Here is a 72,089-nt window from a genome sequence, read left to right as displayed (position 1 = left end):
AGAGAGGACAACACCCTAAACAGGATAACAAAGAACCTAAAGTGGATGTTGGATAAGAGGATGATTCTTGTCACTAAAGGATAGGATCAACTCAGATGGGGTAACAACAAAGAGGGCAACTTCAATATTAAGGAAGAAAAAGGTATTCTCCTGGGGCTGGAATCCCAAGCTCCAGTCAGAACTTGGCAGAAGCTATGGAGGAGCAAAAGTTGGATGAAGATCAAACTCTTTATGTGCCTGGTTCACCACAGGAAAATCCTAACCTGGGACAATATTAGAAAGAAGGGCATGCTGGGACCCTCCAGATGCCAGCTCTGTGAAGCACAAGAGGAAACAATGGAACATATTCTCAACAGTTGCAGTCTCACCTCAGGGTTATGGGATTTTTTTGCCACCCTCTTCAAGCAGCCTGATAGAGACAAAGATAGTATAACCAACACCCTAAACAATTGGAGGAATAAGGTTTAGGACAATGAAGTTCTTAACTTGGCATGGGCTTTCTTGCCAAGTTTCATAATATGGAACGTGTGGAAAGAAAGAAACAAAAGAATTTTCAAAGAAGAAAAGAATTCCTCTCTTCGCCTGCTGGAGCAGATCTTGAAACAACTAAAAGAGATAGTAAGCACAACAGTTAGGGATATCCCCAAAACTCCTCCCTCAAAAACAGAGTTGGAAATACTCAAGTAGTTAGATATGCAGGGGCTCATTCCACAAGGTATGGAAAGGAAAATAAGCATGAAGGAAAAGGTTAACGAATTCTGGAACCCCCCCGCGGAAGGCTTTTTGAAATACAACATCGATGGGGCTTCGAAAGGTAACCCAGGAATAACGGGCTTTGGAGGAGTTCTTCAAGATGAAAATGGAAACATCATCTCCCTTTTCCATTGTCATTTAGGAAAAGCCACCAACAACATGGCGGAACTTATGGCATTGGAGTAGTGCTTATAACTTTTGAAATAGGAAAACTACCAAAATGTGATAATAGAAGCAGACTCAGAGTTAGTCATCAATGTAGCCAAGAAAATTAGCCGTGGAACAGGACTAGAAAAAGTTACAAAACACTAGAGGTTAACAAGGGTGCTCCATAAAATTTAGGATCATCTGCAGGGACTATGCACAATTAGATTCATCCATGTCTGTAGAAAGGCCAATAAATTGGCAGACATTCTAGCCAACCAAGGTGTCACCTGCAAGGATAGTGAAATTTCGTTGGGTTGGCCTGCAATGCCACAGAGTGGCCTAGAAGAACTTTTCCATAACCAGGTAGAAGAGGACAAGAGAGTGTATCAGAACAAAACAAAGGAAAACAACATGCAATGAGCAGATTGATGTAGGAATCACATTTTTGGTCAGACAGGTCAACAGTAGTTAGCTCGCCAGGAACGGCCTCAACAACTATGGGTACCACATTAGCGAAAATTCCCAGAGGTGGGATTTTGGTTCTCATATTTAGGGGAAAGGATGAGAGGAATATCCGATGGCCCTGCACGGGTGACATCATTTCTCATTTTTTCCAACGTTGGGAGTTAAAACCGCTTCTAGGGTGGTTTTGGTGCGATCGCACCGCGTTCAAGTGGAAGGCGGTTTCGATTTCGGGGCAGCGATACCATATAACGACTGACACATGGATAAGGGTGGGGTATGAAAACCACCCTCATTGCACATTAAACATCGGTCATTTCAGGCGAGAGATCATCAGCGCTGCCGTCCGATCAGTGCAAGCTTTGTCAACGATCAGGATGGGGTGTGCGGTTTGGTGGGACCGGGGGATTAAACTTCTGGCTACTTTTTGGAGCGATAAGCATTTCCATCATTGGATTTAAGTTGGATCTTGGTCGGTAGTGTTTTTTGAGGCAGGATAAAGGTTTGCTGGTGTGGGTTTCGGTGGGGAGAGTTCTTGTGCCTTGTGACTCCCATTGCTTGGTTTTTATAGTACTCAAATGTGAGTGGCAAGCATGTCTTGAGGTCAAAGGGCATAGATTCTATAGGACTTTTTCTTTGGTGGCTTACACCACTCTGTGGGAAGGAAACGTGTATATATTGTAAACTATGTTTGATTTAATGAAATAGAAGGTACGACTCTTGCTTCAGCAAAAAAAGAATGTACAACACACATTTGAAACCTTGCATTTTAAATATGTATTATATATATAAAAAAAAACTCTTGTATGACATCAATATATATATATATATATATATATATATATATATATATATATATATATATATATATATATATATATATATATGATTTTAATTGTTAAAGTGTTTTAAATCTTTTGGAGAAAGGAGTGAGAGAGAGTCAGAGAGATGGGTAACAGAGAGATAGGGAGATACAAATATGGAGAGAGTTTCCAAGAAAGAGGGGGAGATCGAGAGATGGAGTTGGAAGAAAATATAGGGAAGGAAGAAATTCAAGGCATATAAAGAGAGAGGTGGATAGAGAGAGAGAGAGGGGGGGAATGACAAGGGAGATATGGAGAGAGAGTGTGTATGTTTGGGGGTGAGATAGAATGAAAAATAAGGAGAGATGGAGAGAATGAAAGAGGTAGGGAGATAGTCAATAGAGTTTCAGGATGAAGCTCGAAAGAGAGAGAGAGCGAGTGAGTGAATGATGTGGGAGAGACATAGAGGGGGGTGGAGAGAAAGGAAGAGAGAGAGTACTTGAGAGGGAGGGAGAGATAAAGATGGAGTTGGAGGGGGAGAGAGAGGGAGGTAATAAGAAATACATATAGAGATAGAAAGGGGGAGAGAGAGAGAGGGAGTGGCAAGCGAGATGGAGAGAGAGAGATGGAGTGACAAGGGAAATGGAGAGAGAGGGAGAGGGAGGAAGATATAGATAGATATGGAGAAACAATGTGTATGTTTGCAGGTTGATATAGAGATACGAAGAAGGAGAGATAGAGGGTGATAGAGATATAGATGAAAGGGGGATAGAGGAAAGAAGAGAGAGATTAAGGGAGAGAGGGGGAGAGATAGATATGAAGAGAGAGTTTGTGTGTTTCTAGGTGGGTGAGATAAAGAGACAAAGGATATATGGATGGAAATATCAATATAGATGGAGGGGGGAGAGAAAGGGAAGAAAATTTCTTGCACTAAATGCATTGACTTCAATGTACGGTGTTGATTCCTAATCCTATTTGATTTCTTGCAAATTAGATGCATTTATTTCTATGTAGATGTTGATTTATAATTCTATTTCATTGCTTGCATTAGATGTATTCATTTCATTAAAGATGTTAATTTATAATCTTGTTTTATTGAAATTGCATTAGATGCATTGATTTTAGTTTAGATGTTGATTTATAATCCTATTTGATTACTTGCAGCATTAGATGCACTGATTTCAGTGTAGATGTTGGTTTCTAATCTTATTTTATTGTTTGCATTAGATGAATTTATTTGAGTGTAGATGTTTATTTCTCATCCTATTTGATTTCTTGCATTATATGCATTTATTTTAGTGAAGATGTTGATATTTTATCAATAATGTAACTAGATTTTCAAGGTAATTAGTTTAACATTGTGCATGGGTTTTAGTGTAAGAACAAAAAAATATTAACGACGTGAATTATGACTAAGAGTTTGTAGATAAACTCAAAAATAATAAAATCAAATAAAACTTGTATTTGTAACTTTTATATCTCCACATATTTTAAAATTTAGTATATAACTTAATTCCATCATATTTGATTTTTTAAAAGATAAATAAAACTTACTTCTATAATAAGGATTTGATTGAAATACTTGTACTTAACTACTTGTAAATTTAGGAAAGTTGATAACATAATATAAAATTATAGCAATGTTGCCATATAATGTTGTTTGGCCTATATATTAAAATTCAATGAGATTGACTTATGTCATGTTATGATTAAGTTCTTCTAGATAGTCTCAAAATAAAAAATGTTGAATAAAACCCATTTGTTGTTTGCATGACATATTCTAATATTAAAATTGAATAAAACGTATTTTAATCCTATTTGTGTTCTTTAACTGAACCTTGAGATAAGAAATTAATTGAAGTACTTCAAAATTTTGTCCATGCAATGGTATATGGGATGGTCACAAAAATTTTCATATATATATAATATGGATTATTTTATAATTCAAATAATTTATTTTTAAAATTGAATTGTAATAACATGTTATGCAGCCAGCTCACAAAGCATAAGAAAAGATAGATCAACAACTTGAGAAATAACATCTTTGAGGGGACAACCTCCTTTACTTCACATAAATGAACAATTATTGGATAATACAAATGATAAGAACTCCTTGGTATATATAGGAGTCTAAGGGGTCATAATATGATCTAGGTGGATGTTGGTGGCCACCCACCTATCCCATTTGGACCCCCACAACTGTCTCTTTCAGTCTTTTCAGTTTCCTAAATTGTAGCATAGTTTACTATTTTTAGCAGTTTTTCGGGTCCTAAACTTCCGGAGCCGTTTTGAGGCCCTAAACGACATTTTTTGGGAAATCTACCACCTGCGATTTTTTGTCAAAAAAATCACCTTTTTTGTTGTAGTCCTCGGAGAGATCTTTCCAATGGGCTATCATGCGCGTCAAACAAAGATAATATGACCATTTCGTGACCCCGGGAAGTTGGCTGTCCAACTCACCCCAATGGGGCCCACAAACTCTTGGTGTTACATCTCCTTGGGTTATAGTTTTGGTTGTTTAGGTTTTCTCTTATTTTTCAATAATAAAAAGGCCCTTGAGGCTCATTGTAAGATAGTTTAGAGGCATGTAGCTGCCACATCTCTTCTTAGAGATATGCTAGCATCGCCCTAGCTGGTTTATTTCCATTTCTGTTTGTCAACATATTTCAGTATTTTACAGTAATGAAATGAAGTATTATTTCCATTGCATATATGTCTTTATGGTTATCTCTGCATTTTATTTCGTTCCTGTTTAAGTTCGGATCAGTGGTATCAGAGCGGTCTACTTTTTCTTTGTTTTTCTTTGCATGTCCCCAACGAGGTCAGGATATAAGGAGTTATGGCTTGAACTGGTCAAACCTTTGCAAGACCAACCTCGAAAATCCCGATGGCCTCCCATGGTGAATGAGAAGAAAGACGAGGGGGTAGGAGATCCTATCAAAATCTTGCTCGAAGAAGCCCTCGAGTGACAATGGAACGCGATGATGGACAGCTTTGCCCAGATCCTTCAACGACTACCTAGAAGTGAAGCAGCAGCTTCCAGTAGCTACTCTGAAAATTCCATGCCCTTAATGGTACAAGTTAATTTTGAAATCCCCATATTCAAGGGTCAGATAGATGCAGATGTCGTAGATAAATGGTTAAATCTACTAGATGGGTATTTTTCTGTTCATGAATTTTCAAGTCAGGAAAAGATTGTTTTCGCTCTTCTCAAAGAAGCCCCCCACACCAAGGACTTGTGGGAAACCTACTACGAGCAGAAGGATGAAAGTACAAGCTCATTATTTTCAGCTGTAACCACTTGGAATGACTTTCGGGATGCCATCAAGGAGCAGTACTAACCTATCAAAAGCTATGAGGACAAATACATCAAATGGACCACACTTCGGCAGGGACGAGACCAAGATGTGCCAGAGTTCACAAACATTTTCCATACCCTTCACACACAGTTGGGTATCAAATATTCTGAGCTACATCTGATACTCAAATATTGTGGCTGCCTACACAGATACATCCAAGAAGAGATGGAGTTCTTAAACATCTCCTCACTCGGCAAAACATATCGATACACTATCAAAATCGAGCAAAAGTTCAAACAGAAGAAGCGAGACTTTGGATCTACAAATCCGAAGCCCAAAGGACAAAGCCAAGGAGGGGTGACCCAAGACAACCTGTCGAAGCCGCAAGAAAAGAAAAACACCACAAAGCTGAAGAAGGACATAGGAGAGTGGTGTGAGTTCCACAAGAGTCCCACTCATGACACAAGTGAGTTTCGGACCAAGCAGTCACTGGTGTCTGAATTGAAGGCTACCGAATTAGATGCATGTTTCGACCCTGAACCAAAACCTGACAAGGGGAATGGCAAAGGGAAGCAAATCATTGATGTAGAGCCCAGCGCCACTGTTGCCACTACCAAGATCCAAAAGAATGAGCCTGGAGACCCAGAGGAGGGGGGGCGCCTTTTCCATTCACAAATGTGGGTGAAGGGTTCACCGCTACAATTCATTGTTGACAGTGGGAGCCAAAAGAACCTCGTTTCAGCAGAGGTCGTTAAGCAGTTGGGCTTACCGACTACACCACACCCACAGCCGTACAGTATTGGGTGGCTTCACGAAGGACGAGATCTCAAAGTTCGTCAGCAATGCCGCCTTCCCTACAGTATCAAGCCCTTCACAGATTAGGTATTGTGTGACGTTACACCTCTAGATGCTTGCGATGTACTATTAGGCTAGCCATACTTATGGAGGTGACATGTTGTGTATGAAACAAGGCCTCGCGCTGTTATTATTTCTTTGGATAATTCATTATACAGGATACCGGAGGCAGCCCCACCTACCGCCACCTCTTTGATCACTGCCAAGAAAGGTAGCAAGCTTATCTCCCAGGCTAGGAAATTCATTTTCTTTCTGGTTCACTCCCAAAGTAAGGGGAAGATCGTTGCTACATCCATGACCCCCGCAAAGGGTTCCTCCACGCAGCAGCAGCAACAAAGGGATATGGTCATGACAGAACACAGGAACAATGTCTCCTTACCCACAGGGGTACTGATGAGCCCCAAAAATGGATAATTATTTGGGCTCATTCAACCTCCTAATTTGACTTAATCCACCATTCTCATTAGTTTATTGCATGTTTTTAATTATATTTATGCTAATAGAGTGAATTTGGTTAGTCATTATGCCAACAAGTCTAATGTGTGCTTTGTGTAGCCTTTTTGGTCAATTTGGAGACAAAATTGAAGGTCTTAATGAGCACTTGGCAGCCAAATTCGTGGGAGAACAAGGGAGAGGATTTGTAGGAAGGTGTCCCCTTCATTTATGGGCCCTTACCTCGAATTCTCCACCATCAGCTCGGAGTTCAAGGGCCACCAAATCAATCAGCACAAGGGCAGCCAAGCAAGTCAAGTGGGACTGCTGTTAACTACAAGTCTTGGGCAGCCGAGTCCCTAAAGTTTAGGAGGACTGTTGGGGTCCTCAATTTGTATAAATAAGAAGGCTTAGGGCCTCATTTTGGTTAGCTAGTGGTTAGTCATTTTGTAGCTGGTAGTTAGTCATTTCATAGTCTTGTTGTATTCATTTTGTAGTTCGATTTTTAGGCAATAGATTAGTTTTTCTGTCAGCTCATTTTCAAGTTCTCCTTGTGGACAGTTTTGATGTAACTCTTCTTTTCTTGCTCAATAAAGATGAATCCAGCTTTGCACCAGCTCTAAATCTCTCTTAGGAGGCTGTAGCTCTTGGGGTTGGGCCCATCTCAAGTGCCCAGTACCTCCTTTGTTTACTTTCATGTGTCTTTGCTGCATTCTTAGAGTAAAATCTGCTATTTAGATTTAAAACTTGTTGTGTTATTTAGGTTGCTTTTGATGATTAAAGTAGATTTTCATGTTCAGATTGATTTGGATAGATTAATAACATAAAGAATCCTCGGAAAAATGGGCTCAAGCACCTCTGATCCTACCTCTTCCTCAGTGGGATCGTGAGTTGGGACAAAGGTGACCTTGCTGCCCACAAAAACGTTGTTTTGCTTCACCATGCAAGTATTAGTGTTGCATTCTTAGTTGTCAAACTTGATATCAGTTTTGACTGCATGCTTATGGTTATGATTGCTTAGTTGCATAGTTAGTTCATCTGATTTTGTGCAAATAAACTTATGTTCCATTTCTTTTTCTATTATCTAGGTCAGATTAGGTCAAGGTAATTAGGTTCTTGATTTTCCAAGTCTTCATTTGTTAAATTCGAAAAATAACTTGAAGAGCACCTGTTATCCTTCTCTATCTACCCATAATCCATCAGATAATCTGCTCCAACCCTTAGTCCATGATTCGTACCCTTCATTTGCCATACTTTCCCCACCTTGCCCTAATTCCTACATTCTTGTGCATCATCGCTTCCTCCATCCTTGAACAAATCCACTCGCTCCTTAGCCTCATCCACCAAGTCCTAGACCTCTTCACACCCCTATTTCACCTCCATACTCATTCCTCCATCTTTTTCCCTCCATCCATGCTCCAAAATCCCATTTCGAAACATAGCGTAGACTAGCATTTCATTCCTGCAATTTCATTTGAGCAAAGTAGATTAGTCCTTTCCTGCTTTCGTTTCAATTCCGCATTTTCATTTTAGCAAGATAGTTAGTTGCAGTTCAATCTATTTTAGTTTTGCAGGTACAAGAAGAAAAATACAAAAAAATCAACCACAAATATTTCCTTTCATGCCTTGTAGGAGTAGAGATAAGTTAGAAAAATGATTTCACAACACCTCCCATTGCTTCACACGGCCAACCTTCTCTCTTCTTCGATGGCTGTGACTAAGAAGAACCCTTGGATGGAAATCAAGGCATATTTAAAGAACCTCTAGGGGAGAAGAAGAAGAAAACATTCCTCTGGAGCAAATGGCTACAAGTAGAAATGTTTGGAGCAGTACCTTATCCAGAAATGAATTTGTGAATCAGATCGAAGATTTCAAGAGTGATATGAGGCAGTTTCTTTCCATGCAACTGGATACCTTGCGGATCCAAAAGAAGCAATAAGAAGCCAAGAGGGCTTTGGCCATTTTTTGTCCTAGGTGCACTAGAAAGCATCCTAGGAATGAATATCCATTGTACTCCATAGAAGTGTGTTTTGTCTGTGAAGAATACCATCCTACAAATCAGTGCCCTTCCTTACCCAGAACCAAAGCTGCATATCAGAGAGCCAAAGGAGTCACTGAATCACTCTATTATATGAACCAAAGGAGGCCACATGAACCTAGATCTTATCAGCAGGAACTGCAAGGGACATCCGAGACCTATTATGACCCCTATCAAGCCACTTTCATGCCTTCTTGGGGTTCCCCTGCTCATCCTTCCTGGTTCACACCTCCTTCTTGTTCCTCCATAGATCCATATTATGCCCAACCAGCTGCTCATTCATTTCACTCTTATGCTCAGCCACAGCCTCAGTGGAATGCACCTCATCAGGGGTGGAGACCCCAGTACAACACTCCTCCCACTTCTTTTCCTCCACCACCTGCCCATCCACAACCATCGCCTCCTCCTCCACCAAGGCAACCCCAAATGCCTACCCAACCACAATGCCATCCATCTCCATCTCAATTTCACACCTCCACTCAACTACCCATACCATTTCCAAAGCCATACAATGGAGTAGCTCAACCCAATTGCAAAATTGAGGCACAACATGTGCAAATGACTCCTCTTGAGCTCAATGATGTTCACCAAAGCTCAGGAAGAGTGTTGCAAAACAGAGATTATATTGACAACATTGAAGGACCAAAGGAAAAAGAAGATTCCAAAGAGGAGATCAAAGAACCATGGGCTACACTTGATGAAGAGAAGAGATTAGAATCAGAGACCGAGAGAGTTCCTTCATGGTTACCATCAAATCCTCCATGTACTCAAGAGAAAGATCAGCAAAAAGAGGAAGATGAGAAAGTCATGATAGAAGGTGACATGAAGAATGATCCAGATCAGCAAAAGGACCAAGGATATCAGAGCTATATTGAGATATTGTTTCAGATGGTCACTAAGTTGCAGCGGTACTATCTTCTTTAGCTATGTTTGATCCCTTCAAAGTCAGATCATTTGGTCTCTGAGATCTGGATACCTATCCAAGCATGCATTTCGAGCCTCCACATCATTTTGTCTCTAATCTCAATGTGCACATGGCTCCATTGGAAGTATTCTTATACTTGAGAACGATTTTGTTTTTCAAGTAGGGTAGGGTAGGAAAAAAGAAAAAAAAAAGAAAAAAGAGAAAAAAGAAAAAGAAAAAATGAAAAAAGAGGAAAATAGAAATCTAAGGTGAAAACCTCCTCGGAGGCGCCTTAGATTGGCTCATTGATTGAAAACCTCCATGAGGCGGTCAATGGGTTGGAAAAAAAGAGAAAAGAGAATAAGATCTTTGGGTGAAAACCTCCCTTAGAGGCGCCCAAGGCAGGCAATTAGGGTGAAAACCTCCATGGGGCGCCCTAGTTGTTTTTAAAAAAAAAAACCAGAAGAGAAAAAGAAAAAGAAAAATAAAACTAATTCCATTGGCTAATTGCAGGTTGCAAGAAGGACGTTTCATGACAGGAGGAGCACTCAAATCAAGGTTAAAGGAATTTTTCTTGTGCCTTCTATAGGAAGCTCTGTATTTCTACAGGAAACATCCTATAGAACCTTTGAATGAACCAAATTCAAGTCTAAAATGGAATCTGATGGTGGGAATCTGTTGATTAGGCCTACAAGCACTTGTGTTTCCATCCCTTGCCTTTCTCCATCATTTTTTCCACCTCATTGTGCTTCTCGTTGTGCTTCTACAGGAACTTCCTGTAGAAATTGTGGGAAACTAGACATGGATCTCAAAAAGTGGTTTGGCGAACATGGTAGCTTCCTCAAGGGTTTAGAAGTCCTCATGCAATCTTCCAACTCCTCCTCCATCATCTCCATACCTGCATCACAGCCCAAGCTCAGTTTTCCCTTCCATGCAAACACTTGCAAAGTGCCTTGAAGCAAAAACACATAGAACAAAATTTGTTTTTGCCATAACTTGAAAACCATGCATCCATTTGACAAACCGTTTTATGGGGAATTGTACAAGGGTGATGAAAACATGCCTGAGCAGTTTCATGCCGTTCCGGTGCACGGTTTCCAAGAAATTAGCCTCCATCACCATCAGCCATTTTTGCATTTTCTCCATATCCGTGCATCCATTTCAAAACCTGTTTCATGGGGATATGCACGTGAGTGATAGTAACCTACCCAAGCAGTTTCAGCCGATTCCGATGCACGGTTTCCGAGAAATCGATCTCTGAAATCTTCAGCCATTTTCTATTTTTCTTGAAATCCGTGCATCCATTGATCACGATTTTGCTATGGGAGATGCATAATGATGATAGAAACATGCTCAGAAAGTTTCAGATCGATCCGCTTTGCCGTTTGGGAGAAATGGCGAAAACAAGTTCTGGTTCTGTGACAATGCAGCAGCAGCAGCTTGAGGGTGCAGATCTGAACGTGGAAATGAACTCTTGTTGCATGCATCTGGCCAGAGGACACCTGCACAAGGAAACCAGCCATGAATCAGCAACCAAGCCATCATGCAACCATAAAATCAAATGCATGCAGCAATGACAGCCCACAACAGCTCACGGCAGCCATTCGACTTCGAGGTATGTGACTGAAACTCGTTCTTCTATTGCACAAATTTAATTTAAAAACGGCATGAGTTAATGGAATGGTGGGATTAAGCCACGAATTAGCAAGGTTAAGCCGATTGTCTTCTCTAGCACTCAGCCGGCAGTCACGCAGTACATGTGGACAGGTGACTCACGTGAAAATTAAAAAAACAGGAAGTGTTGGCCGTTTGAACTCTAGTGCAACTGATCCAGAAGAGAACATGCAGTTCATGATAGCACTGCAGTCTGCATGTGGCCACGTATGCCTGGCCACTTCACTTCCTCACCACGAATCACGCTGTAATTGAAAAACAGGCTCGGCTGGCTCTCACCATCCGCTGATTAATTTGCACTTGCAACATTCTTAGCCGAAGTATGTGTCCTCTGCTCCCACAATCGGTTAACCTATCGCCCTCCACTGAGCTTTGCAGCCTGGTTCGAATTTCTCTAGTGTATCGGGCTCACTCAAAGGCAGAATAACATTCTACAGGAAACGGGTGGGGTCTTCTACAGGAAGTATGGCACAACATTCTGGACCAGAGAAGCCCGGACTTTTCTTCATCGAATTTGGAGTTCTGAGAGAGGTAGGATTGGAAAAAACACTCTTCCATGCATGATACATCTGAAAGGTGGCGAATTAAAGTTGTTTTTGAATAAGAAAATATGGAACAAGTCTTCCTGTGAATCCAGAATAGCAGTTTTCCTGTGTGTTACACGGAATGTTTCAATTGGTTCTGCGTCAAATTCTCTTCCACAGTTCCTATTAAGAAATTCCTCTGTTGGAAGTGATAAACCATTGTAACACTCACCTGTGCACATATCCAATCTCTGTTTTGCAACTGTTACATGGTTGGTGTAAAAATTAGCTCTGCACTATGTCTGTGAGAGCTTAATTCTTGTTGATCAGTCGAGTTTTGGGGCAACAGCAGTATTATAACCCGAGAAGTGGTGAGAGGAGAGATCTACACAGTGATGAAACTCTGTCATAAGAACCAAGAAGAAAAATCACATCTGAATTTCCACCTTAACCAGAGATCAAGCCAAAAATAGGGTGTTTTCACCATGCCTGGAGGGTTTATCAGAAAGGAACCCTCAGACTCCAAGAAGTTGAGGGAAACTCCTGAGGTGGTAGGACTATTTACCTGTGAACTCATTAGCCGGATCACTGGATTGCCATTGGAGATGCCCTGGGATAAGGAGGAAAGGAAGTTGGGCCAAAAAAAAAAAGCCAAAAAGGAATTCTTCCTACCAGAAGAGCAGTATTCAGAGGATAAAAATGGGGTCCAGAGAGCTAGCCTACAACCATTTTGGGGTGAATTCGGCCTTCAAATTGTGAAATATATTACCTGTGAAGGGCGATTAAGCATTGTGTATGGTTATCACTTCCTCTTGTTAACAGAGCTCAGACACACGATGGATTTGCCCTCAAAACAAAAATTGAGCATTACATACTTCCTCATATAGTCATTGGTTAAGTATAACACGAAACTGGAGGAAACACCAGACCAGCTGGCCCATCATGGGCTTATCAAGATCCTTGTAGAAGATGCTCTCCATACTTATACTGTCCCTATTTCTTGGGAGTTTTTCCACAATATGTCCAAGGGTGATGACATCCAGACTCTAGCCGAAGAGTTCACCTCATCCAGCAGCAAGGAACCGGAGCACATCGAGGGAGAGAGGAAAATAGAGGGGAAGAAAGCTAAGGGTAAGAAAATCGAGGGAAGACCATCATAGGAAAAATCACAGGAGAAGCCACAAGAAAAGCAAGAAACAGGACAAGCTGTTGAGGCCAAAGCTGCAGGTGAGATAAAGACACAAACACCCCGGAAGAAACAATTGCAAAGCAGGGCAGAGAGGACTGAAAAAGTCCAAACAAGTGAAGACAAAACCAAGGCAACCACACCAAAATTAAAAGGGAAGACACCCCCAGCCACGCAGACCAAAACAGTGAAGACACTTTCTACAGGAAGCCAGAAAACAGTTGACACAGGACTTTCTACAGGAAGTCTAGAAACGGAGCAGCAAAGGGAGAAATCGACATTTTGGCCAGGGAGGCGGTAGCAGTGCTAGATGCCCTAAGCACATCTCCGAAGCAAAAAGGGAAGCAAAAAAAGGGAGCCTTCCATGTACTTTAAGGCAAGAAGGAGCATGTGGATAAAAGCTGGCAGACCCTAGCCACAGTTAGAGGAGCCAATTACAATTGAGGACACCACAGCTAAACAAAAGGAAGAGTCTCCTTCAAAGAGATCCATCATCTGTGAATGAGGAAGCTAAAAACCTTCACCTAGAGAGAGAAAATCAAGATGATGGACTCAAAGACAGTTCTACAGGAAGCTGAGACAGTTCTACAGGAAGCTACAGGACTTTCTACAGGAAGTTCTGTATTTTTAACAGAAACATCCTATAGAAGCCTTTGGGAAGGCCAGAATCAATTATGGAGAGGGATTGGGAGCTTGAAGTCTATTGAGGAGGCACGCAATCACTCTTTTCTTCCATCCTCCACTGGTTTCATATCCTTTCACCACCATTGCCGCCATCAGATAGAATATACTTGCACAATCATACCAAGGCTGAGAATTCACTAGGAAAAGGAACATGCAGTGGGAAGAAGCAAAGAAGCATGGTTTCATGACAGAAAAGAGGACATCAATTCAGAAGCTTGGCATGACAAGGAGGCCACCAGGGCCATCAAATATGAGGAGAGAGATTGGTTGCTCAGAGGATGAGCAACACTTTCAGTAGGGGGGTGATGATGAGCCCCAAAAATGGATAATTATTTGGGCTCATTCAACCTCCTAATTTGAATTAATCCACCATTCTCATTAGTTTATTGCATTTTTTTAATTATATTTATGCTAATAGAGTGAATTGGGTTAGTCATTATGCCAACAAGTCTAATGTGTGCTTTGTGTAGCCTTTTTGGTCAATTTGGAGACAAAATTGAAGGTCTTAATGAGCACTTGGCAGCCAAATTCGTGGGAGAACAAGGGAGAGGATTTGTAGGAAGGTGTCCCCTTCATTTATGGGCCCTTACCTCGAATTCTCCACCATCAGCTCGGAGTTCAAGGGCCACCAAATCAATCAGCACAAGGGCAGCCAAGCAAGTCAAGTGGGACTGCTGTTAACTACAAGTCTTGGGCAGTCGAGTCCCTAAAGTTTAGGAGGACTGTTGGGGTCCTCAATTTGTATAAATAAGAAGGCTTAGGGCCTAATTTTGCTTAGCTATTGGTTAGTCATTTTGTAGCTGGTAGTTAGTCATTTCATAGTCTTGTTGTATTCATTTTGTAGTTCGATTTTTAGGCAATAGATTAGTTTTGCTGTCAGCTCATTTTCAAGTTCTCCTTGTGGACAGTTTTGATGTAACTCTTCTTTTCTTGCTCAATAAAGATGAACCCAGCTTTGCACCAGCTCTAAATCTCTCTTAGGAGGCTGTAGCTCTTGGGGTTGGGCCCATCTCAAGTGCCCAGTACCTCCTTTGTTTACTTTCATGTGTCTTTGTTGCATTCTTAGAGTAAAATCTGCTATTTAGATTTAAAACTTGTTGTGTTATTTAGGTTGCTTTTGATGATTAAAGTAGATTTTCATGTTCAGATTGATTTGGATAGATTAATAACATAAAGAATCCTTGGAAAAATGGGCTCAAGCACCTCTGATCCTACCTCTTCCTCAGTGGGATCGTGAGTTGGGACAAAGGTGACCTTGTTGCCCACAAAAACGCTGTTTTGCTTCACCATGCAAGTATTAGTGTTGGATTCTTAGTTGTCAAACTTGATATCAGTTTTGACTGCATGCTTAGGGTTATGATTGCTTAGTTGCATAGTTAGTTCATCTGATTTTGTGCAAATAAATTTCTGTTCCATTTCTTTTGCTATTATCTAGGTCAGATTAGGTCAAGGTAATTAGGTTCTTGATTTTCCAAGTCTTCATTTGTTAAATTCGAAAAATAACTTGCAGAGCACTTGTTATCCTTCTCTATCTACCCATAATCCATCAGATAATCTGCTCCAACCCTTAGTCCATGATTCGTACCCTTCATTTGCCATACTTTCCCCACCTTTCCCTAATTCCTACATTCTTGTGCATCATCGCTTCCTCCATCCTTGAACAAATCCAATCGCTCCTTAGCCTCATCCACCAAGTCCTAGACCTATTCACACCCCTATTTCACCTCCATACTCATTCCTCCATCTTTTTCCCTCCATCCATGCTCCAAAATCCCATTTCGAAACATCCTGTAGAAGAATTACAGAACACCCTGTAGAAATCCTGAACATCTTGTAGAACCCCTGCAGACTTCCTGTAGAAGCTCATAAACACGGTTTCTTGGCAGCCGAACTTTGTGAGACTCTCTGGAAGGATGTTAGGGAACCCTTAGACCCTCTCTGAACCTTCCCAACCTTTCCCAAGAATTTCTCCTCCTTGATCCACCTCTGCACAGTCAAAAATAGTTAAAAGCACATGCATGATAATTCCAACAACTTAATCAAAAATTAAAAAAGATGTTTTCTTCAGATAGAGGTAGTCTAGACACATGTATTTTACCTTCATAGAAGTAATGGCATCTCTTTTAGTAGTTTGCATGCTCTCCTTTGCGTCAGTAGGACTAGCTGGTAGAATTAGGGTTTGCTAGGGTTTGCGTTTCTTTTTGGCTTTCAGTTTCTTTTTGAAATTAGATTAGCTTCCTTCGAGTTAGATTTCATTGATCAATTAAAAAGCTTCTTCTCAGAGCTCATAGAAGTTGGCTTAAGCTCCTAGCGGACTTGTGCCAGCTGACCAAGTGACAGCTGCGGAAAGAGCTAGTACTTGTGCATACAGCACCGTCGCTTCCAAGTTTGTTACGAACTACCGGGTTGATAAAATTAAAGAAGGGAGTTCCAGGAGTTGTAGCATTATTGCTACAATACTGGGGCCCACCAGGTACCACAAAAGTTTTAGGTGGGCAACAAATTTTGGTTACATCTGCAGAGGGAACACCTTACCAGAACCCATCAGAAACTCAGGCGACTCCGACATGGTCCTTACACTAATACCAAGGCTACGGGAAATAATGCTTTGAAGCACAACATCCCTCCATTCCTTGGCTTGCACCAAGTTTTCAATGTGGACCGTCATCGACCATGCTTCCAACCATTTCTGGACACATCAGAGATTGCAGAACAACTCACCAAAGACCCATCTCAGCAGAAGCTTCCTCATCTCACGGAGGAACTCAATGCAATGGGGACCACTGATTCCTAAGGGGAGAGGAATGATCTAGGTGGATGTTGGTGGCCACCCACCTATCCCATTTGGACCCCCACAAATGTCTCTTTCAATCTTTTTAGTTTCCTAAATTGTAGCACAGTTTACTATTTTTAGCAGTTTTTCGGGTCCTAAACTTCTGGAGCCGTTTTGAGGCCCTAAATGACGTTTTTTGGGAAATCTACCACCAACAATTTTATTTTCTATCGTATTCCCCGGAGAGATCTTTCCAATGGGCTATCATGCGCATCAAATGGAGATAATATGACCAATTCACGACCCTGGGAAGTTGGTTGTCCAACTCACCCCAACGAGGCCCACAAACTCTTGGTGTTACATCTCCTCGGGTTAGGGTTTTGGTTGTTTTAGGGTTTTCTCTTATTGTTCAATAATAAAAAGGCCCTTGAGCCTCATTGTAAGATAGTTTAGAGTCATGTAGCCGCCACATCTCTTCTCAAAGATAAGCTACCATCGCCCTAGCTGTTTTATTTCCATTTCTGTTTGTAAGCATATTTCAGTATTTTACAGTAATGAAATGAAGTATTATTTCCACTGCATATCTGTCTTTACGGTTATCTCTGTATTTTATTGCATTCCTGTTTAAGTTCAGATCATAATATAATTAGGGCCTACATAACAATAATAATGTAAGGGAACAACAATAACAATAGTGGGTTTCTATGGGGCAAAACAATAATAATATGGGGGCAACATGGGCACAAAAATGATAATAGGAAGTTACATTAATAATAAAAATAAGAGGGCTACACTAGTATTATAGGGACCTAACATGCCCTTCCCCTTCAAAAAAGTGTTGTGCTCAACACTTGAGTAGTTCCAAATGCCTCTGTATAAAATTCTCATCCTCCCATGTGGAATGTTTAGTGGGTACGTTATTCCACTTAATGAGATACTCTGCAATTAATTGGTTTTGTAGCTATCAGGTTCTTCGTTTCCATGATTGATTCAGGCTCAAATATGATTTTTCCTTCATCTTCAAGTTCTATAAATATTGTTTGAAATGGGAGCTTGTCACCGATAACCTCCTTTACGCATGAAACATGGAAAATTGGGTGTACCCTCGAAGATGCAGGAACCTCCAATTTGTATGCCATAGTACCAATATTTTGCAATACTTTGTAAGGACCATAGTGCTTGGGTGATAATTTATTAACCTTCTTAGCTTGCTTGAGGGACATTTGTTTGTATGGCTGTAGCCATAAAAATACCAAGTCACCTACATCAAAACTTCTTTCATTGTCTTGCTATCTTTTTGTTTTTTCATTTGATTATACGCCAAAGTTAGGTTATCCTTTAAGAGTTGTATAACTCGTTTTTTATGCTTGATGTCATATTCCACTGCTTGAACCTTATAATTTTCTCTTAAATATGATGTGATGGATGGTGGATGATATCCATAAAGTTCCATAAATAGGGTCATTTTTCTGCAGTATAGAAGGAATTGTTATACCATTATTCTACCAAAGGTAACCACTTGACCCATTGCGTTTGTTTTCCATATACAAAGAAATGAAGACATCATCCTTTACATTACATAAATGAACAATTATTGGATGATATAAATGATAAGACCTCCTTGGTATATATAGGAATCTAATGGGTCACAATATAATTTGAGACAACATAACAATAAAAATGTAAGGGCACAACAATAACAATAGTGGGCTTCTATGGGGCACAAAAATAATAATATGCGGGCTACATGGGCAGAAAAATAATAATATGAAGTTACATTAATAATAACAATAAGGTGGCTACACTAGTATTATAGGGACTTTACATGCCCCTCTCCTTCAAAAAAGTATTGTCCTCAACACTTGAGTAGTTCCAGATGCTTCTGTATAAAATTCTCATCCTCCCATGTGGAATCTTCAGCAGGTAAGTTCTTCCACTTAATGAGATACTCTGAAATTAATCGATATTTTAGTTGTTAGGTTCTTGTTTCCATGAATTATTCAGGCTCAAATATGATTTTTCCTTCGTAGTCAAGTTCTAGAAATATTGTTTGAAATAGGAGCTTATCACCGATAACCTCCTTTAAGCATCAAAACATGGAAAACTAGGTGTGCTAGCAAAGATTCAGGCACCTCCAATTTCTATGCCATAGTACCAATCTTTTGCAACACTTTGTAAGGACCATAGTACTTGGGTGATAATTTATTATCCTTATTAGCTTGCTTGAGGGATATTTGTTTGTATGTTTGTAGCCGTAAAAATACCAAGTCACCTACATCAAAACTTCTTTCACTGCGATGCTAATCTGCTTGTTGTTTCATTCGATTATACGCCAAAGTTAGGTTACCATTTAAGAGTTGTAGAAGTTGTTTTTGATGCTTGATGTGATCTTCCACTGCTTTAACCTTAGAATTTTCTCGTAAATATGATGTGATGGATGGTGGATAATATCCATAAACTGCCATAAATAGGGTCATTTTTGTTGTAGTATAGAGGGGAGTGTTATACCATTATTCTTTCAGAGGTAACCACTTGACCCATTATGTTTGTTTACCATATACATAGCAATGAATATATCCTTCCAAACAATTTTTCACTATCTTAGTTTCCCGTCAAATTGAGGATGATAAGATGAGTTACGAGCTAATTGAGTACCAAGGAAAGAAAATAATTACATCGAAAAATTTCCAGCGAAATGGGATATTTGTCACTTATAATAATCTTTGGGTTTCCATGTAGCTTTTGAATTATTTCCATAAATGTAGTAGCAATTGTAATGGATTGAAAAGGATGAGATAATGCATAAAAGTGTGCACACTTAGTAAGTCAATCAACTACCACCATGATGACACTTTTCCCTTTAGACTTGGGTAAACCTGTGATAAATTCCATTGAGGCCTCCTCCCAAATTTGACTTGGAATGGCTAAAGGTTGTAACAGACCTAAGGTATTAATTGTCTCAATTTTATTTCGTTATCAAATCAAACATTCTTCCACAAACTTTTGAATATCAGATTTAAGGCCATCCCAAAAAAATTATTTCTTGATCCTATGGTAAGTTCCTAAAGATCATGTGTACCCTCCTAAGGGAGAGGTGTGAAATTCCAAAAGAATCTTTTGTTTGAGTTGGGAATTCTTAAGTAATATTTGTAGCATAATGAATCATTTTTCTAGATAAATGTATGAGATGTACTGGGATATTGCTACAAATTTTGAATGAGTGTTCGCACCTCTTAGCCATTCATATATTCATCCCTTGCTTCAGTTATCTATTTTAGTTGGATTATAGAAATGGCACAAAGCAATGCTTCCACGTCCTTATCTTTTATTGAGAGTGCATTTGCAACAACATTTTTCTTCCCTTTTTTGTAGATGATTTCAAAGTCATAACCCAACATCTTTGTGACCCATTTTTGTTTCTTTTATGAAGATAATCATTGTTTCAAAAATTATTTAAGGCTAGCATGATGTTTTTTTACCGTGAAGTATCTTCCCATTGGGTAAGGTCACCATTTCTTTAGCGCAGGTAGTATTTCCGACATTTCCTTCTCATAAATAGGTTTGTGTAAATACTTTCACTTGATTAGATGACTTTCAAAAGTAGTGGGTCTTCCTTCTTACATTAAAGCAACACCAATTCCATTTCTTGAGGCATCACATTCCACAATAAAGGTTTTTGTGAAGTATGGTGTTATGAAACCAGCTTAAGAAAATATAGAAAAGATAGATCAATGCCTTAGAATTCAACCTCTTTGAGGGAGCAACCTCTTTACATTACATATATGAATAATTTGTGGATGATTCAAATGACAAAACCTCCTTTCTATATATAGGAGTCTAAGAAGTCACAATATAACCCAGCCGACCTAACAATAATAATATAAATCCACAAAAATAACAATAGAGGGATTCTATGGGGCACAGTAATAACAATATGGGGATAATAGGGGCACAACAATATTAATAAGGGATGCAACTACAATATTAATGGGGTAATCACTAGTATTATAGGAACCCAACATGCCCCTCTCCTTCAAAAAAGTGTTGTCCTCAATGCTTGAGTAGTTCTGGTTGCTTCTATATAAAATTCTCATCCTCCCATGTGGAATCTTCAACGGATAAGTTCTTCCACTTGATAAGATACTCCGAAATTGATTGGTTTTGTAGCTGTCAAGTTCTTGTTTCTGTGACTACTTCCGGTTCCAATATAATTTTTCCTTCCTCGTCAAGTTCTGGAAATATTGTTTGAACTAGGAGCTTGTCGCCTATAACCTTCTTTAAACATGAAACATGGAAAACTGGGTGCAATCGAGAAGTTGTAGGAAGCTCCAATTTGTATGCCATAGTACCAATCTTTTACAACACCTTGTACAGACCATAATACTTTGGTGATAATTTATTATCCTTCTTAGCTTTCTTGAGGGACATTTTCTTATATGGTTGTAGTCGTAGGAATACCCAATCACCTACATCAAAACTTCTTTCACTGCGATGTTGATCTGCCTGTTGTTTCATTCTATTATGTGCCCAACACGAGGTTATCCTTTAAGAGTTGGAGGACTTGTTGTTGATGTTCGATGTGATGTTCCATTGCTTGAACCTTAGAATTTTCTCTTAAATATGATGTGATGGATGGTGGTTGATATCCATAAAGTGCCTTAAATGGGGTCATTTTTGTTGTTGTATGGAAGGAAGTGTTATACCACCATTCAGCCAGAGGCAACCATTTGACCCATTGTGTCTGTTTATCATATGCAAAGCAACGAAGATATCCTTCCAAACATTTGTTTACTATCTCAGTTTTCCCATTAGATTGAGGATGACAAGATGAGCTATGAGCTCACTGAGAACCAAGAAAAGAAAATAATTCTATCCAAAAATTTCCAGTGAAAATGGGATCTCTGTCACTTACAATAATCTTTGAGTTTCCATGTAGCTTTTGAATTTTTTCCATAAATGCAGTAGAAATTGTACTGGCTTTAAATGGATGTGATAATGCACAAAAGTGTGCATACTTAGTAAGTCTGTCAACTACCACCATGATGACACTCTTTCCCTCAGACTTGGGTAAACCTGTGATAAAATCCATTGAAACCTCCTCCCAACATTGGCTTCAAATGGATAAAGGTTGTAATAGACCTGGTGTCTTAATTGTTTTAACTTTATTTTGTTGGCAAACCAAACATTCCACCACAAATTTTTGAATATCCGATTTAAGGCCATCCTAAAAAAAATCATTCTTAACTCTATGGTAAGTTTTTAAAAATCCCGAGTGCCCTCCAAAGGGAGAAGTGTGCAATTCCATAAGAATCTTTTGTTTTAGTTGGGAATTCTTACAGAGGTATAAGTAATATTCGTACCATAAAGAATCATTTTTCCAGCTAAATGTATTAGACGTACTGGAATATTGTTGTAACTTTCGAATAAGTGCCCACACTTCTTCATCATTCTTCCATTCCTCCCTCGCTTTGTTTATCTAATCTGGTTGGATAATATAAATGGCGCACAACAATGCTTCCACATCCTCATCCATTCTTGAGAGTGCATCTGCCACCACATTTTGCTTCCCTTTTTTGTAGATGATTTCAAAGTCATAACCCAACATCTTTGTGACCCACTTTTGTTGCTCTTCAGAGGATAATCTTTGTTCTAAAAAGTATTTAAGGCTATCATGATTCGTTTTTACCTTGAAGTGTCTTTCCATTAGGTAGGGTCACCATTTCTTAAGTGCATGGAGTATTGCCAACATTTCGTTCTCATAAATAACTTTGTGTAAAAACTTTCCCTTGATTGGACGACTTTCAAAAGCAATGGGTCTTTCATATTGCATTAAAACAACACCAATTCCATTTCCTGAAGCATCACATTCCACAATAAAGGGTTTTTTGAAGTCCGGTGTAGCTAAGGCTGGTGCTTGGCACATTGCCTCTTTAAGATGTTCAAAGGCCTTTGTTGCTTCTGGAGTCCATGAAAATGAATCTTTCTTCAATAATGTTGTTATAGGTGCTACTATTCTCCCATAATTCTTAACAAACTTGCAATAATACCCTGTCAACCCGAGAAATCCTCGCAGATGCTTTATGGATGTGGGGATTTTCCATTCCTTAATGGCTTTAATTTTGCTAGGGTCTACCTTAACTCCTTCATGAGATACAAAATGACCCAAATATTCCACCTCTTGTACTCCAAAGAAACATTTGGATCTTTTTGCATATAATTGTTTCTCCTCCAATAGTTGTAGCACCCTATCAACATGTTCGACATGATCCTTCCAAGACTTGTTGTAGATTAATATATCATCAAAAAATACTAACAAAAATTTTCTAATGAATGGTTTGAAAATGGAATTCATCAAACCTTGAAATGTTGAAGGTGCATTGGTAAGGCCAGAAGGCATGACCAAAAATTCATAATGACCCTCATGAGTTCTAAATGTTGTTTTTGGAATGTCTTCAGTCTTCATTCTGATTTGATGATATCCTGAATGAAGATCCAACTTGGTGAAGTAAATTGATCCATGCAATTCATCCAGTAATTCATCAATGACAAGAATGGGAAACTTATCTTTAATAGTGAGCTTGTTGAGCTCCCTATAATCCAAACACATGTGCTATGATCCATCCTTCTTGTGCGCTATTACTACTGGAGCAGAGAAATAACTTTGACTCGGTTGAATTATACCAGCCTCTAGCATTTCTGCAACCATATGTTCAATTTCACTCTTTTGGGCATAGGGATATCTGTACAGCCTGATGTTAGGAGGAACACTTCCTGGAATCAGATGAATAACATGATCATGATGACGAATAGTTGGGAGACCTTTGGGAGTCTCAAATACCTTGGAATGATTGTCCAAGACTTTTTGGAGATCTAGAGAAATAGATAATTCCAATGTGGAAACATCTAGTGAACATAATTGTGCAATTACACCCCTTTGTTCCTTTTTTAGAAGCTTTGTCATACCATTAGAGCTGATTATCTTTCCCGGTTTCCCTGAAATACCCCTTAATTCAACTTCATTTCCTTCCACATAAAATTTCATGAAAATTTCTTGAAAATTAAAAGCTATTGTACCCAAGGATTGTATCCGTTGGACTCCTAGTACAACATCAACACCTCCCATTGGAATGGAAAGCATTGGGCTAGTCAATACATATTCTCCCATCGATAGCTTGATATTATGGCACTTTCTAGAGCAATTTATTGTTCCTCCATTTGCAACCATCACTTGACACTCTCGTGCTGGATATAAGAAGCAATTCAACTGTTTTGCTACCTTACAATGAATAAAATTGTGCGTACTTCTTGAATAAATCAACACTATTACCTTTTTCTTCTTGATTTGTCCTTCTATCTTGATGGTTTGAGGAGTGGTAATTCCCACCAATGCATTAAAAGATATTGTTGGATTCATTTCTTCTTTATCTAGGCTTTGTTCCTGGAATATATCCTCTTCTTTTGACCTTTTTTGCTCCTTTTCTTCTTCCTCTTCGCAATCTATGTAGAATAATTTCTTCTTAGCACACTTATGACCTTTAGTGTATTTGCTATCACAACTGTAAAAAAGCCCTTTTGCTCTTTTTTCTTCCAATTGTTGTGTTTTCAACCTTATAGGTTGTGGAATACTAGGGGCAACAACACTTCCATCTTTATAGTTGTGAGTGGTATGCTTCCTGGTTGCCATAATTTTGCTTTCCTTTTTTCTTGCTAACTTGAATGCCTTCTCTAATGAATCGGGTTCCCAAAGGTGAACATCATGTTGGATATTATCCTTTAAAGTCCCTATGAACACATCAATCGTATGCTCCTCTAGAATATTTTTTACCCTTATGTTCAATTTTTGGAACTCCTCAATGTGCTCCATTATTGAACCCTTTTGTTTGGGACTTATCAATTGGCTAAAAAAAGTGTTGTTTTTTGTATCCTCATAATGTGCTATCAATTCCTCCGTAAAAATTGCCCAAGTGATAATTTGTTTAGAGAGCAAATCCATTGATACCATACAAACTAATTTGGTTCCAAATATAAAGTTGCAATACGTACCTTTTGTGTGTTTTTCACATTATTGAGATCGAAAAATTGCTCCATCTGTAATATCCATGTTGCGGGATACTTGCCATCAAACTTCCGCATATCAATTTTTGGAATATGGTGGGTCTTTGATCCCACATTAGAGTCTATGAATTCACGATTAACATTTCTTTTTTTCGCACCATGAGTTTCCTTTACTACCTTTTCACCACTAGTAAGTATTTCTTGTATAAAAGTTGTCAAATCTGTCTTCAAATCTGACATGTCTGTCTTCAAATCTGCCATGTCTCTCTTCAAATCTGTCTTCAAATCATCCATCTTAGCTTCCACGTCCTTTATCTTAGATTCCACGCCATTTATCTTAGCTTCTGTTAGCTTTTGTGAGAGTGACATTTGTTGCACTTGTTCTTGTAATTTTGATATATCATGTAGCATTTCTTTCTCTTCTTCATGAGTCATGCTAGAGCTTTCAGGTTGCTTACTAGTTGTTTGCATTTTCTTTCCTCGAGGCACCAATTACCGATAATAATGCTCTACTATGCCCTTTGAATTCCTTCAAAATAAAATTTCAAACCAATCTTAAGCAAAAATTTAAAAGAATCTACACAACCTTTTTCACTTTGTAGGAGCTTGATATTGTCTCTGATGTATCTCTGTACTTTCAGATCATCCAGTTTTGAAATTGTGACTTGCAGTAGCCCTATATGTCCTCTTTCCAATGCCACCAGTCTGATCCAAATTGGATTCTCTAAGGAAGAGTTATGCGAAATCTCCCACAATGACCTGATTATAGACTAGTTCAGTAGAGCAAACTTGTATGACATGCCACGAGTCACAGTTTCGAACTTTGGCTCTAAAAAATATATACAAAAAACTACAGTCCATCCTCTTTCTATATCTTCTTACAAAATTTCAATCTAATGCTCAGAGAGAAAGTTATGATGATTTTCCCCAGGTCACCTATTTGGAATGTAATTCAGGAGTCTGCAAAAAGACCAACTTCCTCAGATCATATCTCTGCAAATATAGCACAAAAAGCTCTTAAATTCCGATCCAAGGTTCAACACAATTTCTTCTCAAATGGGTTTTCTTTAGCTTCTAAAACGTCACAAAAAAAAGTTATAATGAAAATTCCAAGATGACCTATTTGGAGTAGCGAAACCCTAGAATCCAAAGCTCTGATACCAAATGTTATGAAACCAGCTCAAGAAAAGATAGAAAATATAGATCAATGCCTTAGAATTCAGACTCTTTGAGGGGGAAACCTCCTTCACATTACATAAATGAAAAATTCTTGGATGATTCAATTGAAAAAGCCTTCTTTCTATATATAGGAGTCTAAGGAGTCACGATATAACCCAGCCGACCTAACAATAATAATATAAAGCCACAAAAATAACAATAGATGGATTCTATGGGGCACAGTAATAACAATATGGGAATAATAGGGGCACAAAAATATTAATAAGGGATGCAACTACAATAGTAATGGGGTAATCACTAGTATTATAGGAACCCAACATATGGCATAGCTAAGACTAGTGCTTGGCATATTGACTCTTTAATATGTTCAAAGGCCTTAGTTTCTTCTAGATTCCAACAAAATGCATATTTTTTTAGTAATTTTGTTAGAGGGGCTATTATTCTCCAGTAATTCTTAACAAAATTTCAATAATACCCTATCAACCCAATAAGTGCTCAAATATGCATTAGGGTTGTGGGGATTTTCCATTCTTTAATGGCTTTAATTTTGTTAGGGTTTACCTTAACACCCTAATGAGATACAATATGACCCAAATTTCCACCTCTTGTACTCCAAAGAAACATTTGGACGTTTTTTCATATAATTGTCTCTCATCCAATAGTTTGAGCACCTTGTCAACATGTTGAACATGATCCTTCCAAGACTTGATGTAGACTAGTATATCATCAAAAATACTAACACAAATTTTCTAAGGGTTTGAAAACAAAATTCATCAAACCTTGAAATGTGGAAAGCATATTAGTAAGGCCAAAAGGCATAACCAAAAATTCATAATTACCTTCATGAGTTCTGAATGTTTTCAGAATGTATTCAGTTTTTATTCTAATTTGATGATATCTTGAATGAAGATCTAGTTTGGTGAAGTAAATTGCTTCATGTAATTCATCCAACTATTCATCAATCACAAGAATAGAAAATTCATCTTTACTAGGGATCTTTTTGAGCTCCCTATAATCCAAACACATAGACCATGATCCATCATTATTGTGCACCAATACTACTGGAGTGGAGAAAGAACTTTGACTAGGTTGAATTATACCGACCTCTAGCATTTCTTCAACCATATGTTCAATTTCACTCTTTTGGGAATAGGGATATTTTTAAGGCCTGATGTTTGGAGGAACACTTCCTGGAATCAAATGAATAGCATGAAATGATCACGAATAGGTGGGATGCCTTTGGGCATCACAAATACCTTAGAATGATTGTCCAAATTTTTTTGGAGATCTGGAGAAATATATGATTTATATGTTTGAACCTCTAGTGAGAATAATTGTGCAATTATGCCCCATTGTTCTTTCTTCAAAAGATTTTTCATGCCATTAGAGTTGAGTATCTTTCCTAGTTTCCCTACGATACCCTTTAATTTAATTTCCTTTCCTTCCGAAAAAATTCAAGAAACATTCTTGAAAATTAAAATCTATCGTCCCCAAATATTGTAACCATTGGACTCCTAGTACAACATTAACATAACCCATTGGAATGTAAAGAATTATACTATTCATTACATATTCCCCCATGTCTAGCTTTATATTATAACACTTTCTAGAGAAATTTATAATTCCTCCATTTGCAACCATCACTTGACACTCTAGTGTTAGATATAGAAAGCAATTCAATTCCTTGGCTATCTTACAACAAATAAAATTATGGGTACTACCCTAATCAATCAAGACTCTTACCCTTCTATTGTTGATATATCCTTCTATCTTCATAGTTTGAGGAGAGGTTATAATTCCCGCCAATGCATTACAAGATATGGTCATATTCATTTCTTCTTTCTTTGGGGTTGGTTCCTAGTGTATATCTTCCTATTTTGATGTTTCTTATTCCTTTTCTTCATACTCTTAACAATCTATGTAAAATAATTTATTCTCAGGAAACTTATTACCTTTATTGTATTTGTTATCGCAATTGTAACAAATACCCTTTTCTCTTTCTTCCTCCAATTTTTGTGGTGTAAACCTTGTAGGTTATGGAAGGCTAGGAGAAGCAACACTTCCATATTTATAGTTGTGAGTGGTAGACTTCCTTATTTCCATAAATTTTCTTTCAACTTTTCTTGCCACCGTGAATTCCTTCTCCAATGAATCAGGTTCCCAAAGGTGAACTTCATGTTGGATGTTATCCTTTAGAGTCCCTATGAAGACATCAATACTATGCTCCTCTGGAATATTAGTTACCCTAATATTCAATTTTTGGAAGTCCCCAATGTGATCTGCCATTGAACACTTTTGTTTGAGATTTATCAATTGGCTAAAGAAGGTGTTGCTCTTTGTATCATCATAATGTGCTATCATTTTCTCCATAAAATTTGACCAAGTGACAAGTGGTATATGAGAAAAAATCTAATGATACCATAAAAACTGATTGGGCTCTAAATATAAAGATGTAATGTGTACCATCTATATTATCCTTGTGTAACACGCTCCTCCCACATTTACAGTCCACTGAGGTAAACATGTGATGAGAGGCTACTATGATGTGATTCAAATCCCCATGTATAGTTTAGGATGTGGAATTGATAAAACAAAACCATTCTGACCTTACACACATGCTACAGAACCTTCAAGAGCCAACCAACCTTTCTAGGTGACCAATCCCTGAGACAACTTGCAATTTCACTGATTTGGTCCCTCAGCTGATCCCATGAAAATACATGTATGAAACTAAAGCCTCCCATTCTCTCTCACAACAAGGCATGCCATTGACTGTGGACTTTTTTAGGCAGTTATGAGCCTGTGGCCCCGGATTTTGTGCCACTTTTAAGGGCTAGGTCTCGGGCCACTACCTAAAACTTCATGAAACTTTCAGAAAATGATAAATAATAATGGAATAAGGATACTAATGCAATAATTGGTATAATTACTTGATCTAACCCCTACTATCCATTACATGCATTTCGTCAAAAATGTCACCAATATGTAATCTATAGGTCATAACAAGAGATCTAAGCATAGGTGTTTGAAAACTTGTCTGAGATTCGTAAAGAAGCATTGTTTCTCTAACACAATAGTTGCACTATCATATATTAGGTCATATATTCATTATACACTCATTTCAAAATCAAAACATGATGAGATCCATACATCATATTTATCATAAAAAATACTCATGAATAACCAACATATAACCAACAAAAATAAAAAGGATATAACATCCATAAGAATCACATATGAACCAATATATTTACACATGAAATACTAAGGAGAAGGAGCTCTTATTAATGAATGCATAAGCCAACCAGGTCCAGGACTTCCACGAATCACCCAACCATAGATTGGTTGAACCAAATATTTCTTTCATCCAATCACCCATGTGCCATATTCCAAGCATGAATGTGGGACTCACAAAAAAACCAATCCAAGTTTCCTCGGGCTTTACTGCAATCCCCACCAAATCACTAAGCCTTATATAAGCATGGATGCCATTGGATTTCTCCACCTACATCGTGAGGAATATGTTTGTCTCCTAGTCTTTAAGATTTATCATATATCTCTTTATTCACTAGTAAATGGTTCTTATGCCCAATTGAGACTCCACCCTCTAGTATTTAGAGTATATCCCGTCGTTCACCAATTAAGGATTCCTAGGCCCACCAAGGTACACAAAATTTGGCTTTACTGCAATCCCACCTTCTCCAGTCCATGGATTCCTAGGGCTTGTGTTCTTCTTCAAAGACCACCCCACTCAATTTCAAAACCATCTGGCAATATAGCTTAACCAAATAAAAGAGAACCCATCATAGCATGGCTATTCAGAAATGGAAAAGAAGGGATGAAAATAACTGTCACACCTATTAAAAGCCATTCCAATGATAGTAATAAAACCAAATAATCACATGCATGTACCATGCATGCCAGATATAGCAAGGAAATGACACGTGCAAATCAATACCTGCAATTAATCTCGTTGTATTTGTTTGATCATGATCTTCCTTGCTTGTTATTTTCTTCCCTTTGCCTTATTTTTCCTTCCCTTACCTTCCTTGATCGAATTCGAGAGTGCTCCAAGAATGCTCTAAGTGTCTAAGAGTGTGAGAAAGAGAGAATATAGAGAAGTCCAAAACTGAACTAACAAAAGGTACCAATTGATCCTCATAATCCTTTTTATTAATGAGACCTCTATTTTCTTTAATTTTCTTTAATTTTCCATTATTTTCCTTCATTTTCCTCATTACATGCAACTTGCTACCTTTCACCTTCCTTTTCGCTTAATTTTCATTCTTTTCATAAATAAAATGCCAATTAATGCCTCGTGCCTTCCCAAAACGTTTTCCTTGGCCTTTTCCAATTTCCTTAGCCATAATAAACCAAATGAACACCCACACTAGGATGTTTTTCCCCACACTCAACTTGGAATATGTGCCCCATGACCTTGGTTATTTTTTTGCCTTTATTAACTTTATTACATGGAATTTTCACCAGGGTTGTTATAGAACCCTCCTCCTTGGGGGAACACCATCCTTGGTGTTCAATGACACCTACAACCAACAAAACTGATGAGAAGAAAAACATACTACCCATGGAGCTTTATAACTTAGCTTGATGCAGTATTTACATTGATCAACCTGCTCAAAAGCAAACCAACATGACACATAAAAACCATAACTACATGAAACCCATACCACTTATTGGAGCTTTATAGCACAACTTATGGCAGTATTTACATCCATATGCATATGTACATATACCAAAAACATTTTCTAAACTAGCAAATACATAAGGATACATAGCCCGCATCTGATCCACCATCTCCCATGTAGCTTCATCAGGCACAAAGTGCTTCCACTACACTTTAACCTTCCTAATTGCTTTGTTCTAGAGCATGACCATATTTTTCTGCAATACACGTTGAGGTTTCGGTTGGAATTCTCCATTTGGCTCCACCTGCAATACAAACTAGTCAATCATATGATTAGCATCTTTAACATACTTCTTAAGAAATGAAACATGTAAAACATTATTGACTTTCATTGTCGGAGGAAATGCAAGTCAATATGCTATTGGTCTAATCCTATTAAGGATATTAAAAGGTCCACAAAACTAAGGTGGCATCTTGGCACACAATACAATCCTCAATGAGATCTTCTTGGGCTTGATGCATAAATACACTTGTTCCCCAACATGAAACTCCTTAAAAAAATTGTTATGATCTACATAAATTTTCTTCTCATCTTGTGATTCCTTTAGATTCTTCTTCATAACCTATATTTCCTATTCCATCTCTGCCAACATGTGTAGTCTAATCAACACCCCATTAACTAGATCACTCCAACTGATGGGAGTTTTACAACTGCACCCATAGACTGCCTGAAATAGACTCATCCTTAGTGACTCTAGATACCCATTGTTATATGCAAACTCAACTAATGGAATGTACTCCTACCATATCCTCTTTTGATGCATCACATACATCCTCAATATGTCCTCCAATATCCTACTAACCCTCTATGTCTGTCCATCAATCTGGGGATGATAAATTGTGTTGAAGTCCAACTCTATCCCAAAACCTACAAACAACTCCTTCCAAAACTTGGAAGTGAACTTAATATACATGTCTAACACAATATTTCTTGGAATACCATGTAGCCTCACTACATCTCTCATGGATACATGCGCCACATCATTAGTTGAATAAGTAGAGTTCACTTGAATGAAGTGCACTACCTTAAGCAACCTATCCACCAAAACCATGACGGAATCATGTTGTCTAGATGTCCTCAGTAAACTTGTGATGAAATCCATCGAAATGACCTTCCATTTTCACTCTCAAGTCGAAATCAGTTGTAGTAGTCCACCTAGATTCTTACGGTTGGCTTTCACCTACTAACAATGCCTTAGCCACAAAACTCTGCCACTTCCTTCTTCAGGTTCAGCCAATGATAAAAAAATTATCCACTTTTGTCAACATCTTCTAGTATCTTGGATGACCTAAATATGGTTTTGCATGAAACTATTGCAAGATAATCTTCTTGAGCTCACTATCATTCGACACATATATCTTGTCCCTAAATATGACCAACCCATCTTCTGTAAGATGATAGTCCACATCCTAACCACTTATACCCTACTGTAATATTTCCATGAGCTCCATGTAGCTTTCATCCTATTGTCCTGCCTATAAGATCTGATAATGTAAGTCTATCCCATAAGAACGCATAGTTGTTATATGATTACATGTATCCTCCTTCTAATAGCATATGCAACCATGTTCTATTTAACTTTAATGTGCTTGATCTCATATTCGAGCTCACTAATATTGGCAAACCATCTATTATTTGGCCTTTAGATTCAATTGGTCAAATAGATACCTCAATCCACTCTAATCACTCATCAATACAAACCTCCTGCCAATAAGATAGTGTCTCCACATCTTCAATGCATGGATGATCACTACCAACTCGAGATCATGTGTTGGATAATTTTGCTCATGCTCATTTAGTTTATGTGACTCATAGAATACTACCTATCCTTGCTGTATCATGACGCCACAAATTACTCTCTTGAAAGTGTCTGTACACACCAAAAACTCTCCTGTAAGGATGATATCGATGATGATCATAGTGCTTATCAAAACCAGGACTAGAATATAACCTATTTCCATCACCTCCTTTATCCAAAGTATCCAAGAGATTTCCATATTGAATCATGTCATCCCTATCTGACCTGTGCCCACCATGAGACCTACTGCCATATGCCCCATTAGTTTTATCCTCCTACCCATGGATGATCTTAAGTGGTCCCTGACTCTCCAATTCTGACAAATTCTAAAGGATGATTGCATTAACTTCTGCTTTTTTCTCCTCTGCTTGCATGATTCTGTCATTATCTGCCTTGCAACTTCTTATTTTTGCCTTCAAGATTATCAATGTGTTTTTTATATCATAAGAGTACCCAACACCACACTGCTCATCTGATCCGGGAGAGCGTCGTGAATTGTAGTCTACTATCTTTCTAGTCATATTTGATCTTCTTCCTTCAAGAATACCATGTTATCTTAAACCAAAACATAACATACTCAATATACCTCATTATAGTTCAGAGGAGGATATCTCATCTACAAGGTCAATCAGATTGGCACAATATATGTATAATCATAATCATATCAATACATAAACATCATTTCAACCATCATCTAGTTACAATTCATGGCCATACCAAACACATACCATGATCTCATGCATGACAACTATAACCAAGTCAGTTTATGCATAAAAACATATAATCATTGACATGCATAACCAATGCATGGACAACATACACTCACGACAAACATGTCCAACAACAACACCACCAAAATTCACATGGCGACACAAATGAAACCATGAACAACACCATGCATACAAAACAAGCGCATAGACCACGAGCTTGAAGAACAAATATGCAACCAACATGCATGCATATTCAACGTACACTTCCCATCTAGTCCAAGGGGTGAGCCATGCTCTAATAGCATTCTGTAACACCCTCCTCCCACATTTACCTAAGTTAACTAGTCTGTTGGGGTAGACATGTGATGAGAGGCTACTATGATGTGATTCAACTCCCCGTGTATAGTTAAGGAAGTGGAACCAAAAAAAAAACATCATGGCCTTCCACACATGCTACAAAACCTTCAAAATCCAACCAACCTTTCCAGGTGACCAACCCCAGAGAAAAATTAACATTTCACTGATCTGGTTGCTCAGTTGCTCCCATGACAAGCCATGCATGTGAATGAGGCCTTCCAGTTTCTGCCACAGCAAGCCATTCCAAGGACTATGGACTTTTTCATATAGTTTTGAGCCAATGACCTCGGATTTCATGCCATTTTTATAGGGCTAGGTCTCAGGCCACTACCCAAAAATTCATGAAACTTTTAGAAATGATAAATAAAAATGGAATAAGGCTATTAATGCAATCATTAGTACAAATACTTATTCTGACCCCTACTAACTATGATAAGAATTTCATCAAACATGTCACTAATATGTAATCTATAGGTCATAACAACATAGTTGAGCATAGGAGTCTCATAATTATTTGAGATTCTTAAAGAGGAATTGTTTTTGTATCACAATAGCTGCATTATCATATTTTAGGTCATATATTCATTTTATATTCATTTTCAAATCAAAACATGATGAGAACCATGCATCAATTATGTCATAAAGCATACTCATAACCAACATATAACCAATAGAAATAACAAGGATATAACATCCATAAGAATCACATAGGAGCCAGTATATTTACACATTAAATACCAAGGAGAAAGAGATTTTATTAATGAATTCATAAGCCAACCAAGTTTGAGATTTCTCTGTAACACCCTCCTCCCACATTTACCCAAGCTAACTAGTCCGGTGAGGTAAACATGTGATGAGAGGCTACTATGATGTGATTCAACTCCCCATGTACATTTAAGGAACTGGAACCGAAAAAAAAAAAACTATTTTGACCTTCCACACATGCTACAAAACCTTTAGAAGCCAACCAACCTTTCTGGGTGACCAACCTCTGAGTCAACTTGACATTTCACTGATCTGGTCCCTCAGCCGCTCCCATGAAAAGCCATTCATGCAACTGAGGCCTTCTGGTCACTCCCAAAGAAAGGCATGCTAGCGACTGTGGACTTTTTCAAGCAGTTCTAAGACAACCCTCAGATTTTGTGCCACTTTTTTAGGGCTAGGTCTCAGGCCACTACGTAAAACTTCATGAAACTTTCATAAATGATAAATAACAGTGGAACAAGTCTACTAATGCAATAATTAGTACAAGCACTTGAACTGACCCCTAATAGCCATGAAAATCATTTCATCAAACATGTCACCAATATGTAATCTACAGGTATTAACAACAGATTTGAGCATATGGCTCTCATACTTATCTGAGTTCTGTAAAGAAGTATTTTTTTCTCTATTGCAACAGCTACATTATCATATATTAGTTAATATATTCATTTTACATTTGTTTAGAAATCAAAACATGATGAGAGACACACATCAAGTCTATCATAAAACATACTCATAACCAACATATAACCAACATAAATAACAAGGATATAACAACCATAATAATCACATATGAACCAATATAGTTACATATGTTATACCAAGGAGAAAGAGCTCTTATTAATGAATTCATAATCCAACCAGTTATGGGACTTTCATGAACCAATTGACCATATATTGGCTAGACCAAAGCTTTCTTTCAGCTAATAACTCATGTGCCATATTCCAAGCATGAATGTGGGATTCACAAGAAAACTAATTGAAGTTTCCTCAGGATTTACTACAATCCCCACTGGATCACTAGGCCCTAAACAAGCATGGATTCCACCAGATTTATCCACCTACATCATGCAGAATTTGTCTATGTCCTAGTCTCTAGGCTTTACTGTATATCCTTCCATTCACAAATCGAGGATTCCTAGGACCAATTGAGACTCCACCCTCCAGAATTTATCGTATATGTCATCATTCACTAATCGAGGATTCCTAGGTCTGATAGAGGGAGCACACCTATAGGCTTTATCGTATATCCTTCCATTCACCGGTTGAGTATTCCTAGGCCCACTAAGGTACACAAAATATGACTTTATCGCAATCCCACCTTATTTGGTCCATGTATTCCCAGGTCTTGTGTTCTTTTTCAGAGACCACCCCACTCAGTTTTGAAACCATCCAGCAATCCAACTTAACCAAATAAAATAGAACCCATCACACCATGATTATACAAAAATAGTAAGGCAAGACTGAGAATCACTATCACACTTGGAAAAACTCATTCCAATGATAGCAATAGAACCAAATACTCACATGCATGTACCATACAGGCCAAATCTAGTAAGGAAATCACACATGAAAATCGATACCTGCAAGTAATCCCATTTTAGCTTCTTGATTCTACGCTACCTTTCTTGATCTTTGCTTCCCTTTTCCTTATTTTTCCTTCCTTTTATTTCTTTGATCCAATGCTATAGTGCTCCAAGAATGCTCTAAATGTACACGAGTGAGAGAGAGAGAGAATAGAGAGAGCTCCAAAAATGAACTTATAAAAGGTACCAAGTGATTGTCATAAGCTTTTTTATTAATGAGACCTTTATTTTTTTTTCAATTTTCCATTATTTTCCTTCATTTCCTCCTCTCATGCAACTTGTGACCTTTCACCTTCCTTTTCTCCTAATTTCCATTATTTTCATAAATAAAATGCCAATTAATGCCTCATGCCTTCCCAAAGCCTTTAACTTTGCCAATTTCTTTAGCCACAATAAACCAAATGAGCACCCACACTAGGATGTTTTCCCAACTCTCAGCTTGGAATACGTTCCCCATGACCTTGGTTATTATTTTTCCTTTATTAACTTTATTACATGGAATTTTGATCGGGGTTGTTACACCTTGCCATCAAACTTTCTCATATCAATCTTTGGAATGTGATTGGTCTTAAACCCAACATTGGAGTCTCTAAAATCATAATTCATATTCCTTTTTTCCTCATCATGATTTTCATGGATTATCTTCTAACCACTGGAAAGTCTTTCTTGCAACAACTTTGTCAATCTTTCCATCTTGATATTCATCATTGCTTCCACATATTATTTTAAACCATCCTTCAAACCTTCCATATTAGCATTCATTATCGCTTCCAATTCATTTTTGGTTACTCTTTGCGAGAGTGAAATTTGTTGCACTTGATCTTGTAATTTATATATATCATGTTGAATTTCTTCCTCTTCTTCATGTGTCATAGTAGAGATTTTGGTTGCTTACTAGGTGTGTCCATTTTTTTCTTTGAGGAATTTTGGAATCAAACAATGATATATATGCTTCATTATGGCCTTTGAATCACTTCAAACTATTTTTTCAAACAAAAATTATGCAAAATAAAAAAAAAAAAAAAAAAAAACAAACAAACAAACAAACAAACAAACAAACAAGCAAAGAAAAAAACAAAAATACACACTTTTTTCTTGGTTTTAGGAGCTCGATATTGAAACTGTTGTATCTTTGTATTTCAGCCCTCCAAGGTCTAAAATTTATTCTTGTGGTATCCCTCTAAGTCTTCTTTCCAATGCCACAAGTTAGATCGAGATTGGATTCTTCAAGGTAAAGTTATGTCCAATCACCCATGATGTCTTGATTATCGACTCGTTTAGTAGAGTGAACTTTTAGGGAATTCCACATGTCACCATTTCAATATTTGGCCTTGAAAATGGTACATGGAAAAATAAATTATGTGCACTTTTATTGAACTTTTAAAAAATTGAAATTTGATGCTCGTAGATAAAGTTATGAAGAATTTACCGAGGTCATATGTTTGAGACTGAATTGTGGAGCATGAAAAAACCCTAACTTCCTCAGATCATATCTCATAAAATATAACAAACTAAAATCTAAAGTTTGTACATGAAGTTCACCAAGATTTTTATCCACGTGGTTTTAATTTTAGCTTTTGAATCCTCATAGAAAAAATATTAGTGAAAATTCCAAGATGACATGTCTGAAAAAGCAAAACCCTAGAATCCAAAGCTCTTATACCAAATGTTATGAAACCAACTCACAAAACGGAAGAAAAGATAGATCAACGACTTGATAAAATAGTGTCTTCAAGGGGGAAACCTCCCTTACACAACATAAATGAATAATTCTCGGATGATACAAATGATAATATCTCTTTGGTAGCCCACAGTGCTTTGGATTGACAATGAATGGGTGTATTGTTAAGGCACTCCTTGCAATAGGTCACTGGTTCAAATCCCCCGTGGGTGCTTACTTACCAAAAAAAAAAAAAAGATAATATCTCCTTGGTGTATATGAGAGTCTAAGGGATCACAATATAATCATAGGCTACACAACTATAATAATGTAAGGTCAAAACAATAACGATATGGGGGATACATGGGCACAACAATAACAATGGGGGGCAACACTAAAAATAACAATAAGGGGACTACACTAGTATTAAATGGACCTAACATAAGATACATGTTAATTGCACTAAAAGACACTTTCTACAAGCCAATATGAAGCATGATTAGAATTCTTTCCATGTTCAATATTAAATTGATATATGCTATATTTTACTTCATTTTAAGTACCAAAGTGACTTACATCATAACTTAATATTGTACTTGTTTTCTTAGTCTATGAAACTGGAAATTAAAATTGAACATATATTTTACTAATAAAAGTTATAGTATATAGAAAAATTATTAAATTAGCGCAATATTTTTGATAGATCCATAAGCTTCAAAAATTAATGAGCATCCATAAACAAGATTAACACAAAACCATAAACTAAATAGTGAATACATGTATCAACAAACTATCCATACGAAAATATATTCAAATTACAAATATCACATGAACATCCATAAACCGAAATTATAAGCATTCATAAACTAAAATAATTTCCATGATATACATCCATAAACTGTCCATGTATGAAAATATCCAAATTTTGTATCACAGATGTGAATATGCCCTATGAAATGAACTTGAAAATATACAAATTATGACACTGTAAGTGCCACCAAAACTCCTATGTGAGTTATGTCATGCAAAGTAAGTGTCCATAAGTTGGTATTTTAATATAACACATTAAAATTCAAAATAATTCGATCATTATTTCTACAAAATCAACAACATGGAAATAAATGATATTGAACCACATTTTTAATTACATATACATGAATCTACTAACCTCAGTCGAGTCCAAATGCAAGTCTGATAGGATGGGGGTCTGATCATGAATCTAGTTTAGGTGCTTCTTTGCTTGTTGCTCGATTATTGTGGCATGCATCGATGGACCCGCATCATCAATGCCTTTAAACCTAGCATCCCACTCATGTCTCCACATAACAATGGCATCAATGAAACTCCGCATATGGGCCTTTGTACACAATGGAAAGGACAAAGTATAATTAGTCTACAAATCACTTAGCATATATGTGTAACTTAAAAAAAAATGTTGAAATATTAGGAATAAGTTTTTTTACCTCAACTCTTGTTCCATGTGATTGTACATAGTGACTCTCCTCCACATTAGTGAACATATAAGGTAGAGGTGGAGGTGGAAGAGAATCCATCAGAAAATTTTTTAAGGATGGATATTTATCTTAAATTTTAGAAACCTTGGCGAATCTCACCAGTCCATAATATGCAATCTGTAAAATGTTTGATGATACTTTTGTAAAAATATTCAAATGTCCAATAATTTTATATAGTGTCAAAATAAAATTTTGGCAATTTTTAAGGTAAAATAGTTTTATATTATAAAATTTGGGTGAATCATTTTTAAGAAAAATAAAAATTAGAAAATCTTTTTTTTGGAAAAAGCATGAAAAATTAGCCCACATGTGAATGTTATCCCCTAAAATTTTCCACGGAATCCATGGAAACATGCTCTGGTCGAGGATGGTCTAGCTAATCAACTAACCCCTTAGATGACCTAGAAGTGCATCCATATAGCTGGGATGTGTCTACATGTTATCATGAACTTATTAATATAAATGAAATCTAATACAAACTAGAAATTTTAATATAAATAATTATACATTATTAGACAATAAGAGTAAAATTTTTCATATATATGTATGTGTGTGTGTGTGTGTGCTTGGTATGTGTCGCATAGGTCATGCACCCTCCAAGTCTCACAGATGGCATCACAATACATACATGTATGTGCCAAAAGCTGGTCGAATGGTAAACTCACGAGAAATGCATCATCATATAAGGGCACTGGTGGGTCATGATGTAGTGGTGGTGGTCTCCTAATATCTCCATCCAATGAAACACGTGCACCAGCCAATGACATATGCATGTTGTCTGCAATAGTATCCCATGTCTCACCACTAATTTGTGACAACTCCTCTAGCTCTATCTGTAATACCAAGCTCTGAGGAAGTAGTTGCAAGAATATTAGAGGTAGTGGTACATGCCCAGAGTCCCTACGAGCTCCCTCACACTCATAGGTACATCCCAAGCTAGGTCCATAATTTTGAGATCTAGTATTATTGCATTCTAGCATCATATATAACACAAACTATGGATATAAATGCTTAGAAAAATAAATTACGATGTGGTCATAGTGGGGGAACTAACCCCAAACTCTAATGAATCTATCATACATGAAAGGGGCTACATGAACATTAGTACAATATTTCAGTACAATCAAACATTTATGTCTAGTAGGGAGATTCAGAGGGATGTCAAAAAGCTATACACAAACATCAATGTCCTTAGTTGCCTCTTTCACTACCTCCTAAGAATCTAAGCCTCTAGGCTCATGCCTCATGATCCTTTGTATGAACTATAATATTTGGTTATGTGGGCTCGACCTCCAATGTGTCTCGATCAACCTAGTGATGTTATCCAACATCAAAGACAATACAAGATGATTCAGTGAATTGGCAAGGATGTTCTCTATCTCCATTGTGATCTGTGTATGACGGGTCATAACATCCTCTAATATGATATGAGTTGTTGCATCATCCCACGGATGGGTCGATGTTTCACTCTTATCCTCAGCTTCAGCTTGTTAATGACCTATATATCATAAACATAATTTAATATATATATATATATATATATATATATATATATATATATATATAACAAACTAGAAGCATAATAACATATACATTAAATTCAAACACAACACTTGAAGTCAATTTAAAAAATGAAGACAATTTCAAGACATAAACACATAAAGTTTAAAGAGGATTTTAAAATGTAGGAAATGTACATGAAATGGGTGAAGAAGGTCCACTGGATGTAGTATGGTTATCAATAGAGACAAAAACACTCTCTCTAACACTTCGACTGACATCAGAGGCAGGACCTACAAGGGGAATCTTAACTCTCGATGGGCTACATGATCTATCACGAGCCCGACCAAATATAACAAAACCTCTTATTTCGATGACCTACAGTTGAGGTGCATATATGGGATGCCTCATCATATTACATATAATACATATAAACTAATCCAAGAAAAAAATGTTGACAAAAAAATACATTTCTAAAGCATAATAATCTAGCCTGAAGCCTTAAACTTTAGAGTCCATTTTTTTATAATTTATTAGCCAAAGTACATTGAGTTCTACATAAACACAATCGAAAGAAGTGATCAAATCTACCCTCACACTTTTTCTCATTTCTAAATAATGAATTTTATTCATAGCCCATAAATATGTAAATATATATGTAAAAAATTGAAATAAACCTATTTACAAAACTAATAAATTTCATGCCAACGAAATACTACAATACACCTTAAGTTCTTAATGTTTGATTTTGACACATGACATGTACTAGGTGCAAGCACATGAAGACAATGTTTCTTGTACAACACACTACATAATGAAACAATATGGTACAAATTAGAAAAGAGTCTAAATACTTTTACTCACTACACCAAATGCATTTTTCGTGATAGATTTAATATATCTCCCAATGATGCATTGTTGAAACATGAACTTATATAAATAATTATACTATATTAAATGTTATATTTATAGTTATATTATGTTATAGTTATACTCAATGTACATGCTACATTAAGTTTCATATATATATATATATATATATATATATATATATATATATATATATATATAGATATATATTGTAGAGATTTCTAGAATAACACTGTGTAATCTGTGTTATCTATCCAACGTTTCAAATGGTAACTACATCCATCATTAGGGACCACGGAGAGCCTTGAGAGTAAATGAGTGTTGGAGATCCTTTTTATAGGAAATTGTTTAATGTTGGATCATTTACTCTGAAGCCTCTCCATGGGCCTTGATGATGGGTGGAGTCACCATTCGAAATGTTGGGAAAATCACATATATTACACAGTGTTATTCTAGAAATATCTACAATATGACTAACTGTATAAGTCTCCAATCACTTGTATATATTATGTCAAATAATTTTATGTTACAATAAATAGTTATAGAATCATATATATATATATATATGATATTATAATATAATAGTTAAATTATATATCTAGTTATCTATTTATGTTATGAACTATCTACTTATAACTCTCTCTCTCTCTCTCTCTCTCTCTCTCTCTCTCTCTCTCTCTCTGTGTGTGTTTGTTAGGTTAGTTATATATATATATATATATATATATATATATATATATATATATATATATATAATGAATTGTGTGTGTGAGAGAGATGTTATAGTTAAATATAGTTACATGTTATGTTATATATATGTTACATAAAATATAATAATTATATATAGTGACATGATGTTATATAATTTTGAGTTATATATATATAACAATTTTTTTTTATATTTTTAAATGTAAGGATTAATATTTTATTTTTAAAATTAGAATCGTACTATATTTATTATTAAAAAAATTAAATTAATTTAAATTTAAACTAGCATTTACACTAGATGTTGCAAAGGAAACGCCGTAAGGCATAAAGTGCGGAAATCTGTTATCCATAAAGTGCGGAAATCCATTATCCATATAGTGTGTGCATTATTCATGAGGAATATGTGTGACAACCCAGATGCATTGTATCCTGTGGCTCTGGTCTCCAAACTCAGCTCCAAAGAATCCATCACATGACTAACAACCTCTGCAAGGCTTATGTTGTTCTCCATTCCCTAGACCATTGCCATAACCTCCTCATATTCAATCAACATAAACTTGAGATAATTCACAACGTAGTTTGTAAGCTTTGGTGGACTCCCATCAACAAAAAATCCTGAATCCTCCTCTACATGTTTCCCAAAGTCCCACAGAACTTGACAAGCACTGTGCAACAAGTGCTTCTCCATTTCGCTCAACTGAAGCTTGATCTCCAGGCATCTGGGCCCTTCAAAAACCATCCCGAATTCCTCCTTCAATCTCTCCAATCCTTCAACCATGTCCAATAACTTGAACAGCTTCTGAGGCTTTCTCTGGCTCAGGGCAACAGCCTCTCCAAACTCTATCAGTGCTTTCATAACACTTCCTAAAACCAATTTCTAAAAGAAATTTGTCCACAATTCAATATCAAATGTCTGAAAATTCTTGTTGCAGAGCTTCCTCTCAGAAGAAACCAAGACCTTCACTGTCTTCCTTAACACCTCCAACCATTCTACCACATGGTCTTCTAGAGCAGTCCACTCAAGCTTATCAATAGATGATGAAGAATTATATCTCACGTAATCAGTTTCCATGCTCTTGAAGCTCGCTCTCATGCTCTCAATCCTAATAGAACCATAAATCTTCAAGGACTTTTTAGCTCTGCCAAATCTCCCCAAAATATTTGCAATCATTAACCAAAACAATTGGTTCAACATTTAGTCATTCTATGTTTCTTCAATAACATAAACATGGGAGAATGGCAGATGACTCACAATGCTCACACCTTTTTAGAACATTGATGGAAGGGGATTTGGCTTACTTATTTGTTTTATATTTCATTGTATATTTAGCAAATTATAATATAAATTATGGACTAAACAGCGGGACAGGCAATTTTTAGAAAATGGTTGTCCGCACTCTAATCCAAAGAATTGGAAAGAATGCCACTCTTAGACTATCAAAAACAGTTTGAGATCAATATTTTAAAAGGTTGTTTCAATATAAATAGTATAAGCAAAAAATCTTGTAACATATAATATTATTGCCAATGCCACAACAATAAAGTCATATGCTTTCAAATAAACTCTAACCTTAATCACATACATTAACCAAATACTACCACTTATTGCAATTTTACTACACCTAAATTTAGTAAACCATATACTGATCATTCCCAAATTAAACATAAATTGTAGACAACACATAGGATACTTGTCTTGAGACTTGGGAGACCATTTTATATTTACCAGTTCCTTTTCCAATCTAAGTCTACGCTATACCGAGTTTTTCCAAACCATATGATGATCTATTCCCAAATTAAACACAAAATTTATAAACAACAAAGGTAAATGGAATTTCAACTTCTGGTGCTTTAAAAAAATTCTTAGTAGATTATATAGGGGATTTCAAATCAATGTAGATATGTTTCCAAGAAAACATGAACATAATCCATTACGGAAGGGATAGAGGAGATTTTATGCTTGTAACAACAAGATAAAACATCTTACTGTAGGCCACAAGATACACAATAAATAAGTCATATCAAACAGGTTACAATCTAATTTTGACATCTTTTACACCAAGTGAGATGCCTTTTAATGCAACCACCCTATACAATGATAACGTTGAGAACATGTAACTGACTTGAATAGTCATTACTGTCCTATGAAATGCAAGGCCAAGTTTTTAGTTGAATTCATCCCCACTAGCGATATGGCCTTTTAAAGGTATTTATGAATCAAGGCTCGTTGGCCTTGAGAGTTGGTACCATTTTGTGTAATGACAATTAATCAGTGTTGATCCTTCCACAGTCAATAAAAGAATATCACAAATCCTCTCTTAAGAAAAATAGAGTGCAATGACTTCTCATGTTACACAAATGTATTTACAATTGTGTGGCCCTCGACCTCTCAAGCCATAGTGAGAATATGGCAAGGAGTTACTTTTGAGCCACTTCAAAATAAAGATTCGGGTACTCATTTTGCCTATGAAAGAAATAGAGAGGATAATATCTTACATTTATGCCACTGCTACCCAAAATACAAATCCTTTGTCTAAACAAAATGGAGTGCAATGATTTCTCATGTTACAAATAAGTATCCAGCCCATAAGTTATGTTGCATGGCCCTGGACCTCTCAAAGCATGGTGAGAATCGTAAGTATTCTGCCCACAGGTTATGCTGCATGACCCTGGACGTCTCAAGTGATGGTTTCTCATGTTACAAATAAGTATTCAGCCCATAAGTTATGCTTCATGGCCATGGACCTCTCAAACCATGGTGATAATTGTAAGTATTCAACCCACATGTTATGGTGCATGACCCTGGACCTCTCAAGCCATGGTGAGAATGTGGCATGGAGTTACATTTGAGCCACTTCAAAATAAAATATTAAGTTCTCTGTTTTTGCCTATGAGAGCAATAGAGAGGACATTATCTTACATTTATGCCACTACTACCCAAAATGTAAAAGGAACATAATTTCCTCATTAGAACAGTGGTACAACATTGATATTGGAATCCGGAAGCCCTCTCTCATAAGTTCTCCATGTATCCAGTTATCCCGTTTACAAGTATTCCATGTACTCAATTATCCCCTTTTTTTTTGAAAATAACTTACAGTACATTGTAGCATTGTAGCCACTCTTAGCAGATTGGATAATTTGCAATACTTTTAGCTTAATCTATTCCCAAATTAAACATAAAATTTATAAACAACGAAGGTAAATGGAATTCCAACTTCTTGTGCTTTAAAAAAAATTCTTAGTAGATTATGTAGGGGATTTCAAACCAATGCAGATAAGTTTCCAAGAAAACATGAACATAATCCATTACGGAAGGGATAGAGGAGATTTTATGCTTGTAAGAACAAGATAAAACATCTTACTCTGGGCCACAAGATACACAACAAATAAGTCATATCAAACATGTTACAATCTAATTTTGACATCTTTTACACCAATTGAGATGCCTTTTAATGAAACCACCCTATACAATGATAACGCTCAGAACATATAACTAATTTGAATAGTCATTAATGTCCTGTGCAATGCAAGGCCACGTTTCTAGTTGGATTCATCCCCACTAGTGATATGGCCTTTTAAAGGTATTTATGAATCAAGGTTCGTTGGCCTTGAGAGTTGGTACCATTTTTTGTAATGACAATTAATCAGTGCTGATCCTTCCACAATCAATAAAAGAATCTCTCTTAAGAAAAAGAGAGTGCAGTGACTTCTCATGTTACACAAATGTCTCCATTCTCGAGACCATTGCCCTAACCTCCTCATATTCCGTCAACATGAACTTAAGATAATTCACAAAGTAGTTTTTAAGCTTTGGTGGACTCCCATCAACAAACAACCCCGAATCCTCCTCTACCTGTTTCTCAAGCACTGTGCACCAAGTGCTTCTCCATTTCGCTCAACCGAAACCTGATCTCTAGGCATTTGGGCCCTTCAAAAACCACCCCGAAGTCCTCCTTCAATCTCTCCAATCCTTCAAACATGTCCAACAACTTGAACAGATTCTGAGGCTCTCTGGCTCAGGGCAACGACCTCTCCAAACTCTATCAATGCTTTCATACCGCTTCCTAAAACCAATTTCTAAAAGAAATATGTCCACAATTCAATATCAAATGTCTGAAAAATCCTATTGCAGAGCTTCCTCTCAGAGGAAACCAAGACCTTCATTGTCTTCCTTAACACCTCCAACCATTCTGCCACATGGTCTTCTAGAGCAGTCCACTCAAGCTTATCAATACATGATGAAGAATTATATCTCAGATAATCAGTTTCCATGCTCTTAAAGCTCTTTCTCATGCTCTCAATCCTAATCGAACCATAAATCTTCAAGCACTTTCTAGCTCTGCCAAAGCTCTCCAAAATCTCTGCAATCATTAACCGAAACAATTGGTTCAACATTTAGTCATTCTATGTTTCTTCAATAACATAAACATGGGAGCATGGCAGATGGCTCACAATGCTCACACCTTTTTAGAACATTGATTGAAGGGGATTTGGCTTACTCATTTGTTTTATATTTCATTGTATATTTAGCAAATTAGAACATAAATTATGGACTAAATAGGAAAATTCCCAGGGACAGACAATTTTTAGAAAATGGTTTTCCGCACTCTAATCCAAAGAATTGGAAAGAATGCCACTCTTAGACTATCAAAAACAGTTTTAGATCAATATCAAAAAGGTTGTTTCAATCTAAATAGTATAAGCAAAAAAGCTTGTATCATATACTGTTATTGCCAATGCCACAACAATAAAGTCATATGCTTTCAAATAAACTCTAACCTTAATCACATACATTAACCAAATACTACCACTTATTGCAATTTTACTACACCTAAATTTAGCAAACCATATATTGATCATTCCCAAATTAAACATAAATTGTAGACAACACATAGGATACTTGTCCTGAGACTTGGGAGACCATTTTCTACTTACCAGTTCCTTTTCCAATCTAAATCTACGCTATACCGAGTTTTTCCAAACCATATGATGATCTATTCCCAAATTAAACATAAAATTTATAAACAACGAAGGTAAATGGAATTGCAACTTCTGGTGCTTTAAAAAAATTCTTAGTAGATTATGTAGGGGATTTCAAATCAATGTAGATACGTTTCCAAGAAAACATGAACATAATCCATTACGGAAGGGATAGAGGATATTTTATGCTTGTAACAACAAGATAAAACATCTTACTCTAGGCCAGAAGATACACAATAAATAAGTCATATCAAACATGTTACAATCTCATTTTGACATCTTTTACACCAAGTGAGATGCCTTTTAATGAAACCACCCTATACAATGATAACGCTGAGAACATATAACTAATTTGAATAGTCATTACTGTCCTCTGCAATGCAAGGCCAAGTTTTTAGTTGGATTCATCTCCACTGGTGATATGGACTTTTAAAGGTGTTTATGAATCAAGGCTCGTTGGCCTTGAGAGTTGGTACCATTTTGTGTAATGACAATTAATCAGTGTTGATCCTTCCACAGTCAATAAAAGAATATCACAAATCCTCTCTTAAGAAAAATAGAGTGCAGTGACTTCTCATGTTACACAAATTTATTTACAATTTTGTGGCCCTCAACCTCTCAAGCCATAGTGAGAATATGGCAAGGAGTTACTTTTGAGCCACTTCAAAATAAAGATTCAGGTACTCATTTTGCCTATGAAATAAATAGAGAGGATAATATCTTACATTTATGCCACTGCTACCCAAAATACAAATCCTTCCTCTAAACAAAATGGAGTGCAGTGATTTCTCATGTTATAAATAAGTATTCAGCCCATAAGTTATGTTGCATGGCCCTGGACCTCTCAAACCATGGTGAGAATTGTAAGTATTCAGCCCAGAGGTTATGCTGCATGACACTGGACCTCTCAAGCCATGGTTTCTCATGTTACAAATAAGTATCAGCCCATAAGTTATGCTGCATGGCCCTGGACCTCTCAAACCATGGTGAGAATTGTAAGTATTCAGCCCACAGGTTATGTTGCATGACCCTAGACCTCTCAAGCCATGGTGAGAATGTGGCATGGAGTTACATTCAAGCCACTTCAAAATAAAATATTAAGCTCTCTGTTTTTTCCTATGAGAACAATAGAGAGGAAATTATCTTACATTTATGCCACTGCTACCCAAAATGTAAAAGGAACATAATTTCCTCATTAGAACACTGGTACAGCATTGATATTGGAATTCGGAAGCCCTCTCTCATAAGTTCTCCATGTATCCAGTTATCCCATTTACAAGTATTCCATGTACTCAATTATCCCCTTTTTTTTGTCAAAATAACTTACAGTACATTGTAGCATTGCAGCCACTCTTAGCAGATTGGATAATTTGAAATACTCTTAGCTGGGTAATGAAAACGTAATAACTTAGGGCCCACTAAAGACCATAAATGCCTACAATACTACATGCTTTGCACCAAATGTAATATCTGAATATTAATTTCCCAAGCACTCACATACCCTATATTAAAATCTTGTAATTTGATAGATTGTGATGATTAAAAATCTGTAAGTAATTTGCAGAGACCTCCAAATTGACCAAAAAAAATAAGGGTTCCTAGTAATCATGTGGTTTTGTTTAAGCCCTAACCTTCCCGACCTGGAATATCTACTTTATTTCAGTGGGACAATCCAGTCCTACTTGATCTCTGTGTAAACAAATGTGATAACATAAACTCGAGTTGCTCTGGAGTGTATCTCAAATGCTTTCTTTCACTGGCAGAATGATCAAGCAATATGCTGAAATTTGCAATGTAGTTCCTATAAGTAGGAATTAAAGCTTGCCCAATTTTCATAAAGGTGCCCTCTCTGAGCTCTTCATCATAGATCAACCAATTCTTGTGCTCTTCATATGACTTCTCAAATGTGGAATTGAATGAGCGGATTCTCTGCTTAAACAAATCCCTGGCTCCTCCTTTTCCACCACTGGACATAGCCAGTCCATCTCTGTTCAAAAGCTTCACCAGGGGAACCCATACTTCCTTTTCATAACCCAAAACATGTTAGTTAACCAATCTCTTCCTCTGCTTTAGCCATGCCTCACCCAACAGATTCCCTAGTTTGTTGTCTCTGGCTCTCTTGAATATATACCAACAATTATTCATGAGGAATATGTGTGACAATCCAGATGCATTGTATCCTGTGGCTCTGGTCTCCAAACTCAACTCCAAAGAATCCATCACATGACTAACAACCTCTGCAAGGCTTATGTTTTTCTCCATTCCCCAGACCATTGCCATAACCTCCTCATATTTAGTCAACATAAACTTGAGATAATTCACAACGTAGTTTGTAAGCTTTGGTGGACTCCCATCAACAAACAATCCTGAATCCTCCTCTACCTGTTTCCCAAAGTCCCACAGAACTTGACAAGCACTGTGCACCAAGTGCTTCTCCATTTCGCTCAATCGAAGCCTGATCTCCAGGCATCTGGGCCCTTCAAAAACCACCTCGAAGTCCTCCTTCAATCTCTCCAATCCTTCAACCATGTCCAACAACTTGAACAGCTTCTGAGGCTCTCTCTAGCTCATGGAAACTGCCTCTCCAAACTATATCAGTGCTTTCATACCGCTTCCTAAAACCAATTTCTGAAAGAAATCTATCCAAAATTCAATATCAAATGTCTGAAAGATCCTGTTGCAGACCTTCCTCTCAGAAGAAACCAAGACCTTCCCTGTCTTCCTTAACACCTCCAACCATTCTGCCACATGGTCTTCTAGAGCAGTCCACTCAAGCTTATCAATACATGATGAAGAATTATATCTCAGGTAATTAGTTTCCATGCTCTTGAAGCTCGCTCTCATTCTCTCAATCCTAATCGAACCATAAATCTTCAAGCACTTTTTAGCTCTACCAAAGCTCTCCAAAATCTCTATAATCATTAATTGAAACAATTGGTTCAACATTTAGTCATTCTATGTTTCTTCAATAACATAAACATGCAAGCACGGCAGATGACTCACAATGCTCACACCTTTTTAGAACATTGATTGAAGGGGATTTGGCTTACTTATTTGTTTTATATTTCATTGTATATTTAGAAAATTAGAACATAAATTATGGACTCAACAGGAAAACGCCCAGGGACAGACAATTCTTAGAAAATGGTTGTCCGCATTCTAATCCAAAGAATTGGAAAGAATGCCACTCTTAGACTATCAAAAATAGTTTGAGATCAATATCAAAAAGGTTGTTTCAATCTAAATAGTATAAGCAAAAAAGCTTGTATCATATATTGTTATTGCCAATGCCACAACAGTAAATTCATATGCTTTCAAATAAACTCTAACCTTAATCACATACATTAACCAAATACTACCCCTTATTGCAATTTTACTACACCTAAATTTAGCAAACCATATGCTGATCATTCCCAAATTAAACATAAATTGTAGACAACACATAGGATACATGTCCTGAGACTTGGGAGACCATTTTCTACTTACCAGTTCCTTTTCCAATCTAAATCTACGCTATACCGACTTTTTCCAAACCATATGATGATCTATTCCCAAATTAAACATAAAATTTATAAACAACGAAGGTAAATGGAATTGCAACTTCTGGTGCTTTAAAAAAATTCTTAGTAGATTATGTAGGGGATTTCAAATAAATGTAGATACGTTTCAAAGAAAACATTGGAACATAATCCATTACGGAAGGGATAGAGGAGATTTTATGCTTGTAACAACAAGATAAAACATCTTACTGTAGGCCACAAGATACACAATAAATAAGTCATATCAAACAGGTTACAATCTAATTTTGAAATCTTTTACACCAAGTGAGATGCCTTTTAATGCAACCACCCTATACAATGATAATGCTCAGAACATATAACTAATTTGAATAGTCATTACTGTCCTCTGCAATGCAAGGCCAAGTTTTTAGTTGGATTCATCCACACTTGTGATATGGCCTTTTAAAGGTATTTATGAATCAAGGCTCGTTGGCCTTGAGAGTTGGTACCATTTTGTGTAATGACAATTAATTAGTGCTCATCCTTCCACAGTCAATAAAAGAATATCACAAATGCTCTCTTAAGAAAAAGAGTGTGCAGTGACTTCTCATGTTACACAAATGTATTTACAATTGTGTGGCCCTCGACCTCTCAAGCCATAGTGAGAATATGGCAAGGAGTTACTTTTGAGCCACTTCAAAATAAAGATTCAGGTACTCATTTTGCCTATGAAAGAAATAGAGAGGATAATATCTTACATTTATGCCACTGCTACCCAAAATACAAATCCTTTCTCTAAACAAAATGGAGTGTTTTCAGACATTTGATATTGAACCATGTCCAACAAATTCAACAGCTTCTGAGGCTCTCTGTAGCTCAGGGCAACGACCTCTCCAAACTCTATCAGTTCTTTCATACCGCTTCCTAAAACCAATTTATGAAATAAATCTTTCCACAATTCAATATCAAATGTTTGAAAAATCCTGTTGCAGAGCTTCCTCTCAGAAGGAACCAAGACCTTCATTGTCTTCCTTAACACCTCCAACCATTCGGCCACATGGTCTTCTAGAGTAGTGCACTCAAGCTTATCAATAGATGATGAAGAATTATATCTCGGGTAATCAGTTTCCATGCTCTTGAATCTCGCTCTCATGCTCTCAATCCTAATCGAACCATAAATCTTCAAGCACTTTTTAGCTCTGCCAAAGCTCTGCCAAAGCTCTCCAAAATCTCTGCAATCATTAGCCGAAACAATTGGTTAAACATTTAGTCGTTCTATGTTTCTTCAATAACATAAACATGGGAGCATGGCAGATGACTCACAATGCTCACACCTTTTTAGAACATTGATGGAAGGGGATTTGGCTTACTTATTTGTTTTATATTTCATTGTATATTTAGCAAATTAGAACATAAATTATGGACTAAACAGGAAAATTCCGAGGGACAGACAATTCCTAGAAAATGGTTGTCTGCATTCTAATCCAAATAATTGGAAAGAATGCCACTCTTAGACTATCAAAAACAGTTTTAGATCAATATCAAAGAGGTTGTTTTTAATCTAAATAGTATAAGAAAAAAAGCTTGTATCATATATCGTTGTTGCCAATGCCACAACAATAAAGTCATATGCTTTCAAATAAACTCTAACCTTAATCACATACATTAACCAAATACTACCCTTTATTGCAATTTTACTACACCTAAATTTAGCAAACCATATACTGATCATTCCCAAATTAAACATAAATTGTAGACAACACATAGGATACTTGTCCTGAGACTTGGGAGACCATTTTCTACTTTCTAGTTCCTTTTCCAATCTAAATCTACGCTATACCGGGTTTTTCCAAACCATATGATGATCTATTCCCAAATTAAACACAAAATTTATAAACAATGAAGGTAAATGGAATTGCAACTTCTGGTGCTTTAAAAAAATTCTTAGTATATTATGTAGGGGATTTCAAATCAATGTAGATACGTTTCCAAGAAAACATGAACATAATCCATTACGGAAGGGATAGAGGAGATTTTATGCTTGTAACAAAAAGATAAAACATCTTACTCTAGGCCACAAGATACACAAAATCAAATAGGTTACAATCTAATTTTGACATCTTTTACACCAAGTGAGATGCCTTTTAATGCAACCACCCTATACAATGATAACTCTGAGAACATATAACTAATTTGAATAGTCATTACTATCTTGTGCAATGCAAGGCCAAGTTTTTAGTTGGATTCATCCCCACTAGTGATATGGCCTTTTAAAGGTATTTATGAATCAAGGCTCGTTGGCCTTGAGAGTTGGTACCATTTTGTGTAATGACAATTAACCAGTGCTGATCCTTCCACAGTCAATAAAAGAATAACACAAATCCTCTCTTAAGAAAAAGAGAGTGCAGTGACTTCTCATGTTACACAAATCTATTTACAATTGCGTGGCCCTCGACCTCTCAAGCCATAGTGAGAATATGGCAAGGAGGTACTTTTGAGCCACTTCAAAATAAAGATTCAGGTACTCATTTTGCCTATGAAAGAAATAGAGAGGATAATATCTGACATTTATGCCACTGCTACCCAAAATACAAATCCTTTTTCTAAACAAAATGGAGTGCAGTGATTTCTCATGTTACAAATAAGTATTCAGCCCATAAGTTATGTTGTAGGGCCCTGGACGTCTCAAAGCATGGTGAGAAATGTAATTATTTAGCCCACAGGTTATGCTGCATGACACTGGACCTCTCAATCCATGGTTTCTCATGTTACAAATAAGTATTCAACCTATAAGTTATGTTGCATGCCCCTGGACCTCTCAAACCATGGTGAGAATTGTAAGTATTCAACCCACATGTTATGGTGCATGACCCTGGACCTCTCAAGCCATGGTGAGAATGTGGCATGGAGTTACATTTGAGCCACTTCAAAATAAAAGATTAAGTTCTCTGTTTTTGCCTATGAGCGCAATAGAGAGGACATTATCTTAAATTTATGCCACTGCTACCAAAAATGTAAAAGGAACATAATTTCCTCATTAGAACAATGTTACAACATTGATATTGGAATCCAGAAGCCATCTCTCATAAGTTCTCCATGTATCCAGTTATCCCGCTTACAAGTATTCCATGTACTCAATTATCCCCTTTTTTGTCAAAATAACTTACAGTACATTGTAGCATTGCAGCCACTCTTAGTAGACTGGATAATTTGCAATACTTTTATCTTGATCTATTCCCAAATTAAACATAAAATTTATAAACAACGAAGGTAAATGGAATTGCAACTTCTGGTGCTTTAAAAAAATTCTTAGTAGATTATGTAGGGGATTTCAAATAAATGTAGATACGTTTCCACGAAAACATGAACATAATCCATTACAGAAGGGATAGAGGAGATTTTATGCTTGTAACAACAAGATAAAACATTTTATTCTAGGCCACAAGATACACAATAAATAAGTCATATCAAACAGGTTACAATCTAATTTTGACATCTTTTACACCAAGTGAGATGCCTTTTAATGCAACCACCCTATACAATGATAATGCTCAGAACATATAACTAATTTGAATAGTCATTACTGTCATGTGCAATGCAAGGCCGAGTTTTTAGTTGGATTCATCCCCACTAGTGATATGGCCTTTTAATGGTATTTATGAATCAAGGTTCGTTGGCCTTGAGAGTTGGTACCATTTTGTGTAATGACAATTAATCATCGTTGATCCTTCCATAGTCAATAAAAGAATATCACAAATCCTCTCTTAAGAAAAAGGGAGTGGAGTGACTTCTCATGTTACAAAAATGTATTTGCAATTGCGTGGCCCTATACCTCTCAAGGCATAGTGAGAATATGGCAAGGAGTTACTTTTGAGCCACTTCAAAATGAAGATTCAGGTACTCATTTTTCCTATGAAAGAAATAGAGAGGATAATATCTTACATTTATGCCAGTGTTACCCAAAATACAAATCCTTTCTCTAAACAAAATGGAGTGCAGTGATTTCTCATGTTACAAATAAGTATTTAGCCCATAAGTTATGTTGCATGGCCCTGGACCTCTCAAATCACGGTGAGAATTGTAAGTATTCAGCCCACAGGTTATGCTGCATGACCCTAGACCTCTCAATCCATGGTTTCACTTGTTACAAATAAGTATTCACCGCATAATTTATGCTGCATGGCCCTGGACCTCTCAAACCATGGTGAGAATTGTAAGTATTCAACCCAGATATGGAGGTTTGTCATTTATGTCTCAAGCAGGTCAAATTTATTAGAGTTAAGGAGGATTTTATGGAAACGTTAACACATGGTAGATGGTAACAGAGCTTCTGGAAATAATTATGTTTGTAAATAGAACAGAGCTTGGAAGAGGTAATAGAGCTTCTGGAAATAGAACCTCTTCCTGCTCTTGGTAACTCTTTGAAAAACTTTGGCATTCCTTGTCTCCTACCTTATCCCAATCTCCTCTTTGATCACTTTATGTACATTTCCTTTACTTCTTATTGTATGACCAGGCACCAAAGCCACCATTCTCCAACTACTAATGGTTCTAAGCCTGACTGTAGCTAACCTTAGCATAGAAAAATTAATAAAACTTGAGATAAATATAATGCCTCAAATAGACCCGTGTCATTCTAGTATCTGATGATTTGGTGTATTTAACTTGGAAAGATACTGACCTTCAAAACAAATAGTTGTAAATGCCATCAAATGTATTTGTAAGATTGCCTTCACGTGAGAACTTATTGATCTACACTGCCTGCACATGTTTCTAAATGTATTTTTTTCCACATCAATACCACATGAGACTATATGGACTACATCCTGGTTACTCATGGGTTCACCATTCTCTTGATATCACTTTTCACACCTTTAGATTATTCATCCATTGGTGATTCACCAACATTCATTTTAACTAATTCCAGGAGCTTTCTTCTCATTGAATCAAAATGTACAGTTTGGGCATAGTCTTGTACTATAAGCCTTGATCATTGTAAAAGAGGAATCTCTATTTAGCTGGGAATTTTTTTTGTTTATTTAGTTGTCTAATACTAATGATTCTATTTGCAATTATAAGACAATAGAGGAGAGTTATGTTGACCTTCCCATTCCAACCCCCTCAAAGAGCTTACTATCACTAAGTTAATTGTGTGCACACATCAAATACCAATGAATTATAATTCTTGCCACGACTGCAATTAATAGACTATTGTTCTTCAACGTCACAAGCTGGTTGGAGTTTACATCAAGTATAGGCTTTGAATGGGACATTTCAACATATTCTTGACAACTCTTTTTTACTTTGACTTCTAATTCTATTTCTCAATCGACTTTTTCAACTTCACTTACAAGTGTTAGAGATGAGCTTGGTTTGTGCTCCTACTCCAGTGTTAGAACAAAGCCTATAACACTTGATGTACTTGGACAACAGATTTGTGTTACACATCTTTGATATTTTCCTTAAAAATCAATTTCTGTATGAAATTCTTTCTTATCAATTTGCATGCATATAAATTGTTCAACACTGTCAGCTCACACCTTGTACTTGATCCAACCATGTAGCTAAAGATGAATCCATCAATAAGAACTTTTCTTGCAAGGTGTGCTTCTAGTTAATATAACTTGAATCCCCTCTTGTCAATTAATTTTTTGGTTCATTATGGAATCTATCCAACAAATAATTTAAAGGTAAAGACCTCTAGTAAAATTGCCAAACTTATTGGATTGGTTCAATATCGACTAGTCCTCTGTGTTCCCAAATAAAGCTTAAGCAGAACCACTTTACCAGAATCCGTTCTTAGAAATTCCAACATATCAATTGCATGAATTTTGCGATTCTTCATGATGCAATCCTTACCAATTTCATTGTGGTAGGTTGGAGTTGTAGCAATAAAGGTAATGTTGGATGTTATGCGTAATTTGGAAAAGGCTTACAAGGTAACATTCTCCCAATTTTTTTTGAAATCATGGGATATATTCTAAGATTTTGAGGAGCCATTTACCTTAGGCATTGTGACTGTTTGTGTTCTTAGTGTCACTGCTAATCTAGATAGTATCATAAGGAGAATCCTCACTAGTGCATTGAACAGAGCTGTCTTGTTGTCCGTCACATAGAATTATGCTAGCTTCTTGGAGGTCGTCTTCCATAATTAAAGCTGAGAGCACTCTTTGAACTCTCCATATCCTTTGTGTCATTCAAACTTCCAAGCCTCAAGGCCTTGTTATTCACACTTCCATTTGACAATATTTTTTTGCTTGCTTGTAATAATGAGACCAGCCTTCCATTCTGATGGTCTCCAGATATATAATTTGTAGATGCATGTATGTCCTCTACCTATTTGATTTGTTCCTTGAGGAGGTCTAGGCCATCCTAAGTGAAGAATGCAAAAAGAGGCTCCAGTTATTCCAAAATGGTCATGAACATGCAGTTTCACTTGCATTGATAGCAGTATTTGCAGCTGCTAGGAGTTCTTCACGATCATCATTTGACTCCCAAAATTCCTGTGCTTTATAGAACTTATCAAACTTTCTCTAGTGCCCCCTTCATGTTCTGATATTTGTATTATATCAGCATTACCTTTGACAACTCCACAGAGAATAATTCTAATGCCAGTTTCTGGTACAAGCTTGAAAGAAAACTTTGCCTTTGGATTTACCTTGCTAATAGAAAACATCTCTGTGTTTTTTGCTACTTATTCCCACAATCTGTAGAAGTTGCTATAGATAAGTAGTGATTGATGACAAATGAAGGGTAATCAAGTCGTTGCTTTAGTCTAGAGATTATTGCTACTACAATCACTCTTTTTACAAATGTAACACAACAAATATCTTCACCATTCCTCTACAGTAAAATAAGCTGCACTAGAAGATGTACCTTGGGTGTTAAAATATTCCTTTTATTTGCATCTAAAATGTCCTCCTTTGTTCTAAATAAATTTCCCACATCTTATAAGCATAAAATAAACCAAGTCCTCAAGAGAGTTGGGGAATGTTAAAAGTTCATCTTTACTGATGCAGATGTTACTGCCACCTGACAACTTTTCAAACAAGCCTGAGAATCTGAGTGATGTTGTTGATTTTAATGTTATAAGGCCAGTCATTATATTAGCTTTAAATATCAACATCGTAATGGCGGAAAGAAGTCCACATAAGACATTTCAAATCAGGGAAAAATCTCTATCAAATCTCTCAACAATTATTAATTGTTTGATCTTTTAGATCCTACCAACAACATATACCATATCTTGTATGCCTCAAACCATTTGAAAATTCATTATGAAATCCTTCCAAAGGACCTTTCTCAATGTTACGTTCTCCTTTTGGGATTATCCTTCCTTCAAATAACGCTATAAAGACCTTTGCGATAAAAAAACAGTGCCTATCAGCAATTTTAGATCGCCTCTTCCCAATTGGTTTAGGGTCATTTTCTCTGGTGGTAAACATGCTCTTGATTGGTGGAACACCACACAAGATACAGGCAATATGAAAGCAAGTCCCATCACCAACTCTAGCCTCTGGAGTTTTGGTGTTTGGAATCAATTTGCAGTAGTCCCAACTATGTTTAGTTCATTGACGTGAATATCTGTCTGCTTTGCTTGCCTAGAGGCTATAAAAGATGAATGTGCCACTGTTGTAAGACACATTGTGAGTTTCACATTGCCTTGACATTGATCATGAAAACTGAGACTAAATTAAAATTATTGTGTTGGAAGGGACCTTTTTTGACTGTGGACTCTGGTTTATTTCAATATTCGAGAGAGCAAGCTTAGTGTTTTACTCACAAATTCATTGAAAATTGAAAGCAGGTATAATATTCTAATGGAAAGCGTCACAGTGGTGCAGCTCAATTGTTGTATTATGTAAATAAAGAGACTTGAAATTCAAATCCTTGGAGGAACCCCCTCTTCTGAAGAACCACAGCATCTCTTGCATGACTAAGCAGCCATGAAATATGTAAAAATAAAAACCACAACCATCCCTGTTAAACTGATTTTGACAATGCTTCAGAGGAAACTACAGTTTGCTCATGATGATCAGAATGATATCTGGAGCTACCCTGTTCACATTTCCCCAAAACTTGCAAAGTTGATGTGAAATCCTTCATAACCCACGGATGCCTTGCAACAGCCTCTAAGCTCATCCTTTTCTTTGGATCTATGAAATCCAATAGTGGCAGCTTGATTATTATGGTGAATTTCAAAATTTGCAGCAATGCAACTCTTAAAATTAAAATCTGCTCTAGTAAAACATTCAATTGAGAAAAATCACTTACCCTTGAAAAGAAGACCTTCGAGTAAGTTTGCAAGTGCTGGATTCATATCCTCTGGAAGTACAAGTGGATCAGGAACAATCTAAGGCCTGTGAAGAACCCAACTTTTTATGGTTTAATTTATTAAATTGTCAATGTGACCGACCACTCGCAGGCACTTTTCCCAGATACCAAGCATCGCTAAGGACTCATTGGGTGTCACTGTATACCAGGGGATTTCGTATGGGCTGTCTGTTAGAATCAGGTGTTGAGCCCTAGAACTGTAAAACAAAGTCGAAGACCACCAAAAAGAGAATTCCTTCAAATGCGAACCCAAATCCAGGACGCAACTCCTCATTAATCCTAATTATCGGAAGCTGAAATAGGGGGGAGATTACCTTGTTCGTTCAAGGAAAGCTGAGAATGACGAGAGATTACCTTGTTTGTTCAAGGAAAGTGCAGAAGAAAGAGGGTTTAGCGTGGGAGATTCAAACTGTGCTAGTAGACGGACTGGCTAGGTAGATGGACGGGCTGGGTTGGGTTTTCTTTGGACGACAGAGAATTGTTGAATCGTCTAACAATAGATCTAACGGTTAAGATTAGGACAGAAAGACATTTAGGGGAGTTCACTTCAGAGGGAAACGCCTTACGGCATAAATAATAAAATAAAATAACATTTCTTATTTTATAAATAAAGGTTTAATATGAGCAATCATATTTATGATGTCAATCTCAAGCTCCTAATTTACTTATTTATTGGATTGTTTAGTTTTTTTCTTTTTTTTTGGAGTTTTTTTGGGGTATATCTGTCGTCAAATTTACTAGAAATTTAATATGCATTTTAAATAATAATAAAAAAAATTGAAAATTTATTTCACAAAATTCTTAAAGAAAAACTTTAAAGATAAATAATTAGAAAAAAATGTTTATACCATTCAAAATTAGAAATATGCATTTAATAAATAAAAAATTGCAAGTAAGAAACAAATTTAAAACTTAAATTATAGTTTTTTTTTGGTGGTTTCAAAGTCTTTTCTAGGTTGTTTTGAAGGGTTTTTTTTAATGGTTTTCTAGGTTGGTTTTGTGGTTTTCTAAGTTGTTTTGAAGGTTTTTTTTAATAGTTTTCTTGGTTGGTCTTGTGATTTTTTAAGAATTTTTGAGGTTTTTTTGTGGTTTTTGTGGATTTTGTATGGTTTCTTTTTTTTTAATTAATTGGTTTTCATGGTTCTTGTAAATGGTTGTTTTTTTTAAATTAATTTGTTATATTTTGCAAAAAAAAAAAGACAAGGGATAGAATACCTACCTTTGTTTGAGCCTCTACGATATTGGTGGGGTGGTTGGCGAGAATGACTTGAACGATCCATAGCTCGATCGAGCTCCAATACTCTTAGTTGAGCTATTGTCAAACTCCTGGTCAAAATCTCGCGGTCTGTGTAAATGACGTACATAGACCGATGGAGTGGTATATATTAAAAAAAGGGGCTTGATCGAGTGTTATACCTTGATCAAGGGTTATTTTTTAACCCTCCATCAAGATACCTTTTTAGCACCCAATAAGCTTGATAAGTGCTTAAAAAAGGCTAGATTGAGTGCTTAAATGGCTTGATCAAGCCACTGTTTTTTCCATCCAAATGTTCCCTTCGTCAAAAAGTGTAATCCAACTCCATGCTTTCACCCTATATGGAAGTTAGATCCCTACCATCTACCAAATAATATTTTATAATCAAATTTAATTTATGGAAATCCTATTTTCAATTATACATAACCTCCAACATAATAAATTATATTTAAATAAAATAAACAAATAAATAAATATAAAATATCATATGAAATAGAGTATTAGTCATTAAAAATTTACTAGAGCTCTCGGAGTGCCCATTGAATTTATCATGTATTTGCATTTTCATTATTGACAATGATGAAAAGGAAAATATATTCTTTGAATATCCAATCATTCCATGTTGGTTCATGCATACATTAGGGCTATTAACTCTAAGGATATTGGAGTGATTGGGACGGTTAAGGAAGTTCATATTATATTTAGAGATTGGTAGGGAAGGATATACCTTACCATTGTGCAACTTGATGACTATGAGTTGGTTCTAGTTTAAGAGTTTCCAAGAGTAAATATGGTCATACTAGTACCTCATATGGATCATCTATTTATTCTATTACAACTGAATCTAGTTGTAATGAATACCTTTAGAGGAGGAACATATTTGAGAGCCAAAATTTCCTTCTATTCATAGGCATGACAAAGAGGATCAATAATCAGAGAATGGTGTTACAATAGATGTCAAGATAGATTTTTTTGAGTCTTTTCTTTTACATCATGCACATATCCTAGCATATTTGACAAATAGAGTTATGAGATAGAAAATATAACCCAAGGAGTGAGTTGTATAGGGGTCTTTGATGCCTATAATTACTATGACAGAGGAGAGAGAGGGACCCTTACTGTAAAAGAGTCATTGGGATGGAGGTGTGCCTTCATACATACAAGCAAAGGAAGAGATTGACTCATCCATAGAGACTCTTGGAGAGAGTGAGTCGGTTGATGATCCATATTTAGAGAGAGTCGTTGATGAGACAATATGCAAGATTCGTTCCCATGTTCCTTTCTTTATGTAGATGACGTAGAGATATGAGGGAATTATTTCAGTAGGAGAGTCAAAGGATGGAGATAAAGTTTTTGGTTTCCATGACCACCATACCTCCCATTCACATTGAGCCGTGAGCAAATGGATTGTTATTGTAGTTACATGACGATTCATGGTGCGGTACCTAAGGATGAATATGAAAAAAGCAAGATGTTTTGATTAGCTACTTGGATGATGTTAAGATTCAAGGTCATTGCACTTGTGTGATGATATGAGTTCTTATGGATTTGGTATTATGATAATAACAATTACCTAATTAGCTAGAGACATAGGGGGATACAACACATGGATCCATGCCAAGTGTTCATGGGTATATGAAATCTAGGTAAGATACAAGGTATAACATTTCATTTGAGAGTCAGTGTTTAGTTGGTGACATAAGTTTTTGGATAGAGTGTTGTTGAGGATGGAAACAATTTTGTAATATTAATTTTTCTTGATATCGTCAAAATGGATGGAATCTACCCATGGTATTTACCGTGGTATTTTCCCACGTATCTTCCCATGGAATTTTCCTTCATTTTTCGAGGAAAAACACCAAAATAATGTTTCTATAGAGTCCATCAAGCCTATAAAATGGGATAGGAACTAGGCATTTGGATCATCCTGCATTGTCTATCTATTTTGTGTTTGTTGAGAACTTGGCAAGGCCAATTCCAGTTTCAGTTTGATCCCAAGGACGAAAACCTCGTGGGTGTAATTGTTTGGTGGATCCATCCAAGGTCCACGATTGTGCTTTAGAGTTCAGTTGGCTGAACCATTTTCCTATAATGATTTATTAAATAAAGTGGTTGTAATTTTTGGTTTAACCTATGTTCTGTGTTTTGGAAAATTGATTTCTTAAAGGTTTTAGTTGTAAATGTATGCATTATAATGAGATCAGATAATAGCTATTAATTGGAACATTTTGGTGATCCAAATCCCTTCAGAATTTTTCTGTTTGGAATCTTATAGTGGTAAAGGGTTGTGTATCCTCCGAGACTAAGGGTGTTATGCATAAAAAAATCGATGGGATTTATTCTCATCCTAGCTGATATTTCCATCTTCCATGGTATTTGATATCACCCTAGTTGGTTTCTCATCTTTCAATTGGAAAATTAGATCTATATCATCATATCTATACTTGCAGAAGGGTTTTAGTGAAAAAATAAATTAGATTTTCACGTTGATCAGTTTCTAGGGTTTTGGGCTTTGGTTTCTTTGGTTTCTCTAGAGGGATTGAGCCAGCTTATTAACTCTATTAGCACAAGACTATGAGGAAAGGGTGATAGCCAAGATCCATTCTAGGCAAGCCAACAGTAAAAATTATTGAAGGGGATCATAGAGCCATAGATTGGCCTAATGTAAGGGCATCCATGTGCACCGAAGGGAGAAAGCTAGGTATATTTTGCATGCCTTATTGAATTTATGATCCCAACTATAGCACGATGCATACCTAAGATCAAAGGGCGTGTATCTATGTCTTCTTGGACGGCTGAGAGGCACCGATATATCATGTTGGCGAGATTGATTTAAATGCTCCATAGCTCGATCAAGCTCCAATACTCTCAGTTGAGCTATTGTCAAACTCCCGGTCGAGCTCTTGTGGTATGTGCAAATGGCATGTACAGACCGGTGGAGTGGTATATATTAAAAAAAGGGGCTTGATCAAGTGTTATAACTCGTTCAAGGGTTAATTTTTAACCCTCAGTCGAGATACCTTTTAGCACCCAATAAGCTTGATAAGTGCTTAAAAAAGGCTAGATTGAGTGCTTAAATGGCTTGATCAAGCCATTGTTTTTTGCATCCAAATGTGTCCTCTTTCGTCAAAAAGTGTAATCCAACTCCATGCTTTTACCCTATATGGAAGTTAAGTCCATACCATCTACCTAATAATTTTTTATAATTAAATTTAATTTATGGAAATCCGATTTTCAATTATACATAACCTCCAACATAATAAATTATATTTAAATGAAATAAATAAATAGAAAACATCATATGAAATAGAGTATTAGTCATTAAAAATTTACTAGAGCTCTAGGAGTGCCCATTGTATTTATCATGTATTTGCATATTCATTATTGACAATGATGAAAAGAAAAATATATGCTTTGAATATCCAATCATTCCATGTTGGTTCATGCATACATTAGGGCTATTAACTCTAAGGATATTGGAGTGATTGGGATGATTAAGGAAGTTCATATTATATTTAGAGATTGGTAGGGAAGGATATACCTTACCATTGTGCAACTTGATGACTATGAGGTAATTCTAGGTGAAGATTTTTTGAGAGTAAATATGGTCATACTAGTACCTCATATGGATCATCTATTTATTATATTACAACTGAATCTAGTTGTAATGAATACCTTTAGAGGAGGAACAAATTTGAGAGCCAAAGTTCCTTCTATTCATAAGCATGACAAAGAGGATCAATAATCAGAGAATGGTGTTACAATAGATGCCAAGATAGATTTTGTTGAGTCTTTTTTTTATATCATGCATAGATCCTAGGATATTTGACAAAGAGAGTTATGAGATAGAAAATATAACCCAAGGAGCGAGTTGTAGAGGCATCTACGATGCCTATAATTACTATGAAAGAGGAGAGGGAGGCACCCTTAATGTAAAAGATTCATTGGGATGGAGGTGTGCCTTCATACATATAAGCAAAGGAAGAGATTGACTCATCCATGGAGGCTCTTGGAGAGAGTGAGTTGGTTTATGATCCATATTTGGAGAGAATCATTGAGGAGACAAGATGCAAGATTCGTTCCCATGTTCCTTTCTTTATGTAGATGACATAGAGATATGAGGGAGTTATTTTGGTAGGAGAGTCAAAGGATGGAGATAAAGTTTTTGGTTTTCATGACCACCATACCTCGCATTCACATTGAACCATGAGAAAATCTATTGTTATAGTAGTTACATGGCAAGTCATGGTGGGGTACCTAAGGATGACTATGAGAAGAGCAGGATGTTTCGATTAGCTACTTGGATGATGTTAAGATTCAAGATCGTTGCACTTGTGTGATTATATGAGTTCTTATGGATTTACTATTATGATCATAACAATTACCTAATTAGCTAGAGACAGAGGGGGATACAACACATGGATCCATGCCAAGTGTTCATGGGTAGATGAAACCTAGGTAAGATACAAGGTATAGCATTTCATTTGAGAGAGAGTCTTTAGTTGGTGACATAAGTTGTTGGATAGAGTTTTGTTGAGGATGACAACAATTTTGTAATATTAATTTTTTTCATATGGTCAAAATGGATGGAATCTATCCATGGTATTTACCGTGGTATTTTCCCATGTATCTCCCATGGTATTTTCCTTCTTTTTTTGAGGGAAAACAACAAAAAATGTTTCTATAGAGTCCATCAAGCCTATAAAATGGGATAGGAGCTAGGCATTTGGATCATCCTGTGTTGTCTATCTATTTTGTCTTTGTTGAGAACTTGGCAAAGCCAATTCCAGTTTCAGTTTGATCACAGGGATGAAAATCTCATGGGTGTAATTGTTTGGTGGATCCATCCAAGGTCCATGATTGTGCTTTAGAGTTCAGTTGGCCGATACATTTTCCTATAATTATTTATTAAATAAAGTGGTTGTTACTTTTTGTTTAACTTATGTTTTGTGGTTTGGAGAAATTATTTCTTAAAGGTTTTAGTTGTAAATGTATGCATTATAACAACATCGGATAATTGTTATTAATTGGAACATTTTGGTCATCGAGATTCCTTTAGAATTTTCCTGTTTGGAATCTTACAGTGGTATAGAGTTGGTGTTATGCATAAAAATATCAATGAGGTTTATTCTCATCTCTTCCATGGTATTTGATATCACCCTAGTTGGTTTCTCATTTTTCAGTTGGCAAATCAGATCTAATCATCATATCTATACTTGCATAAGGGTTTTGGTAAAAAATAAATTCGATTTTCAGGTTGATCAGTTTCTAGGGGTTTGGGGCTTTGGTTTCTTTGGTTTCTCTACAGGGATTGAGCCAGCGTATTAACTCTATTAGCGCAAGATTATGGGGAAAGGGTGATAGCCAAGATCCATTCTAGGCAAGCCAACAGTACAAATTATTGAAGGGGGTCATAGAGCCATAAATTGGCCCAAGTTAAGGGCATCCACGCGCAGCGAAGGGAGAAAGCTAGGCATATTTTGCATGACTTATTGAATTTATGATCCCAACTACATCACGGTGCATAGCTAAGATCAAAGGGGGTGTATCTCTGTCTTCTTGGACGGCTGAGAGGCACCAATATATCATCAGGAGAAGAAACGCTCTTTAGAAGCCTGTAAGGCCATTATAAGATGCCAAGTAAATCAAATTCAAGGAGGAGTATTTGTGTGCCATATTTAGGTTGTGTTGCGCTCAAGGTGCCCGTTCCGCCCTATGATAATGCCAAAGAACCATGTTCAAAGGTTATAGGGCCGAGTTAAATATTAGATCAGCATTTGTAACCAAAATCCGAGTTGGTGACTATGTACAATGTTTTAAGGCAATCGATTTGAGGCACCACTGTTTGTGGTAGAAATAACCACATCCAGTATTACCAAGGGGAGATCATATCTAGTTTTAAATTGTCCTCAGCAGGTCGACTCATTCAATGATTGTCTGAATTGCACTAATATTGTAAAGGAGGCAGATATAGTTTCTCCTTGTAGATTGAGTCGTTCCCTAACATGCGAAGTTGTGGCATCCCTTCCAGAGGATAAGAAAGGGGCTAAATATATTTCTTAAGGACCGAAATCTGTTCCGGCACTGAGGTTGTATTCAATCATCAATGAAGATCGAAATTGCTGCCACTAGGAAATCATGCATGCCCATTTGCATATCAAGTCTGAAGCTAAATTATTTGGTTTCTCTAGGGCTAGAGGAGAGGCTGAGATCATCCTTAGTTCAGGCCAAATTGATCAGAGAAAATTGATTGAGAGAATCCCCGAGGCCGAGTTGGATTGTTGATGGTTTGACTTATTCCAGAATGATTTTTGAAGATTACATCAGAAAGGAAGCACAAATTTTGAAGGTTAATTCTGGGATTATTATTTCCATCAAGCCAGATCATATTTATGAAGATTCCAGACAAGGAGATCTAACCGCCACAACATATTACTGATCTAAGTCTGTCGTGGGAAAAGTTAGAGACTATAGTGGAGGAGAAATTTCTCACGGTTTCCAGCACGAGTTTCTTGACCTTGTGAGAGGCTAGTAGCAAAGATCAAATTAATCTGATAGGTATTCGAATTGTTTATCTAAAGCAAGAGGCTTATTATAGTCACTTAATCGGCATAAGATCGACCATCAAAAGCTAAATTCAGTGAAGATTGGTTATGTGAATTGGATGGGATATTGTTTATCACTCCATCATATCAGTTATTATATTCAAGCCTTTTCCCTTACTATAATATTAAACAAGGGGCTAAATTTTAATTTGTCATTATTAGCTAGAATCTCAAATCATTTGAGGCGGCAAGCGAGGTTAGGAGAGTATCGATTGGGAGAGTTAGACCCCTAGCCAACAGTCACACTCACCAACGTCGCGGTGGTTTTGTTAGGGTCGACAAACCACGCTCATTGGCTAGGGATAAAGGTCGAGAGAGGTGTGGGCGCAGTGGAAATTATGAAGGGTCGCAGCCGTGGAACGATACAGACGAATTGTAGCGATGCTAGGTCAAAAAGTGACTGATTCACAGAATTGCAGGTATGAATGAGCCATACAGAGCAGCCATGAAACATCACTGAGGGAGCGCTCAACATAACAGGGTGGAGGGGAGCCATCATACTTTTGACGGGTTTGTGAAATTTGTTGGGAATTTTTCTTAAGATAGAAACTTGAAACGAAAATTTACTGTAAATAAATAAACATAACAAAATTAAGTTAAAAAGGGGGAGAGTAGGTAGAGAAAATCATTGTCTTGGTGAATTTATCATTGGGCATTTTTCAAGGTTCAGGAAATATCATGTGCAGATGGGATTTTTAATTTAATGTGTTGTTATGTGATGGCAATGTGTGAAGCCATTAGTAAAGATATGTAATGTGATTCAAGTCGTTGGGGGACTTTATTTTTGGAGAAATATTTTTATTATGGTGTCTTAGAGGGAAATCCCCTCCATTATCTTTTAAGTTTGTTGTTTGTGGCTACAACAGGTCTTACTCGGCCAAATTTGTTGAAGTGAAATATTTGGGAAGGCATGTTTTACAAAATTTTTAATTAGTGTACTTGGTATGTAAGAAGATGGGTCATTTTGAAGAGATCCTAGAGAATGCTTAGAAAGTTATTGATGAACTAGAGGAATTATATGGTCATTTACGCACCAATACCTCTTTAGACCAAAATAATGGTCAAAGTAGCAGACCTTTCTCGAAAAGAGTCTATGTCATTCTACAATAGAAGAGCCCATGGGAAGCAAAGGAAAGGCAGGGAAGAGGAGCTAAGATATTCGCACTTGGATCTGAATTGCAATGAAAAAAGTCAAACATAGACCTTTGTAAGTTGGAGGTATTAGACATGTGTCTATCCAGAGTGGGGCAACCAGAATGGAAGAAACTCAATTGAGCTCTCGAGCCATCCATGCTTTTGTTGATACAACCCAAACTTTGGGAGCATCTTTGTGAAGAGGTCTCTTAGCGGGATCATAACTTTAACATCGCCATTACTACCTTACATTAATGATACCATGATAGATATATTGAAACTGATAGTAGAATCCCTTCAAGGGTTGAAAAAAATCATGATTCCTTCATTTTAGAAGCGACGCAAAATATTAGAACTCATGGCACAGTTCACCTTTGGCGCAATGATGTTGAATCTAGAATGTGAGGTCTTAGTCTTTCAGGTGTTCTAGAACTTTTATACCAGCATTACATCAGCTCATTCATACCATGTCAAAACAAGCATGAAAAATTTTATGTACTTATTTTTAGAAGGAGATGTCAACATCTACAAGATACTAAGATCCAAACTATTGATCATTTGGAGAAAGAAACTAATTGTATCACCAGCCACCTAGGATCTAGTCAAGAAGTTGGTCATGCAAACATAAAATTTCTCTGAAGGTTGTTGACTAAGAAGGAGCTTAAAATGATTAATGGAGGAAGCACGAACAAAGGTAGTAAAACCTGCAACAATAATGAAATAAGAAGGAGAGGACTATGGTTTAACTAAAAGGAATCTTGGGCACTTATCCATTCATGTCCAGGTGATAGGAAGGAGGAAACAAGGGCAAAACAAGAGGAGATTCCTTTAGATCATGGGGAGTCTTCTATAGTTGGGTCTATTGATTTTCAGGATGGTGAGCAGCATTGTGACATTACTCAGGGAGACTTGTAAGATGACAAGCATTCAGAAGTGCTGAGGCAATTCTACCTAATGGTGTTGATGAGGTAGACTCCTATACGAATGAGTCCATAAGTCTCTAGAAGGATGTCGATAAAGAATATGAGGAGTCAAGTATAGATAGAAGTTCACCAATGCATTTGTGTTTGACAATCGAAGACGATGAACAATATATTGCCTTCACAAGTGGAGGAGGTTGGGAAGACTTGAGTGAGTGAGCAATAGTGAACTAGCATGATGATCATGATCATGAGGGCGAGAATGACGTACTTAGTGTGCATGATGAACCATTCCTAAAGAGCTAGTCAAAGGCTCAAGTTGGATCTATGATAGTTAGGCTTTTGGTGCAAACAGACAAAGAAACATTCAGCAGGGCACCAAAAGTGATAGTAGAGGACTTTTAAGAAAATTGCAAGCATGTCAAGACCGATCTTATGATGTTGAAGCAAAGAGTCTGGATAGCCCAAGGCACTCTCTTATGGCATAATAGAAAATTTGAGGAGCTCATATGGGTATGTGCCGAGTTAGCATCCAAGTTGTTTAGTGTCAAGAAATGTCTCAATTCCCTCAGAAGGCTGTAAGAGGGGTATAGTTAGGATTTCAAGAGAAACCCTTGACAAAAAATACATAGATAAGGATTGCATCACTACCCACCCACCTTTATACATTAGGGAGAGAAGGGAAGCTTTCTTCGAATGGAACATGTTGGGTGATCGGGTGGAGCAACATGAGTTGAGCATTGGGCAGTATCAGCATAGTAGAGTTATTCCATGTGACTGAATTTATGCATTAGATCCTTCCCATGGGATGGATTAGTGATAAATTACGAGTCGGAACTTTATTGATGGGTAATCCCTAGGAGAATACCCTTAACCAAGACCATACTACAACTTGGGCCCTTGGGCATAGACATTGATGGAGGGCTGAGGCAGTATCATAAGCCATAAGACCCAGGATCTAGGTGGCATTGGAATCTAGGTGGATTTTTTGATGGCTGGATTGACCGGAGGATTGTTTGGGATCCAACTATCAAAGGATCCATTCATGTCCATTTAGTAGGGAAACATAGGGTAGCACAATGGTTTGTATGGGATCTTCATATCAGTATACAAATGCATCTGTTATGGATAGATGTGGATTGCTTGAGGACAAGTAATCTTGGGGCGGGAGGATTTGTAATATTCATTTTTCTTGTGGTCAAAATGGACAAAATCTACCCATGGTATTTACCGTGATATTTGCCCAGGTATCTACCCATGGTTTTTGCCTATGTTTTTCGAGGGAAAACAATAAAAATAAAGTTTCTAAAGAGTCCATCAAGCCTATAAAAGGTGATAGGAGCTAGGCATTTGGATCATCCTGAGTTTGTTTGTCTTATTGTGTGTTTGTTGGGAACTAGGTGTGGCTAGTTCTAGCTTGATCACGGGACAAAAACTCAACGTTGACATTTGTGTGATGGATCCATTCAGGATTCACAAGTGGGCTTCATTGCCTTAGATTAGTCATTGATGAGGAATCGTATATTTCATTGGTAGGGGTTTTAGTATGAATTGTATAAGAATGTATCTTTGTTTCAATTATTAATATAAATAAGAGGTTGAGTTTCAAATTCCTTCTATGTTTGATGTTTTCATTGCAAGCATTTTAATAAGAACACTCAAGTGTGTCAGATTCATTAAAAAATTTGTTGTTAGGGATTTTACAAATTTTGAGTGGGGGGATGTCATATGGTAAGTGATGAGTGATGTGCATATGGGCCTTGTCTGTGACTAAGATGGAGAGTGCAACCATATCATCATTGGGCATGAGGCATTTGTTTAACAAATTTTCAACACTTTTATATTGGTGTTTGGTTGGAAATTTGATAAGTTTCTAGTATAATTGCTTATGATATCACATGTCATGATGAACTTGTGTAAGTTTTTTTATATACACAGAGAATGTTTGGGTTTTGGCCACTAAGTGGGCTTGGTTATTGTCACTTGCATGGCATGAACTGAATGTAATAGAAAAGACATGCGAGACAAACCAATAGATGGGTATTTTGATCAAAAGCATGCCCATGCATGAAATGAACCAAGATAAGAGTTTCCCACAACTAACTAAAGGCAAAACTCAATTTTTAAATATATGTAAGTTCACTTTATATGTTAATTCTTTTTATTTTTGAATAATAATAATAATGATGTATAGTTTAGTGAGTTTTTATGATTTTTTTTCAAGTTTAAAAAGTTAAAATATATAATGTAGTAAGTGTTTTTCATATTTATTATGGACTAATGGCTAAAAGAATGTCATGCATAATGTTTTAACTTTAACTTCTAAAACTTGTTTATTGTTTTAAGATTTAGATATTTTTTTCTTCATAAAACTCAGTTATTGTTTTAACATTTTAAATCTTTTTTATAATTATAAAATATTAAAAAAAAATTGTAATATTTTATTATTTAAATTTCACATATTTTGTATAAATATTTTACAAAACTTCTGAATACTCCGAATGTATAAAGCTCATAGCTCAAATTTGCTAATCAACGCCGTATACAGCTTTCAGTATGGCTGCCACAAATTTGGCGAAGGTCAACCTGAGAAAAAATAATGCCGTACGCAATCTGGAGTGTGGCTGCCATAAAATTGGACAACATGAAGGGAGAAAAAGGCCAGTATGAAGATGCTGCGCATCTCCACTAATTAAAGCTTATCATGTGGGTGTTAATAAATAAAGTATAGGTTTCTGTACATCGTCACGATTATCAATACAACTCAGATCCGAGTTTTGCAATTTCAATATTATTGTCTGCATCAACATAGGCATAACGTGCAGAAGAGGCTTGCCTCATGGACGGTTGAAATCGAATGGGCGGTGGGAACTTGCGACCCATGGCCTGGGAGAGCGAAGACAATTGCTGCGCGAATAATAAACACTAGTTTAGTTGTTCCTTCTTTTAGCAGAAGGATTAAAAGAACGTAAAAATTTGATCATTATCAAACTCCATACATGAATACCTCAGCTATGTGTGGCGAAAATTTTGCGCGGCCTGCATAATTCATGTGCGACGGATAGGTGCAACAGGCTGTTTGAATGTTATCTCACGCGTATCAAGATACACCAATCAATAGGGTTGTTAGCGTTGACTTCAATTCTTGTGAGGTCTCGTCTTCCACTTCCTGGTGTTAGTGTCCTAAAAGGAGTCGAACTGTATTGTCTGGTAAAATGGTAACAGCCATGAATGGGTAGTTGCAGATTCACTCGACACAGAAAGAAAAACAGTTAACTGTTAGAAGTTGTTGTTTTAATATACTTATTCCATTCAATTTTATTCAAAAATTGTGAAGGAATTTTTTGAATTTAAAGAGTATTTAAATAATTTTATTGTTAAAACATTGAAATTTTGTATACATTTAAAATCACACT

Source organism: Pinus tabuliformis, chromosome 8 (genome assembly GCF_031772625.1).
Source record: "Pinus tabuliformis cultivar Carrire ecotype Pingquan chromosome 8, CPIR1, whole genome shotgun sequence".
Taxonomy (NCBI): Eukaryota; Viridiplantae; Streptophyta; class Pinopsida; order Pinales; family Pinaceae; genus Pinus; species Pinus tabuliformis.
This window is presented reverse-complemented; position numbering follows the sequence as displayed.